Source organism: Strongylocentrotus purpuratus, unplaced genomic scaffold (genome assembly GCF_000002235.5).
Source record: "Strongylocentrotus purpuratus isolate Spur 01 unplaced genomic scaffold, Spur_5.0 spur5_scaffold_6, whole genome shotgun sequence".
NCBI lineage: Eukaryota > Metazoa > Echinodermata > Echinoidea > Camarodonta > Strongylocentrotidae > Strongylocentrotus > Strongylocentrotus purpuratus.
Window position 1 is genome coordinate 33,435,449 of NW_022145612.1, and position 72,089 is coordinate 33,507,537.

At 35.9% G+C, this 72,089-nt stretch overlaps 1 protein-coding gene across 3 annotated transcripts; it reads right to left on the reverse strand.

Annotated features, from left to right (window-relative positions):
- Positions 1-1,406: 1,406 nt before the first annotated feature.
- Positions 1,407-44,253, reverse strand: LOC115918270 (ATP-binding cassette sub-family C member 9-like). Of its 3 annotated transcripts, XM_030972040.1 has the most exons (32): positions 44,166-44,253; positions 39,206-39,899; positions 37,684-37,920; positions 35,703-35,894; positions 34,699-34,857; positions 34,067-34,222; positions 33,175-33,309; positions 32,150-32,312; positions 31,579-31,619; positions 30,141-30,410; positions 27,273-27,485; positions 26,072-26,150; positions 25,155-25,260; positions 23,924-24,022; positions 23,306-23,471; positions 22,551-22,688; positions 21,682-21,889; positions 20,219-20,445; positions 19,215-19,384; positions 18,719-18,788; positions 18,145-18,302; positions 17,400-17,492; positions 16,846-16,948; positions 16,077-16,193; positions 15,469-15,580; positions 14,947-15,077; positions 13,945-14,023; positions 10,025-10,133; positions 9,334-9,437; positions 3,814-3,947; positions 2,886-2,948; positions 1,407-1,911 (listed from the first exon to the last, which is right to left on the reverse strand). In XM_030972040.1, the coding sequence occupies exons 2-32, from the start codon at positions 39,833-39,835 to the stop codon at positions 1,774-1,776; spliced, it is 4,800 nt and encodes a 1,599-aa protein (XP_030827900.1). In that variant the 5' UTR covers positions 39,836-39,899; positions 44,166-44,253; the 3' UTR covers positions 1,407-1,773. The 3 variants fall into 3 exon arrangements, with proteins under 3 accessions (XP_030827900.1, XP_030827898.1, XP_030827899.1); XM_030972038.1 differs by lacking the exons at positions 1,407-1,911; positions 2,886-2,948; positions 3,814-3,947; positions 44,166-44,253 and adding an exon at positions 40,793-40,824 and having other exon boundaries at positions 9,218-9,437; XM_030972039.1 differs by lacking the exons at positions 1,407-1,911; positions 2,886-2,948; positions 3,814-3,947; positions 44,166-44,253 and adding an exon at positions 40,636-40,706 and having other exon boundaries at positions 9,218-9,437.
- Positions 44,254-72,089: the final 27,836 nt, after the last annotated feature.

The window sequence follows — 72,089 nt, forward strand, 5'->3', positions numbered from 1 at the left end:
CTGAGTTGATTCGAACTATTTCAATTAAATATAATTGGCACAACTTGAACTACTTCTATGATATATAATTTGCCCAACTCCAACTATTTGAATGAGAAAGAATTAGCATACCGGTAATAAATGGGATATAATTTGTTCAAGTACAAGAAGAAAAATATATACAAGCATTACATGGATGCAGCTTTGAAAGCTAAAGAATAACAGTCACTTTACCAGTGTTTTAATGTACTGTAATTTATTTCAAAACATTAATAATTATTATCATCACTTCTAGTATCATCATAATCCCCATCATTGTCATAATCATTATCATCATAACCATTATTACCATCATCATCAGATTTTAAAGCTGCCAAGTAACATACACTTCAAAAGTGTGTTAATGAACTACAATCTATTAAATCCAACCATGTATACAGTGCGTCCCAAAAAACACTATACACTTTTAAAATGGCTGCCAAATAAAAAAAATATGATTCTGGGGGAAAAGTTTTATATGTATGGAAAGCTCATAAACTCAACTTTCACATGACACCAAAAAGTCCGAAAACGATTCATGCTTGGGTGAGCACTGCTCACTTTTGTAAAGGGTATGAAAATTAGGTTGCGCAGGAATTAGCCTTCCAATTTGTGAGAGGTAAAAAAGCTTACAACATTGAGGGTGAGCTCCAAAGGATTTACCTCTCACAAATTGGAAGGCTCATTCCTGCGCAACCTAATTTTCATACCCTTTACAAAAGTGAGCAGTGCTCACCCAAGCATGTATTATTTTCGGACTTTTGGGTGTCATATGAAAGTTGAGTTTATGAGCTTTCGCCCCAGAACCATATATTTTTTTATTCGGCAGCCATTACAAAAGTGTAAAGTTTGTTTTGGGACGCACTGTATAGATCTATTATCATCATTTCCATAATCAAAATCATGAATTTCACCATTATCATCATCAATAATATGATCCCTATCACTGGGGCATTTTTAAAGGTTGATAGTACGTAATATACATGTACAAGTTTCTATGTGTGAATATGTAGCTGATGAATATTAAACTATGTGTTAATTAAGTTTCCATTCATTGAACTTGGGCACTATGTACTACTTATAATAATCCTTCAGCTACAGAAAGCTAAAATGCTGCTACACACAGCATACAAAGATTTAACAAGCTACATGACTCTCCTTGCTTAATTCTCATAGTGAATAGAGAACTAGTTTCAAGTCTCCTTATTAATGTAAATCAGTTCTGAAAAAGGGTTAGTTCGACTTCTGATATTGGAGGTCCACTAAAAATAGATAATTCAATATAAGAAAGCGGTCATCGGGACATTTGCAACATCTCATAAGATTTCCTATTCACAATCCACATGAAAACTCGTTCATTTGTAACAATATTTTCTTGTAAAACAACATATTTTTTTCTGAATTCAGAACATGTGGAAAGGTCATCCACTTAAAGCAGAATGAAAAAAAGAAAAGAAAAAAGAAGCAATACATTTATTCCTATCATGTGAACAAAAATATCCCACACATATCAAAAAATTGCCAGTTGTACTCTCACTTATTTATAGCAAGGTTCACTGAAATAACATATCATTGAAATACAGAATGCATTCAGATATTATATTTGACCTAATGTGATCTTGAGATTATTGTATAACAATACATGTAGAATGATTTAATCATTACAAAAATGTACTCTTTAAATTGGCAGCATGATATCATACACTACATTATGGAACATCATATTTATGTCTTTCGAGGGAGCAAGTGGAGGATTTATTTGCCACTCGCGACCAGGGAAGCAAAGATTCCATTTTCCTTGGCCAGTAGAGCCTCGGGTGTTCCATACTCCTCTATCACACCCTCTGATAGGACCAGGATTCGGTCAGAGTCCATGATTGTTGCCACACGATGCTATTAACAAAACAAAAAGTATGATTCAGTTTAAGATTTGAAAGCATGATTAAAGAGAAGGTTGAGTTCTGAGGAGAGGTGAAAAATACTTTGTGAGCGTTATCATTGTTATTATGCAAGTGTGGAAAAACATCAAAGAAAAACTGTTCCCTGAAAAGCATTATGCCACATGTTTGTGTAGTCCCATATGCATCTTTCTGTGTACAGTGCTTGTTACTTTACAAAGACTGGGCCAAATTTTTTATCATTTTGATGACTCCAGAATCTTGCAGTACACACCAATACCAATATGCTATGTGATCAACTTTTTCTGATCAATTCCACACCGTTTCTTTCACAATGCAATCGAATGACCATGGAAGAACTCAACTGTATAGCTTTAAGTTTAGAGGAAAAATTCCTGAGAGTGAGACTTCAAATAAGGTTCAATGAAAGACTTGCAAATGTACTTGTAATAATTATCAAGAAATGTCCAAGGTTTAACAGTGCAAGTGACATGAACCAAGATGTAATACATGGAGCAATAAAAAAGGATGCTTTCACGATAACCCTGGTTGAGAGGCCTAATGACAAATGTTAATGTTACAAATACAGGGGTCTGCCTTACTGGTACTTGAAAAACTAGATACCTGAAATGGATTGATAGTTTGTTTAAAGCCCCACTGCACTACTTATAGCTACTTGCGCCCTCTTTATAGCAAACAATGCCTAATCAGTGCCTGTTGGTCCTCCATGATCCTCTTTTTCTTATGTTAATTGAGAGCTGATTTGATGAGATAACCACCTGTCAGTGACCTTGCAGGGAGGTCTCATCCCCTCTGTCTAAACTAGTGCAGAGGGGCTTTAAAAGACATAAAGGAACATTGAAATTTGACAGGGAGAGCTAGATAGATGGATAGTTTGTGTGAGAGAAAATAGAGAATAAAGAGAAGAGTAATGAAGAAAAAAGACAAGGAATATAAGGTCCTACTTACTGCTATGGTAAGAACTGTTCTGTCTTGGAAGGCAGTCGCAACAACTTCCTGCAGAATGTGATCCTAATAAGAACAAAAATCAAAAGAAATTATTTTGCATTGCACAAATACATGTACGTAAAGTGAAAATTAGTGTTGGTATAACAATAAAAAGAAAAAAATCCTTTTAAATGAGATTTTTTCTTGATACTCCCTCAGTTGAAAATATTACAAGGAATTAATTTCCTGCCCCCCCCACCCATAATTTGTCTATTGCAATTACACATACCAGTTAAATCAATCACAGAAAACTCCACTATATTGTAGGTGTTCTGTGTGTGAATAGTAAAGTATCACAAAATTGATATAACAAAGCCATGTGCATAGAACCCAGGTTGAATGTTGGTTTCATATGTATGTGTGTGCTAATGAGTGAGCTGAGAAGTCTACCTCTCGAGTTGCTTTTACCAATACATGACCTTGCCATTTCTCTTCACAATAGTAACATTCAAAACTGAAATTTTGAAATAATTTTGAGAATTTTGTACCAGCACAGAACCCCAAACATTCAGAGTCCCTTTAACATAGGAAAAGGTAACTGAATAGGTGGACATTTGTGCTGTAAATATATATATACAATGTATTAATTTGGCTAAATTATGGTACAATAGTGGTACATTATGGTACAATATGAAAATAGGGTGGATTCATAATGAACAGCGCCTCCACCGGCAAGCCGCAACAGGCCAATTTTACAGCTTGTGATTCGACATCTTGCAAAAAGTGTAGCGCAGCCGCAAAATTCTAGCCATTAATCGAAATGATCAAAGTGGTCGGAACTGTGTAAATTCATTTAATGAGATTGATTGGTAACAATTAAAAACATTACAAGAGATGCATGATATCAGAACAGATATTTGAAGAGGATGAAAGTAACAACTTTACTTACTGTTTCAAAGTCAATGGAAGCAGTAGCTTCATCCATCACTAGAATCTTTGTTTTACGAAGGAAAGCCCTCGCGAGGCAGAAGAGCTGTCTCTGACCAACGCTGAAGTTCTCACCTCCTTCAGAGATGTTCGAGTCTAGTATAATAAAGAGAATCATGGAAATAAGAAAAAATTGAAAACTACTGGCTCCTACCCATAATTTTTCTCACAAAGAGTGCACACGGTAATTCAGTATTTAATAGAACATACTAAAGGTAAAATTAGCTCATTCTGTACTTTTTCTAACCTGCAAAAACTTGCTATCAATTATACTTCATCAATGTACTTCTTATCAAATATTTTGAGAAATTAAATTATACAAAAGTTCAATAGTGCAGATATAGGAACTTTTCAGTTTGTGTAATTTGACCTCTGGATAAAGATCAAATATCTTGTTTTTGAACAGTATCTAGATAGATAGATAGATAGATAGATAAATGGTATTTATTGATTCATTTCCATGTATCGCAGTTACAAGTAACTGAATTGTGCATGAATAAAACATTGATGGTGAATACAATTATACATTTCAAGTGATATCACAGTAAAAAGTAACTGAATTGCACATGAGTAAATTGCTGGAAAAAAGCAAGTATACATTTCAAGATGTCACACTACAATCTACATAATTATGAAGAGCATGTATATACCATATACCATTAATCTTATACAATATTTCAATTTAAAAATTTGAGTTAAAAAGAAAGAGAGATGGGAAAGCAGGAGAGAGAAAGAAAGAGAAAGAGAGAAAGAGAAAGAGAAAGAGAAAAGAGAAAGAGAAAGAGAGAGAGAGAGAGAGAGGGGAGAAACGGGACAGATGGACAGAGAGGGAAAACAATTATGTACATGTTGATAAAATACAAAGATACATTGCAAGACAAATATGAATATTATAAGGTGAACATTAGAGATATTAAGATATAAATATAGATATGCATCGCATTCTTCATGTCATAAAAAATACATTGACTAACTTGACTAAAAAAATCAGACCTCAAATTTATGAATTAATTATATACTAAGGAATACGAAATTGTAATTTGTTTCAGAGTATATTAAATACAATCATAAAAAACTTTTGTTATACAAACGGATCAAATCTGGGATTGGGCTATTCTGCATACGTTTAGTTTTGCACCTGGGTTCAGGGATCTTGTTAGTTCTTCGCAAAGTTCTATTGTGTGCTCTTTGGGGTATAAATTGTTTGAACTGGTCTGTGCATGAAAGAGTTTTTTTAAAGAAGGTAACACATAAGTCATTTCGACGACTTTCCAATGTTTGTAATTTCGATTTAGTAAGAGCGTTTGCGTAACTATGATAATCCTTTCCAAAGATAATCCTCAATGCACGTTTTTGTAATTTTTCTATGCGTTGTTTTTGTGCACTAGTGAGACCTCCGCTCCAAACTTGAGTAGCATATTCAAGGATTGGGCGAATATAGCCAATAAAAATAGTAATCAGATCTTCATGTGAAAGACCGAACTTTCCCAAAGAACGGAGCATATATAGTTTCGCATTCGCTCTTTTTTCAATATCTCTGACATGGGCTTCCCACTTCAAGTCGTTTTGTATCGTGACACCAAGTAATTTCACCTGTGAAACAGTTGAAAGAACACAATTTTCGAGAATAATGGAAGACTGATTGACTGGTACTCTTGAAAAACAAATGTCCATTTTAATACACTTTGTAGGATTCAATTGCATTTTATTAATATCAGCCCACAAAGATAGACATTCTACACCTTCTTGCATGTTTGAAATTTGGTTTGTATTACGACACTCAACTAGGGTTAGATCATCGACATACTTAAACATATGTATACTTTCAGAAGATTTGAAATCATTTATCATCACAAGAAAAATTAGGGGCCCAAGTTTCGTACCCTGGGGCACACCTGCATTTATTTGACACCATTCTGAGAGATCGCTGTGATAGCGAACTCTTTGTTTATGTTCAGAAAGAAAATCAGATATCCAGTAAACTACCGCTGGTCGTACACCGATTTCAATTAACTTTTTGATGGCAACTGTATGATCTATTCTATCAAACGCTTTTTGAAAATCTGTGAGAAGTATCGTCGATGACGTTTTTGGTACCTCAGCATTTAAAAAAACATAATGAAGAATATTAATCAAACAGTGTGAGGTCGATAAACATTTGTGGTTTCCAAACTGACAGGGGTCAATATGTTGGGCAATGTCCTGATACATCCACTTTGCGATGAAACCTTCAATGACTTTAGCAAAGTGGTCTGTTAATGATATAGGTCTGAGTTTGTCAATTCGTGCAGGATTCACCTTTGGGATCGGTACTACAATAGCACATTTCCAGAAGGCCGGAACTTTTCCTTGACTAAAAGAAGCATTAATTATATAGGTTAAAGGTCCCGAGAATTCAACAGAAAAAAGACGGATTAGGCGTGCTGAAATATTATCTGGGCCATTCGCCGTCGAGCATTTGATTTTAGAAAGAATTTTATTAACCTGCCAAGGATATACCTTGGGTAAACTTCTTGAAGGTAAGTATGCAGGTAAAGCTGCTAAATTTAGTGGTTGTAAATCAGAAGAGACAGATATGAGATGTTCGTTTATCGCATTCACAATTTTATCTCTCTCACTAGGATCAACACCATCAACTGGGATATTGAGTGATTGACGACTTCCCTTTGTGAGGATGCGTATTTCTTGATACCATCGTGAAGGATTACTTTTCTTAAGTTTCTGAATACGTGACCTGTAATATTTAACTTTTGCTTTCTGAATTGATGAATTTACTTTGTTTCTTAAACGTTTCCACAAAATTCCCTTACCCTGATGAAATGCAATTTGTCTCTTATGAATCAGAGATTTAATTTCACCTGTCATCCAGGGCTTATCTCTAAAGTGCAATAATACCATACGAACTGGAAAATAAATGTTAATTGCATTATTTAAAGTACTATAAAAAGAACCACATCGAACATTTACATCAACATCTTGAGTCACTTCTGGCCAATCATAAGAAGATATCCACTGTCCAAACGCCCTTATTGCACTATCTGTCATGGGTCTGTTGAATACATAACGAGTAGTATTTGGCAATTTAGGTTTGATTTTAAGAGGAAACCACATAATTGAATTGTGGTCAGACATTCCAATAGGAGAACAAATCTGTGGTTTATCATAAAACTGATGAATATTAGTGATAATCTTATCTAAAATGTGAGCCCCTCTAGTAGGGCAATCAACGACTTGACGAAATGAGTGGGTTAAAAGCACCGGATCAATATTCATTCGATTAAAATCTCCCAATATTACAAAACCTGCATCCGTATGATTAGTTAAAATAACATCAATAGTTGTTTCCAAATGATCTATGAGTTCTGTCTCAAGTTCAACATCAGGCTGAGGGTAATATACGACTGCACAGTAAATGCAGGAGATGGATCTTGGAAGACGAGGAGGGCGTATCTTCACCCAAGTCACTTCAAGGTTTATAGGGACTTGGACATCGGCTGGAGAAGGATTAAAAAATTCTCTCACGTAGATAGCTACTCCACCACCTATACGATTAGTACGTGATTTAGTGCAGAGATAATAACCTGGTATAGAGAAGTTAACGAGTAGGCAGTCATTCCTAATCCAGGTCTCGGTAATAGCTGCAATGTCTACATGAAGATACGAGATGACAGCTGATAGCTCATCAAACTTATTGCATGCTGATCTGACATTGCTTAAAAGAAAAGAAGGCAAATCGCACCCAGACTGAGGGGCGACTGGGGCAGAAGTCAAGCATCTTCGGCTAGGGAACCTAGGGTATTTCTTAGGGAGCTTGGTACGGGCCGTAGGTAGAATAATCGGAATGGGATGCTTGAAATGCTTCAATTTTCTAACACCAGCTCTGCAGCCGCGACGGGTTTTAAACTCTTTTCCAATTTCGAGCTCTGATATTGTTTTCCATGTCTGGACTGGTAGTCGTAAGCTTTTCCCACAAGAATTTGAGTTAATATTAACCAATTCACCTCGCGTATATTTATATCGTTTATTTGTATTGCATGATGTCAACTCGAACGGACCCGGGTTAGATTCCACATCACCGCAACAAATGATAGGTAAAGTGAAAGTTGTACTTGCACTAGCATAATACTTAATTGGTGTTTTGTGATATCCGCTACGATGAAGCTGTTTATGAGCTCGGCTAGGAACACGAACGGGAACAAACGCAGTTTCATGTTTAGAGTAACTCGAATGTCCACGGAGGCCGATAATTATACATAGGGCAATGTAGAAAAGAACGTATACTTTGTAAGTATCCATCAGTGCGTATCAAGACTATTCATTGTATGTAGATGAATGTCACACCACGGATAGGCAAATCAGTCACACACGAACGACGTTCACACATCCATGCAGTATGTGTAACAGCCCAGTGTAAAATGGCTTTACTTGCATGTACTGTGTACACATCTGTTGAATCAAAATTTAGAAAAACAGTTTCCAGTACGGTATCTAATATATAAATACATCACCTCAAAAATGTCATGCAGTGTCACAAGTACATAAGATGACAGTTGATCAACAATAAAACAGCATACACTCAGATTATCAGTAAAACACGGTAAAATTCAGAGCAAGAACAGAGACGGCTGCCTGCTAGGCGCATTCAGTCAAATTGGTTGTGCTCAGAGTGTGTCTAGCTAAAATTTAGTTCTAATTGGCTCAACAAGTTTGAGCTTTACTTCTCTTCTAATGATTCTCACTAATGGGGCCAATATGGAATGCAATGTGCTGCAGGAACATTCAGTGCTACTGAAAATAGCCAGTATAGGGAATGCTGCTAAATGCATACAAAATTTTTATTCACCACTAAAACTCTCATCCACTGAGGAATTTCAAGTAGAACCATGTGATGTCAAAGAGCAATCAATGACAATCAACCTAGATTCATTCTATACACAGATTGACAAGTATCTTGATCATCAATAAGAGTCAGAGAAATCTTAACCTCCAGAAAAAGCAAAGCATAACTGACAAAGATCACACACATTCATTAAAGCAAGCTCCTGCTACTCCTACATGAACAGCATCTGGCATCGGTAAAAAAGCATTTGATGATACTACATGATGGTGCGGGATATATATATATATATTGCACAGCATGTAACATTTCTAGTTTCTGGGGAGTATTTCACAAAGGCTAAGATCGACTTTAAGTTGGACTTAACTATGGCAGGCCGTTTATGCCACTGTTTTCTCTCACCATTATGATCTTTAGATATTACTTTTTTCTTCAATAATGAACTATCAAAAAATGTAAATTTTGTAGAAATGTGACCATGATTTGTATGTCCCTTGAGAGACCAATGCCAGTAAATGGTGGGAGCAAACAGTTGCATGAATGGCCTGCCATAGTTAAGTCCAACTTAAAGTTGATCTAAGTCTTTGTGAAACACCAACCTAGTCTGTTTCCTTAAATTACTATTTGGATAAACAGATGACTCACCTAATCCTAGATTCAGTTCTGTCACTACAGTCTTGAGTTGAGCAATCTCCAAAGATTGCCAGATCTCATCATCGGTCCTGTCTCCCATAGGATCGAGGTTAAACCTGCATCAACAACCAATGGACATGTAGAGAGATTAGTTTAAAGGCATTGTTTAACAATTTTAAATCTGAGATGCATGGCCTTATGTGTTATCAGTGTCTGTGATATGGTGTAATATTGAAGCCCTAAAAAAAAATTGCACTTCAAAATGATCATGAAGTGCCTCAATAAAGTGAAAATCTTTAAGTGACCGGTTTTACCATACTCATTTTTTCCCAATAGACTGTAGTGTTATACAAACCGTTAGGCAAACGAAGAATGACATTTTGATTTCCAATCATAAATATCTTGATAATCAGACAGGCAATGAGTTTTTTTAAAGTCATGGGATTCCTGACTGACCTGAAGGTTTATAATTATGATTACAGCATGAGCTAAATCCAGGATTTTGTTTCAGAATCTGAGGCAATGTTACCGAATTACTTTAAGGTATAGTCAAAGATTTCCAGATTTTCATGCAGAATAAAAGGAAAGTGCATGGATTCCAAGAGTTGAATTACTAATTATTTTCTTTTCCCCCTGACTTTTAGGGTACCGGTAGTAAGGTGTTTTTAATGGTAACAATGTTTTGGGTCACTCAAGGTCTTACCTGATAGTACCAGTAAATAATACCGGGTCTTGAGGAATGATAGCCAGACGTGTCCTCAGCTCTTTCAGTGGTAGTCTAGTGATGTTGATCCCATCAATCACAATTTCACCTGAGAAACAGCAAAAATAAGAAATATCAACCTTCTGATGCCGGCACGTTTTTCCTTTCCAAACATTCAACAAATGAATGTCAAGAACAAATGTGCTAATAAACTAATTGAAGAAAGCAGAACCAGCACCAGCACTTGCTTTGAAGGCAAAGTGATATTTTACGAATAAAACAGTTAAAAGTGAAAGGCACCATAACCCTTTAGATACAAGGGCATTATCATTCCTATATCCTACATATTACAATTTGTGAGCTTGTGCTCACCGGAAATAATGGCAAATGCATATACTTAGATAAATTTGTCACTCTCTTTGGTTCAGCTCCTGATGAGTTTTGAAATACGTTGCATTTCAATAAACAACAAAAAATGTAAATTTCAAGATAAACTTGAGTTCTGGTAAATATAGAAAATATATTCTCACATAATAATAATAATAATAATAGCTCACATTTATAATGCGCCTAATACTTTGTTTCTAGTTGCGGAACATATTATTACCCCGGTCATCGGATTAAGGCTAACCCACTACACAATGTATGCACATTTTCCACTCCCTGGGGAGTATTCCAGCCAGTCGCCACTTTACAAGCGCCATTTGCTAATCCAACCACATTAACTTTCGCATCCTACCGGGTACCCATTTTAACACCTGGGTGGAGAGAGTGGCAAATGTAGATCAATGTCTTGCCAAAGGACATTAGTGACGTGGCGGGACTTGAGCCGCGGACCTTGTGATCCACAGTCCGGTGACATATCCACTCGACCACGACACCTCTACATAGTCCAATGAAACTTACACTAAATGTTCAAGATTACAAATAAATGACATGTGCCTAATAATTTTGGTGGAAAATGTATAGTGGCTGAGTAACGAGCATTGAAAGATAAGAAAATCAGGGTAAGTAGGCCAACACCATGTACTCGTCACAGGTCACTATGTGCAAATGGGAGTTGTGGTTTTTTTTTAAGATGATGTGAGTAAGTTTGTGTTAATCTGAGAAACATAAATACTTACAGTTTTCTTAACCTATTTCCAGAAAAATTTCTTATGATAGCTCGTCTGTAGTGGAAGGAGTATTTGTGTATGTTTTGAATAGTAAGAACAAATGTAATTCAAGAATTTCATTAAAAGAAAGAAAAGAAAATGTGGATGGAAAACTTTGTTCAAGAGCCACTTATTTGTTTAGTTATTTACATACATATCTTTGCATATTTCATAGCATAATTTCAGGCTCTTGTTATATTGTAATAGGTATCACAGAAGAGCTGCGTTGAGTGGGGACACACAGAGCTCAACCACGTAAATTCTCTCTTTGTGAAGGAAGATTTTCATATCATGGAAAAAATAAATATTATAAAATTATATGTCTCTCGAAAGCTCAGGATTCTGTCTTTCATGTCATGTCATTTTCATCAAAATCCATTAATTACTTACGACACAGTTGCTTGAGATTTACCCTCTAATTCGTACGGTCTCACTTCGTTTGTCGCCATTTTTTTTTGACGGCCGATTTGTATCCCTAGTTTTAGCTCAATTCGCTTGAACGCCATTCGTCTTTGAGTTTTAAAAATCCACTGGTTGGAAAGAGCACATCTTAAGCTTTATTTTCATATAAAAACTGATGGGGGTATGTTTCAAAAAGATCGTTAAAAATCAGAGTGAAAAGTTTGAAACAATTTTTCTATATCAGAAAAACATACTTTTAATTCAATTTTGATACGAGAAGAAAGAGAATTTACTGGAGAATACGATCATGTAAATATTAAGAATGACTGCTAAATGGCGCTAGAGCGCGAATCCGGTTAGTACAGCTTTACTCTGTGTATAATACGCACTGAGCGAGAGTGACTACAGCGAGCAAGCCCCAGCTTCGCACAGGGACCCGACGGGCAACGTGGCGGCCACGTGTTGCATCACCGCACCCGCCGCTTGCCGTCCCATCAAGATCCGAAACGGAGCATGAATCTGAGGCTTCAAATATCGAAACTGAGGCAGGATTTGCAGCATTTGGCGAACAAATTAGTAAATACATATATATTTCGACGGAATTATTATGCTATCGTAACCTAAACAGATTTTAAAGCGATCACAAGACCAATAATACATGTTTGTGTTTTTCCACTCGCAATTTTTCTCACACGTCATGCGAGTGAACTTTGAATTTCAAAGTTACTTTTTAAGAAATTCAAGAACAAACTTGTGTAATCTTTGTCAATTTACAGAGTGAAAATTTAATCAAATTTTGTCAGAAAAAAAATATTTTGTGTGTTTCAATCTACATCAAATAACTGTTATGACGGCTTTTCTGATCTTTGGATAATAATTATTAAATTCCAATTAAATTCAGGCAGTGTCTTTTCAGTTATCAAATCTGATTGATGCACGTCTGTATGAAAACCCAACGTCACACACACACACACTCGGTGATAGCTCGGCGGCCGTGCACCGCCCATACTGGTGTCTCTATTCTCATGTTGTAGTTGCGAACCCACGCCAAGGATTTAAAGGGCATTTATTGTTTTCCCAGAGTTTTTAAATTTAAGATCGTGGATTCAATTTATGAATTTCAATTAAAAGGGATTTGTTATTATTTTTGTTTATATAGTAAATAAGTTAGGTAGGCCTAGGGGGGGGGGGGGGGGGAGGGAGGTGGGGGGGGGGGGGGGGGGTAAGAGGACATTTTTAATTTCTTTTTTGGTCTAAAAAAAAATCGTAACGACTCAGCCAACCGCTGAATAAGCGGGGGGGGGGGGGGGGGGGGGGGGGGGGGGGGGGGGGGGGGGGGATAAGAGGGCACTTTTTTTTGGGGGGGGGGGGTCAAGAAATTTTTTAATTTTCTCCGTTGGGGGGGGGGGGGGGGGGCACGTCCCTGTTTTTCAGTACATTTTGGGGGAATTTAGGGCTGATTTTAACATATTTTTTTGGCCGGGGGGGAGGGTACGTGCCCCCTGTGCCCCCCCCCCTGGATCCGCCACTGCCATACTTTCTATTGATGTGCCAAAATTCATTCCCCTACCATTAACGGTTTTCAATTTAGGCAGACTTGAAAACACAAAAAAAAGCTTAAGGGTGCTTTAAAATATGAAGTTTTAAGAGTTTAGAGCCTTTTTCAAATGCCATTTAAAATTAATTTAAATGGATTTGATGGTCCAAACTTACAGAAATGATTAAGCTATATACATACCTCAGATATGCCGAAATTCAGCCCCACTTCATAGATACTCTTAAATCTAGCCATGTTTCAAAACCCATGAAAACTTGTTCCGGCGACGCAAAAATAGCATTTTGTCACACGCATCAAAATGGGCTTCATTTTATTATTTGAAAAATTCCACAAAAAAAAATATTTGTCTAAAGAACCTGGAAAAAAATAGGCATGTAGAAATCCTTACAGAGAACAGATTTCTTGAAAAGAAAGGTGATTCATCAATTAATTACAAATTATGTCACCTTGAAAATGGCTAATTGTCAGTTATAGCCTAATTACGCAAAATTTGACCATTTCGTCTCTTATGTAAGTGGCCGTATTTTCAAAAGTACTTATTCAAATTTGACAAATGAGGTATCAAAACTCCTCTTTCCATGTGCTCTAAAATGAAATTGGCAGGGGAAATGAAATGTAGATACTTTCAAACTTTAGCTGTGATACCTAATTGTAATCTGGTCAGGAGAACGAAAAAAGGGGGTGGATTATTGAAAAATACAACACATGTACAAATGTAGCCTCAGGCATTATTCATTATCATTCATTATTATTCATTTAGTATTCACCTCTCTCACAAATGTAATCATTAAAGAGGGATCTCTTACCATGAAACATATCAATGATACGGAACAAAGTGAGAGTAAGAGAAGACTTTCCACTGCCAGTCCTTCCGCATATTCCAATCTGTATTAAAGATAGCAGGTCAAAATGAGAGAAATGGAAATGAAGAAACGATGAAAGCTACAAAATAATTGAAAGAAAGTTTAAATATAGACATACTACTGCTTTTCATCTCAAAGTCTAAAAACAAAAGAATCAGAAAACTGCAATCAAACAATATACGCGTAACTTGTATACACACAATTGTTTGTTTGTTTGTTTGATTGATTTTATTTCTGCGTTCAAAAATATACAAATTCAAATTCAAAGTACAAAATTTCGAACAATAACAAATACAATGAATACAATGTTTACAAAAGTAATTAAATGAAAAATCACGTTCAATTATATCATTCGATAAACATGTACGAAGCATACAATAACATAAGAAATATGAAATATTTTCAATAAATTAGAGAGGTAATTTGGAACGCAGGAGACCGCCATCGTGAGCGGTTAGGCTGGAGATGGATGGCGGCCTCGTAAAAAGAATTGGCGACATAACTCTCTTGTGGTTTTAGTCATCTGCTTTGGAGGTGTGTGGTCTAGTGGTCTAATGGATAAGTCTCAGGACTGTGAACCACAAGGTACAGGATTCAAATCCCGTCCTTTTGCAAGACATTAAAAAAAATGTACATTGCCAAACTCGATTTGACTCGATTCGACTCAGGTGTAGTAGGAGGGTACCTGGTAGGATTCATCCCTTGAATGCATGGAGTGCTACTGTTGCCGGAGCTAAAGCTGGGATAATAATATCCAAAGTCCTTTGGAAGCGCATAGAGATGTTATATCATAATGTGATATGCGCTATATAAGCTCTGCAAATTATTATCAAGGAATTGAACCCTGAACACAACCTAGCTTCAATGGGCAGGTTTAATACTGGCCAGGGAATCTTATTTCTCTGAATGCGTGATATTTGACATAATTTGACAGAAGGATCTCACCTTTTCACCAGCTTTGAAATGCACCGAGACTTTCTTAAGAACAGGATCCAGGTCCTTAGCATAGCGAGCTGAGACGCTATCAAACACTATGTGTCCATCCTCTGGCCATATTGCAGGGGGTATTACAGAACCTATTATGTGAGTTAAGAATGATAATAATAATAATAATATTCCGCTTATATAGCGTTTAATACAAGTAATACAAAGCGCTTTACAGATACATGTATACTATTACCTCGGTCATTGGATTCAGTGCTTGCCCACACTGTGTGCACAATCTCCACTCCCTGGAAAGCATTCCAGCCAGGAGTTACTTGACGCTCAAAAACTGATAACCGTCATGACAAACATCAATAATGATTCTAGAGAATTATCATCATTCAGTTAGCAACAATAATTACATGCACTAGAGGAAAAATATTGCAGAGAAATTAACTATTTAGAAATTGCAGTTTAAAACATGCAGAACTAAAGATAGAAAGGAAACAAACAAAAAGGGAAACAATTTATGCTGTATTTTACCATCATAGTCCTCTATGTCCACCTCTGAATAGAAATTAATCCTCTCTACTGCATTCATGGCCATCTCTAAATCAGCAGCACATCGTATCACCCAGTTCAACAATCCAGCAATCTAGCAACAAGATGATAAGATCACTGCATTACATCTGCTTTGAAAGGCAAAATGGCACTGAGAGTATCGAGTCACGAGTTAGGATGAAATATATCGAATATCATCATGTTTATTTGCTGGATTTAAGGTACAGGCCCTGCAAAGTTGTTTACATCAAATGCACATGTACAGTGTAAACATTTGACATGGATTACAAACAACAATAACAACACATGATCTCATGACCAGGATATTTTAATTCTCGCTACTGCATATAGAAATTATTAATAATTTAGAGTCTGCATGCATGAGCCCTATGTAAAAGATCTGAAATAATGGGATCCAGACTTGGATTTTGGGTGCCTATGTGTCCCAGGAACCTGTTAGCATACAGCCCTGTCTAATATTTCATTAATTAGACTCTACCTCATTAATTAGACACCAACTGTATGTTTGAAAAATCCTAATGAAACATATAGTCCATACATTAGATGCAGAAGATGACAATACTACTTACAGACATGGCATAGGTAATAGACAATCCAACAAGACTAGGTCCAAACGATTTATCAAGTGCTGAAGCTCCAAGACTGGACATACCAGCTAAGAAGACAACAATAGCTCCAATGGTATCCTTTAAATAAAGGAATGATAAAATATATTACAGAGGTATATCACGGTTTCTATCTGAAACATTAAGAAAAATAAACATAGAATGGAATTCAATCAAAGCAAATAATAAGTACAAACATCTTTCAACATCACAGGTTTTGAATTTACATATGAACTAAGAACTTTTTAATCTTCACAATGCTCTACATGTATAATATGTAAGCATGACAACTAAAGTACATTCAATTCAGATCAGTTAAAGTGTTAAGGAACAGTCTTAACATTGATCTGTTTGATCTGGCATATAATTAATTGTCCTCTTTTAGTTGTGTATGTTCTACATTACCCCTGTTGTTCTTTCGTGTATAATACAGATGCTTTTATGTAATTTCTTATTTTGGATGACTGCATCTTGAGCATTTGATTTCAAGTGGATTTGGCGCCTTGCAAACCTGATATGTTATCATTAGTAGTAGTATCATGGGACAAAGATACATGAACATCTCACAAACATTAACATTCCTTGATTTTAAGAAAGCCCAGATTTAAGAATCAAGGCCTGAAGACATCCAATCAACATTACACGCACAATTACAGAAATAGTGATTGAATGGACTTTCAAACACCAAGTTTGCTTAATAATCGGAAAGCAAAAGTAAAAGGAAAACACTTACCAGTCTTACACCCAACCATCTGTTCCCAGTCTGGAGATATATGAACGCTGTGTTATTGGTCTCTATCTTACTCAAAATATTCCTCTGAAATCGGCTATTCAGGCTGCAAGACAAACAAAATACATTACTAAAATTAAAGTAAACAACAATGACAAAATGTTTTATTTTTATCTTATTATCCATTACCAACAACACAACTTTCATGAAGTTCATAATTTTGTTTCACTTATCACAAAATAAACATTTTCTTTACACCTTTCCCTATATCTGTGTTTTATATGTGTTCCTTATTATCCTCATATGATAAGTATGAGTATTCTGAAAGATTTTTAAAAAATGGATTACAGGGGAGATTTTGAGTGGAAAACCACCAAAATTTAAAGCTTTATATCAAACTTACATGAGCAACTTGCCAACTTTAGATTTCTGTAATTTACAATGTACATCATAAATTCTTGTTTATTCACCTATTTCCTAATTTTACTTTTACATAGAAGAACCTGTCATCCAGGAAAGGTTTAAAAAAAAAAAAAAAAATCAAAATTGTTTTTTACCTGTAAGCCCTGATGGTAGGCAAACCTCCAAGAGTCTCCGAGAAGTAAGCAAAGATTGGTGAGCGACTAATGCTTTCAAGTCTCTGCAGCTCTCTGTCATTAGAAATGTAAATACATTTCAATAATTTACCTTGATCATACAACATTTAAGTTTTTACAAAAGTTATGAGCCATAATTAATTTTTATACACAGTGTTCTTTGACATCTATGAAAACTTACAATACATGATTCACTTACAATACAATGTCAATAAGCCACTTCAGAGATAGTATTTGTACAAATGACCTCCAAATATCCACAAATCCTTTAAACATAAAGATGTCTGACCAGTATTATCATCCTCCACATCACTACATCATCATGATCTTAACACCCTCAAACACTGTGCCCTCTTAGACTTATTGATCATCATCATCTCTATACCACTATCTTTATCACTAACATCATCATCTTCATCTGATCATCATCAACATTTCAACACTATACTATCTAAAACATATTGATCATCATCATCATCATTTCTATACCACTATCTGTATCGCCATCATCTTCATCTGTTCATCATCACTTTCACTACATCATCATCATCATCATTTCACTACATCATCTTCATCATCATTTCACTACATCATCTTCATCATCATTTCACTACATCATCTTCATCATCATTTCAATACTATACCATCATCATCATCATTGATATTACACCATAATCATCCAAGTAATCATTCTCATCATCTTTACCTTGATGTTTTGATGAAGAGCTTCATGAGAAGCACATAGAAGACAGCTACTGGTAAGATAGCCACAACAAAGTACCAGGATATGACCGTATTTACTATGACACCTGCAATAGCCGCCAGAGTAAACTTCATCCCTTGGACAAACAGCTGACCCATCCTCTGAAAGAAAAAAGATTTGGTTCCAAAACAGACTGTCAACAGATCACATCTGTAGGAAGATGCTTGAAACTACTGATATGAATAATATCTTCCTGCTTTACCTCAAGGAGATCAAGAGTTATGACCTCAAGGAAAGTAATGTAGCCTGAATAACTTCTGAAGTTATTTCTTTTTTCAATTTGAATGAAAATGTACAGGATCAAAGACTCGATATACACGTCCTATAATCTGGCTTGAAGGCATGAAACTTTTATTGTGTTGCTATATTTGTGTAGAAAGTGTACGTTTGCAAGCTGAGGAAACAATATGGCTGCCGAAACTCATGCATGTTATAAACAACCTGATATCAAATCAAATTATGGGAAAATGTTGATCCTTGATCAACATAGCACTTTCCATTAATCTAAACTACTTACCTGATCAATGACTTGTATGTCTGCTGCAAACCGATTCAACACTCTTCCAATGGGAGTCGTATCAAAGAATCTAGAATCAACAGAAAATAATACCAATACACATCATAAAGGAAAAACTGGTACCATACACAAAACTTTGTTTGAAGTGGAATGTAAAACAAAAAGAGCACAGTATCATGCCTGTATTTCAATTATTTCATCATCATTTCATTTGTTTGTAACAATGAAGTTTGAATTCATTCACTAGAACATCCTTAAATTCCCTTGAAAATCCTTCATGTAGATTTGTGAATCTTACATAAACATGCTAAATAAAACATATCTTTCATAAAACTAACATCTAAATATCATACATATCAGGTGGTTTTAAGAAAAAGAAAATATGACCAATCTAGGCAAATTTCATCCGATTTGGCAAAACAGTATTGAAATTGTCTGAAGAAATTAAAGGGAACTCATTTCAAGCCATGTGGCAATCTTTGGGTGATTATCTTACCGTAGGGGTGCATGTATGACTCTTTCCAGCATGACATTATGAACACTACGGGCTGTGTAGAGGGCATTGATGAGGAGTATAGTGGTCCAGATCAGACCAATCACGATATTAGCAACACTTAAGCCAGCATAACCTCCCAGGTACTTGTCAAGAATTGCCTGGGATTCTTCCTGCAGAGAAATATAAAGATTACATTTGAATGATGAGTGTTGTTGTATGGAAGACATTATAAAAAGGTGCAGATTTCCATCCTTTACTTTCCATTTTCTTTTATTCCTTCCTTATTATCATGAACACAATCATCCTCATCGTCAGAACATCTCCCCCTTCATTTTCATCATTATCATTATAATTATTGTCTCTATCACTATCTCCACATCGCTATTATCACCAGCACAATCACCATCATAGAGGTGGATCCAGGGTTTCCCTAAAATTGGAAAAGAAGAATAAAAGCTGACCTGTGTGCAAGTTTTTAGCAATTCAGAACCTTTAAGATAGCCAAACACACTCTCCCTGAAGGACACAGTATAGAACAAAGAGTTGTCTTCATCACCCTCCTCACCATCATCATCACCACCAACACCTTGCCCAGCATACAGTGTCCATCAGCTCTAAGGAAACCTTCCCCATGACTCCATCGAGGCATGCATGGCCCTTCTAGTCTTGTCTCAACCATTTAAGAGCTGCTGTTGGTCGTTGCAAAACCAACCTAGTAAACTCAGGGTATAGTAAGAACCATCTGCCTTTGTAGAGAGGAGCAGACTATGAAACATCTCCTGGCCTGCCCATAGCTACCAAACCCTTGCACCCAAGAGTGAAGGTGAATCAAGAAGAATAAGAAGATCACCACCAACATCATCATAACTGGCATAATAAAAACATCAATTAGCTCAAATATTTGTATTTGCATGTAATGGACATTCAAAGAAAATGAACTGACTAACATGTGTGTGGCAAATCTAGACCCACCCAACCATGCATACATACATACATGTACCTACCTTGGTAACGTTTGCAGTGAGATTAGCTCCTGCATCTGACCATTCAGAAAGCCAGAAGTTTGTAGCAGCCTGTGCAGCATTCTGAGCTATAGCCATGATGAAGACCATGATGAAGATGAAAGGACCAAAGGCTTGTATGTAGTACCAGTAATACTTCATGGATACTGAACCCAACATACGCTCCTCCTTCCCAATGATCTTGCCGGAATCCTTCTCTTTACCAGCCTCTACACACAAAGAATGGAGTCAAGAAAATGTGGTTTTCATCCCATGCTATTCAAACACAAGCACTTAATAGCCGTAAACACAAGCACTTAATAGCTGTAAACACTAGTAATTGAGATTGATGCCAGAGTAAACCAATAAATGAGGTACATTGTATTAAAGATATGATAAATTTGATTTGTATACCTGGAGGGCAATCCAACCCTTGTAGTAAGTTCATTTGAATGACATCATTAAATCAGAGAAACAGAACGGTGGAAGTTTGAAATAAATAGGACCGATAACAAGAGAGTAATGAATATTTGAAATGTGAGAGCATCCAGACTACGCAAATCTCAAATTGGCAATTTTGTGACGTAGTTACGGATTACTCTCCTATTTGTTATGTGTACAAAATTGTCACTAGTTTTTGTTTTTCCCCCCAAGTGCCTTCACCCTTGGGGTACTACTCAAAATATAGTATGGAGAATATATTATATAGGTCCTCCTAGGACCAACTTGAGTCATACATTCTTGAGAAATTGAAATTTTATTAATTTTATGTGTTGGAGCAAATGGGAAAGTTGTCCGCCACTACATCACAGAGACATTGCTAATTCAGTCAATTTAAAGAGCCCATAATTATAGTGATTGGGACTTTCAAAAATGTATAATTTCTCATTTTTTTTCAATTTCATTCAAACTTTCACCAGTATGCTTCTCTCATCTTTCTTCTTTGTTCTAAAGTAGTTTTTTTAATCAAGGTTGGATATCCCTTCAAGGACCTTTTAGAGACAATTCTCACATTAGATTCTCAACGATCAATTTACATGTATACCAGTATAAAGATAACCATCTGCAGACTTTGGAAAGATAGAGAAACGAAGAAGAAAAATAATCATAGATACAAACAGGTTTATACTATTACTCTTGCCTATGTAACAAAAACAGAATGGACATAGAGAGGAATGCACAGAAGAAACATAGGTGAGATAGTAAGCAAGACTGAACAACAACAAAAACATAGCCAATGATAGGGAGGAAGATGAAGAGAGATAACAAGAAAGGGAAGGAGAGATGGATGAAGCAGTAAGGAAAAGAAGAGGAAAAGGTGGATAAAAAGAGAGATAAAGGAAGGAATAGGGGAAGGAAGAGACAAGATAGAAGTGGATGAAGAAGGAGAGGAGAGTTGGTAAAGTAGTTGAATAAATGAAATAATAAAGACAGACATTAATTTGAAAGCATTCTTTATGTCTTACCTTTCATCTTGAGTTCATCGGTTTGAGATACCGATCTGATCAGTTTCTTGCGCTCCTGTGCCGTCTTTGTTTCATCTTCAGACTCTGGCTCTGATTCAGTAATCTCTTTGATTGACACATTCCAGAGTGTCATGAGACCAGCATCCTTAGCTCCAATCTCTTTCATCGTTCCCTGATGTCTTATCAACCCATCTTTCATGTATATCACCTATGAGGAACATCACAGAGCACATATTACATAACTATGACAATATCTTCATCTTCATAAGTGATCCAAACTCTAGAAAAGACGAAAAATGAACTAAGAATTGTACGATATCAGATATTTTGGATTTTAGTAAGGTAACATAGAATTGAAGACATAATAATAAGAATTGAAGACAAATATATAAATACCTCACCGCGGGCCCAGAGTTTTTCTTAATCATGCTTCTTTAGGATTTAACTCCTCCTAAAAAGACATTCCCAATGCACATTACAAAGTATCTTCCTTCATAATATTCATGGCTCAAGTCATTCAGACTCTTCATGAAATAAAATCAGTTACACTTTACTCTCCCATTTCCACATCTATTACATTGTCAATTAAAGCTTGCTGAAAGAATTTTTTTTTGAAGGGTTAATAAAAGTGGAAGTAAGGACAAAAGACAGGAGGGTGTATCATATTTTCGGGCTGTAATGAGAAAAACTACAATCCCCCGATTTAGAGTTGTCCCATAGTAAATCATAGGAGTGTGGAATCATTTAAAGAGTTGAGTTGATATTGTGATTGGGTCTGGCATATTTAAAAGAATAAATAGATAACTAGGTGCACAATCAACAGCGCATTCATAGACACCTTTATGATATAAATGTGGCACATAAATTACCTTATCAGCATGCTCTAGGTACTGTATCTGATGTGTAACAAGGATCACTGTCCTCTGATTCTCAATCAGGAACTCCATGATACCCTTGTAGAACATATCACTACCAACATGAACATCCAAAGCTGACAGAGGATCATCCTGTATTAAAGACAAATTAAACCACATGAAGAGCAAGACATGGAAAGTACTTCATTCACATCACTCACTTCATTTTTAGTATACATTAAATCCGACAAGATTGAATTGTTAGCCTAATTCAATAATAAGTTCTTGTGCAATACCCACATACATGTACAATTTCAAGTGAAATATTACATGAGAGACAAAATACAATTTCTTTACATCTACCCAACAACGCCAACTATGGTACACATGTTTAAAACCCCAAGGGTTGTGTGTATGTAACACACAGGGCATCTCTGCATAAAACGCCAAGATTGGTGGGGGGGGGGGGGGGAGCCACAGGGGTGGAAGGGGCCTCACGTAGGAGTATTGTATAATCATGATCTGGCATTGTTATCAGATATATCTAAAATTCACTATATATTATGGATGACAGATCCAATGATCTCTTTACATATCTCTTTTGATATAAGAAGAACAATGTAAGACTATATTCAACATATTCAACACCCTTCTTGCCAATTTTATTTTTGCTATCTAAACTTGTTACTTTAATACTATACTGTAGTACTTTAGTACCTACAGTATTACATAATTTTGTCTAAACCTATTACAGCCTGGCCATCACTTACCAGAATCACCACATTGTTGAAGCTGTACATTGCCCTGGCTACACTGACCCTCTGCTTCTGTCCTCCGCTCAGGTTGATCCCCTTCTCTCCAATCTCTGTCTTATCTCCAGCAGGTAAGATATCAATATCAGGTTGAAGACAGCATGCCTTGATCACTTTCTCATATCTATGCACAAAGTTAGCAAAATATACATGCAAGCTCATAAGATACCTTTTTACCACCATTAATTTTAATTGGTTTGTTGCTGCATTTTTTTTAGTACCCTTCCACATAGTTCCTTAATTATGCAATATCAAACATTGATATATAAAAGTATATAGACATAGACTTACTTACACAGGAACGAAAATCAATGATATACCATGTTCTATTCACGGTGTTATGAATTTACATTACCTTTTTACCTTTAAACCTTTAAAAAAACTATCATTATATCCCCCATTCATGATAAAAATTAGGCACTAACAAAAAATACAAACAATCTTTTGTGATTTTGGATGATTACTTAACCTGACTGCTCAAGCTCCACAAAAAAAAAGGGGGGATTAAAGAGACATTAAGAGGACAAATGGCTGTTGTATTACATGCTAACTGGTGATACTGTTTCAGGCACATACCTATCTGGCAAGAACTGATTTCCAAAGATGATATTTTCCTTCAGGCTTGCGTTGATCAACCAAGCTTTCTGTGCTGCATATGCAATGGTGCTCAACTCTCTAATGGAAAAAGAAAAAAAGAAATTACACATGGATAAGAACATGACTTCTGATCAAGGTCTTAACATTTGTTTTACTGCACAATAGAAAGATTGCAAGCACTATTCCATGCATAGCAATTTAAGCTTACTCTTTTTAATCTACACAAATACAAACCATCATAGCAGACTAATGATTGGGGAACATGATGTCATTGGGACACACACATGTAACCTTGCCTGTCTGAAACAATTACATTGACAGTCTAGTGAAGATAAAGATAAATGGCAGTGGTGAGCATACTAGCTCTGCAAGTTCTCAAGCAGTTTGGGGGAAAACAAACATGGGAATACAAATAAATTGGCATAAGGAAATTTAACTTTTGCTAACTCAAATACAAAAGAGCTCCTGTGCAAAATAAGTAATTCATATACTGTGCAAGTCTCTTCACCAGAAAGTCATTTTAGGGTCATAAAAATAATCATTTCCTGGAACACTTGGGCCATATTCTACTTAAATTTGGGCCCGATGCCAGGCATAAATTTGCCAAAGAAAACATATCTGACGTCTAAATTTTCCTTCCTTTCCCGGATTGTAGACTTAGGATTGGGTTCACTGCAGCAGTAGAATACAGACCTTGATGTAGGAAATGTACCATGAAAAAGGATACAGTGACTAAAATCTTGTTTCATGAAATATTTTTAAACCCCTCTAAAGTGTTAGGAGCTCCAAAATGTTGATAGCAAAATTTCACTTAAATTGTTTCGCAATGTGAAAGAAGATGTCATTTAAGACACATTTCTGCAAAAAAATTTTAAAAATGTGTGTTAAAGTCAAATATTCAAGAAAAATAAAAAAAATTCTGCATACAACAGAAAACCCAAATTATGTATCTTTTTATCAATATTCGTCTTCAAACACATTTTTTTTTTGGAAGAAATCTTTGCAGACGTGTGTCTTAAATGACATCTTCTTTCACATTATGATACAATTTAAGTGAAATTTGACAGCGAATTTTTGCAAATTTGGGGCTCCCAACACTCTAGAGGGGCTTTAAGATGTCTGTTGTAAATACTTTACCACTAATAGGGTTGAATTCAATTTATCATGACAATACATGTCAACAATGCAAGCTCAACTATGTAGTCCTTACCTATTCCATCTGACCTCGCCATGTAATGTACTCATCTCACCCAGAATGGCAGAGAGCAATGAAGATTTGCCAGAACCCACCTGACCTACGATCATTGTCAGCTGACCTGCACAGTGATTTGAATAACGATGAACATGATTGTCGCATTGGGGCATGACTCAGAAAGGAAGGAATCATTATTTCATAAATTATAATATATACATGTATATATTTCATATCTAACCCTTTACTGGCTTTGATTAATGAGAGGAAAAATCCGGGGGGGATGCCACAGAGGACATTTGTCACACAGACAGTGCATAATGTCAACTATACTCCAAACAATGGTGGTCTAGGATTTTGATCCATGGCAAATAAAGACTTAAACAATGATATCAAGAGAAACATTATAACTTGTTTATTACTTATTTACTTCAGTAGGGCTCAAGGAGCTCCTTTGTTGATTGTATGACATATGCCGTTAATAGCAAATTTGATTATCAATTTGCAACATTAAATTCCTGACTACCACATTGGGCATAACACAACATTAATTCTACCTCAACTCCCAATCTAAACTCCAATTGTAAACCCAAAGGGTAACCCTATAACTCTGATGAAAAGGGACTGAGGGGAATATCGCTGGAGCATGATTTAGCTCACCTACAGACAACTGTGGGAGTGAAGGAAATTTGTACGAACCTATGAGACCCCACGCAGAAAACTTGTGCTGGCAAGAACAGATTTAGAAAGACAGCCTTGATATAATAGGTGTTTCTTTCAGACATTTACTCTAAAATTCATTAGAATATCTGGCACATGTTTCTTTTGGTACACGCAGAACAACATTTTCAACATGTTTCATTCCAATTCCTTGGTTGCTAGCAAACCTGTCTTTAAATACATTGATTATGAAGTTTAAACAAATGTGTGTGTACCTGCAGGAAGCTCGAGCTGAATATCTGAGAGTATAGGAGTTGTTGAAGTATGATCCCAAGTAAAGCCTCCATCTGTCACCTGATGGTAAAAGAGATGGATGTGTTGGTTAGTTATGCAGAATTTTCTTTTATTTAGTATACCAGGGCCCCATCTTACAAAGATTTATGATTTATCCAAATCAATTGCAAGTTTTCAGTCTCCTATCTATTATGTACGTAGTTGCAATTGATATCAATTCTTTGTAAGACGGGGCCTAGAGGTGTCAATGAGTTCATAATATAATTTCTTGAGAAGTAAGCTTTGTCATAATGGCCCAAATTTACAAAGGAGGTTTGTCGACAAACCGAGGTTTATGTGCGTCATACGACGTGTTTTTACAAACCTTGGTATGTAAAAAACAAAAGGAGGTATGTCGACAAACCTCCTTTGTGAATTCGGGCCACTGAGTCTGTGGTGTCACACTTTTGAAAATTGTTTTGTACAAAACAAGTCGTTAATGACTACCTCTTTCCAAAGACACTCTTTTAATGATTAAATCTTGACTATAATCAATGCACAATTTGCTTATCATTCTGATTTTGTTGAGGATGTAAAAAAGTTAACCGATCAATTTTTCTAATATTTTCTACTTCTATTCATGGCAGCAAGTAATGAAAGTAAAGCTCAAGTTCTAAAACTGCACTATAGTAGGAACAATACAAAGGTCACTCTGCATTGTTTATCATGCAGTAAATGGGATATTAAGACCAGTATTAAGTGGTAATAAGTCTTTTTATTAATGGAGAGCGAAAAAACACATATTTGCACATCTGGAATGTGAACCGACATATGGACAGACTGACCTGATTTGTCATCATTGTTAGCTTATGTACCTCAGGGCCCCGTCTTACAAAGGGTTGATATCAAACGCAACTATGTACATAAGAGATAGGAGACGGCAATCTTGCGATTGATCGGAGGACTTGCGATTGATTTGGAACAATCGCAACTCTTTGTAAGACGGGGCCCAGCTCCATGTATTGCATGTTTTCAGTCAACATCTAATATGTCAACATCTAATATCACGTCAAATTTATAATATCCACTCTAAGTTTTGGGGATTCTGGGACAACTTTATTCTTTCTCATTCAGCACTCAAGATCAGCTTCAAGAATTCATGATGTGTTAAGAGAATCTGGAGTAACTAAACACTAGACTAACCTTGAGAACCACATCACTGGAGAGAACATCTTCATGTGGGCTGTGTAGTCTCGTCGAGTCCTGAGCTCGATTGTTGGCTTGATTTAATGAGGTCTGGTTTGATCCGAGATCATCGTCACTATCTCCCAGACGGCGGTATGTCTCTCTGTGTGCCTTTTTATGAGATGACCTACTCCCCTTTCCTTTGGGGTCAATCACTAGGGTGTTAGGAACCTGCAGGGTAAAGGGGTTTTCTTAGACAAACTGAACTCTCAAAACAACAAAATCCACCCAGAGAGATAATTAAAACTAAAACTGAGTAAAGAATCTTCAACAACAAAAAGTCATAAATTTACCTCTAAATACATTTTTTTAAAAGGCGAAAATGGAGTAGGCCTACTCTGGTAAATGAGCAACCTGTTCCTTTTAAAGGGAACCAAAACCTTCATACTAAGTTACTTTTATTGTAAAGTTTCAAAGATTTGAATAAAATCTGTGAAAATTTGAACAAAATCGGGCAAGGAATAAGGAAGTTAGATGTGTGTGTGTGTGTGTGTATTGGGTTTTTACAGACGTGTATCAATCAGATATGATTATTTACGTCTGGGACCGACCTTTAAACGTCACCATCCGAAAGACGTGACTCAGTTTCGAACCTGCGTCCTCGGCTGAATCAGTTTGTAACTTCCACTTTTTAGCTGGATTACAGGCGCACGCCACAACGCCTAGTTAGAGCTTTTTTAAATGACTAGTCACTAGAGGGCGGTATTCAATTTGATGACATCGTCTGTGGACAACTGTCCATGCCTTTTGTACATAAAATTTCACAATTTTTTCGTTTTCTTTGTATTTATTTGTGTTCCTGATCCGACTTCATAATATGTGAAGTAGAATATCATTTTGCATTCTATATCTTGCTTTCAGGGGAGTAGATTATCTCAATCACAAGAAAGAAGGAAAAACATGAAATTTGATGTACAAAAGACATGAAGAGTTGTCCACAGATGATGTCATCAGATGATGTCATCAGATTGAATACCGCCCTCTAGTGACTAGCTATTTCAAAAAGCTCTAACTTCCTTATTCCTTGCCCGATTTTGTTCAAATTTTCACTAATATTTTTCAAATATCTTAAACTTTACAATAAAAGTAACTTAGTATGAAGGTTTTGGTTCCCTTTAACTTTCTTATTAGGTGGTTTGTCGTTTTCGACAGATTACCTATTGTTTTCGTCAGAATTTTCTTTATTAATTTATTTATTTATTTATTTATTTTTATTTATTTCCTACACTTTTTTGTGCCTAGGATAACTCAAGTTCGGTTTCGTCAATTTCATTCAATTTTGGCACAGTCATAGGTCATTGTCATGAGACGTGACAGGAACATTTTCAAGGTCATCAAGTCATCGTGACGTCATCCAGGCGCCATTTTGTGAAATCCCATTATCCATCATATCTTCATGATGCATAAGCAAAGGTCATTCATATTCATATCACATATACTTCAGGTCAAGGGTCAACAAGTCATGTCATCAAAGGTCACATAAAGGTCACGACGCGCACGTATGCGCGCGTCAAAATTTTAAAATGCTCAAAATCACGTAACTATTAAACGAGAGTACGAATCAGGTCATTTTAGGCATTTCAAAATTTTCCGTCCGTACGTGTCCCCGCGCGCGTTGTGCGCGTTCACAACGCGCGGAAAAGGTCAAATTCAAAATGTTTACATGATTTAGATTCCCCCTACCGTAAATGACAATTTACATTAATTTCAGTCACTCTTGACCTTTGATAAGACCGTGAGCGCGCGTCAAAGTTCAAAATCCGCGCGTGCTGCTATGGGCAATATAATGCAAATTTGATCAAAAATATCCCATTTTAAAAATCAAAATAGCTCTTCAGATAGTCCATTGACCCCAACTTTTATATCATGGTTAGAAAAAGTATGAGTTGGAGATATGATTTCATGTCTCATTTGACCCTCAATTAACTCATGACGTCATCATAATGGCCTCCCAACTCAAAATATCAATTTGCATATTATGACGTCAGCAGATTTTTGGAAAATTGATTGTATCTCTGTAAATATTAATCTATTTTCTTTCAAATTTTGATATGTTCTACCTAAGAATATTCTCTACAAATGTAGTCTCCACAATAATTCATTTTGACAAGGAGGCATGTCAATTTTTCACATTTTGCGTGTATTCTCTATTGGACATGACTTTTTCTCAAAACTGGATTCTACATTCTCGTCTTTCGCGAGCAATATCTCCGTCGTTTTATCTTTGTTTACGCTGAGCTTTCAGTATGTTGTAGCTGAGACAATAAGCTATCACAAGTACCCTATATTTTTCGATCAGATGCAGGGATCATGCTCATATTTCACTTGCAATGTGGAATTTGAGAATTCCATTTTCCGTTTACGTGTAATCTCTATGGGAAATTTTTTTGTATATCGGTAACGCACTTGACTTTCGCCCTCGAGGTCCCTGGATCGAGTCCGGGCGTCTCCAACAATTTTTTTTTTCTTCAATTTTTTTAACTTTTTGACTTGTCAATGATCATGAAAATTGAGGACAGACCACCTAATTCGTCCCCATGATGAATTAAATTTCTAGTAATTCTTTATTTTTGTAGGGGGAGGGGGGAGTTTAAGTCAAATTTATGCACCACAAACCATTCTAATTTCTAAATAACAATATGAAATTTTCATAAGATTTCTTTTCGTCTTTGATTGGAATATTGATGAGTAGGACTTAACTTCAGATATTTTCAAAAGTAACTCAAGTAATGTTTCATCTACAAGTTAATCACAGATGGAATGCATGGTGCACCTATTCAATTTGTCAAAGGTTGTTTAATACGGTCCTGGTACATGCATCTTTACCTCTGAACTGCTTGCATCAAAGCTGGATGTCCCATTTGCTTGGAAAGAATCACCGGTTTCCTTCTTTCGTCCATCGTCTTTCTCCTCTACTTCCGGAGCAGTGAAGAAAGCGGTCAAGCGACGGGTGCTGACCACAGCATTGACATGAAAGGTGAAGATCATAGGCAGAAGGAATAGAGGTAGACTCAGCTGATTGAAGACAGAGAGGGCGGCAAACGTGATGTCAGGGGTCAGCGGCTTTTCCGTCAGCACAGTGTACAAGCTGTAGGACTGTAGGGCAGCATGAAAAGGGAAAAGAATTCAAAGAATGAAACTTACTCGGCCATTGCTGCACATTATCCATGGGTGTAGGATTCTACTACTACTACTACTACTACTTCTACTACTATTACTGCCCCTCTGGAGTTGGCTCGTTGTATGTGTAACATCAACTTTTTTGAAAAGCCAGACTGAGGCTGCCTCCATCAGAGTCCGCCCCTTGGTGTGGTTTGAAGTCGGCCCGAGTCTGGACTCAGTCCCGCAATCAGTAGGTGTAACACCAAAGTGGACTCGGCACCAGCTTATTCGCGGAAGTGACATGACCCGTCATCATAAGCAGAGCTGCCAACCTTGTGCGACCAAAAAAAGGAATCATGATGGCAAAAAAAAGGAATTTCAAGCAAAAAAAAGGAATTCATTAAAACGAAACTTACAACCACGCGTGACACACTTCCAATGTAGAAATTTTCATTAATCATGCTGTTTCTTCCATACAAGCAGGTATTTTGTGTGTGGTTATTTTGGTATTATCGGCATTTCATTCTGTTTGAGAATATTTTTCTCTTCCAGTATGTTTTAAAATTAGTGTTCTATTGAATTTGTGATCAAATCACCATTTTAGGGCAGTTGTTTGATGTGCGGTATGTAAAAAAAAAATTATGAAGAAAAATCGTAATACCGTAATTTGGAGGAAAAAACAGAGTAATTCCGGCAAAAACGGAATGGTTGGCAGCTCTGCATAAGACAACATTACATCGGACACGCTTTGCTATCTGGATCTGGTTCATGTATAAGCTGTTGACCAGGCAGTAGGTAATATGGCAATTATATATTTATAGCAAAATAAAAAAAATATGAAGGTAATGTATTTATAGCGAAATCAAAACAAAATATGAAGGTAAGAGCTGTGCACGGACCGACTGCGATGTCCACGTCAATGAGAAAAAAACCGCGCACAAATATTAAGCGTTTGTTTACATGGAGTGAGCCCCAATGTCAGCTTGTGAAAAGGCAATGTGAAGACGGCCTATGTGTAGAAAGGCCCGAGATATGTGTAACTGAGGTTTAATGACTGAGGTGGCTTCAAATTGCAGGCGTGAGGCCGCCTCTTAGGCTGGCTTTAAAAGCCGAGGCATGTGTAACAGGGGCCTTGAATGCATAAAAATGTGATGATACTCACCGTCAACATCACCAGCAATGGGGCAGAATTTGAAACACCATCTATGACCAAAAGAGTAATAATCAGAGTTAGAAAAAGAATCAAATTGTTTGTTTGTCTGGATTTACATGCAAGACAATATAATCAATCACACATATGACTTGACTCAATATAAAATAAGGGATCCACCACAACAAAGTTCAAGTTAGGATTAAATGCCAAAACACTACTCATGAAAATTGATGAATATATAGGAACAGTGTTATCATGAGGTAGATCAAGATATGATTGAAAGCTATGATATCATATAGTATCATTGTGCTGTATAATCTATGCTCCATAATAATCAATTATATATCTTAGTGGGAACTTTGTTTTACAACGCCATCATGAGCTACTTTTAAAGGTCTCCTTTTGTAAAATGAAACATATCTACATTTTCGATGATAATCTTTACTTTGACTGTATTTTTATGAAAATGAAATAAAGAAACGAATGAATGAATGAATGCTTTTGGAATACTGTTAGCCCTAGAGCTATCATACACACGTAAACAAATAAACAATATTTATTATCAAATTATCAAACTTACTTAGAATGACTTTCCAGATATTTTGAGTGACAAGCTGCCCAATCTCTGCAGCACGAGAGTGTCCGATGGATGAGAGAAAGATGTCTTCCCAAGCATATAACTTGATAAGCTTAATCCCTTGTAGCATCTCGTTTGTCTGCTTCAGTCGACCGTCTGCACATGTCTGTAATATCACGCATGGGTTGGTGGTTCATAAAAAGCCATTACAATATTTTATTTCCTTACATAACCCACGACCACTATCTGCAAGTGTCTAATATATTACGACATAGGGGCTGGTGGTTGGTAAATAGACAACACAATTCATAGAACTAGCCATTACATTACTCCACTCTTTCCCAAGTGAATTATAGATTGCATACACAGTATTTTTCAGTCTAAATGGCACATTTGATTTGGCAAAATCAGGGGTGATAGTGAGCACTAAAAAAAAAAAAGAGGATTCGCGGGGAAAAAATGGCATCTAACAACATTCCCCCCCTTTCGAGTAAGAAAATTGGGGAAAAAATAGGGCAAAATAGGGAAGAATAGAGAAAATTAGAGGGAAATCGGGAAAATCGTGATAAAAAAGGGCAGAAAAAAAAATTGGTAAAAAAAAAAAAAAAAAAAATCGGGAAAAAGAAAAAAAAAATTGGGAAACCGATTTAAATCGGGTTTTTATCAGGCCTGCAAAATGTACATAGATATTGGCACTCTCCCAGTTCCAAGTTTGAATCGAACATGATGCTAAAGTTTCATACAAATTGTAAACAACTGCAAGATATCTATGACAAATCTGCTCATGGCCAATCACATTTAAGGATTTCAGTCACAAATAACAATTATTGGATCTTCTTACTGATACCAAATTTTAGGAAAGAGGGTCCAGGGCCCCGTTTTACAAAACTTGTCATCAGTGACGAATGACAGTCCTTGATATATGCTACTGAAATCCTTGCTTCTGATTGGTTATCAGCAGATTTGTCACTGATCTTTTGTAATTTGTCATTGAAAAAAGGCTTTGTGAAACAGGTCCCAGATCTTACCATAGCCCCTTTCTGATACTGAGCTGTTTTCTTGGCAATCAATGTCTGGAGAGGTATAGACAAGACGAAGATAGTTGACCCAATCAACGATGCAACACCAAGCTGGAAATAGAGAATGATCAGGTACCCAATCACCTAAGGAGAGAAAAGAAAAAGAAATAATGAAACAATACATTGCTTTACTATGGTCACGTAATAATTTTCTATTGAGTGAGCCTGTGACTACTAAATATGCAGGCTATTAGATGATTAATTCTCTACAGGCTGGACAAACCCTAATGCTACAATAATAAAGATACAAAGGAAATAAGTCTGAGTTGTGGTCATTTCTGAACTTGGGTGCCAGTTTCCTTTGTTCCAAACTGGTGAAAATCTGGCCTTAAAAACATCATGCAGATCTTTAAAAAGGTTGCTAGAGTTTTGCATATTTTACACTCTGGAAATCATGCATCAATAACCATACTTCCATCGCATTAACTGCATTTGGCTGCCAAAAGATTGTACTTTGATATTCTGTTCTTGGTTTTATCTCTTGATTTTCAGAGTTGAAATCAGTTCATAAACTGAAAATCATCAAGTTATAAAGGCACCCTATTGCAAGCAATATTGATCACTTATATTGAGTTCATTTTAATATCCTTGCTTTATTATGCATATATTGATGACAGTCATGGAAACAATGATATTGGGGGAGGGGGATTCGTTTAAAAAATGGGTTAGAGAATAAAGAATACAGACCCAGCTGTGTTTAAAAATATATCTGTAGGAAAATCAAACAAAGTTAATAGAAGAATTGAACAACATTCGGGGGACAACAATACCATTTCCTACCATCATATTCTGGATTATTACAAACTTGTCACCACTGTAGGTCTCAAGATATCTAACTTACCAAGTAAGGAATAGACCAGACATAGTGTATCCATTGGAAAGAGTTGAGGATATTAGTAGCATCCACCGACATGTGGTTGGTAATCTGTCCCATAGTCATTGATCCACCCGTCATTGAGTAGCTTGAGAGACGAAGGGCCTTACTGTAGACAGCAGCCTGCCATGTCAATATTGAAGGGAAAAAAATAAGAACAAAAATGTAACATCAAAGGGGAGCAATACACGGGTCCATATTAAAATTTATGGATGTTTCTTTCTTCGGGACCTAGTGACAAGTTATTCCAGTAACCTGAACTAAAATACTTGGAATCCGGTCTGCATATATTACTTGTTGATCTGTCAGGTAAACATCTAGCAAGCTTTCTGGTTGTCAAGAATAACTATTGTTTAAAAGGTATGCATAAGATTTGAGTATGTCGGTAAACCTGTCCTTTGCCGATTATGTTTTGCTCACTTTATTATGGATTACATACTGGTATCCTTAATGTAGGAAACAACAGTTTTAAATCTACAGATTGGATGTTTTGACTAAAAATGTCGCCCTATCAGTACCGGAAGGCTTTACATTGAAATTCAAACTTTTGTTGTAAAGAGGGTGTATTCATTTTTATTTGAAATTTGAACAGCACATACCTGAAGAGCGGCCTTACAATGAGCGGATTCCATGATGACACTATGATAGTGATGTTGGTTGCACAGCCGCTGGAATATAGACTGTATAAACAAGACTACCACAAGTACAAAGCCATTGGTGAAGAAGTCATACCAGTCTATATACTTGTTAGTTGATGGCTATTGGAAAATAATATCAGAGAAGAATCATTAAACATCATGGGAGGTTCATGCAAGGTGAAAATTGAGTACTTATACCGGTAATTCAATCAAAGAGGGTCTAATAGATTGCCATTTTATTCAATTATTATACTTTTTTTCTTGGGGGGGGGGGCATTCACATCTTTGGGGGGATGCATCTAATTATCAATATGAATAAATATTAGAATTCCAAATTTGGTAACAATTTAATCTCTGAGAACTTCATAATTGAGCAAATCAGCCATATAACACAAAAATCTACTGCACCTGACATGATTTCGCCTAAATCCAAGCATTCTAAAAAGAACTTTGTTAAGAAGTTCACAATTGAGGACGTCTTTTCCTTTTACCGCTTCGCTTGCACACAAACAAAAACTGTGCTGAATTAAAGTCTTTTATACAACTACACTGCAAAAAAATGATGTGAGTTAGTCCTGCTATAATGTACAGGGACCCAAGGTTCTTGATGGAACAAAATTGGAGACTTCAAAAAAAGAATGATCCAGGCTTACTTCTCCCTGACACGGGTTCCAAAGAGGGTACTTAATATCTTAATGGTTACTTCAACATGTAACACTTACCAACTGTAAGCAATATTGGATACCACACTTATGGAAAAGAGAATTAATATATGAAAAAGAAAAAAGTCACAAATTTCACTTTTATTGATAATAAAACCACATTGACCCTCTCGATTAAAAAGTCTATGTGAGCCCCTTCGAAAATGAAGTGCTGCTGAAAGGTCAATGCACTCTCTATGTAAAGAAAAGTACTAATTAAACATCTGTTTGTCACAGTAATAGAGTAAAACCTTGCTTCCCTACCTCGTTGCCTCCCCCGTCGTCAAACGCTTGTGCAGTAGCGTATGCAATGATCCCAGATATGAGGTATGGTGAAAGAAAGGATGAGGAGTCTCCAAAGAACTTGATGATTCCTCCACTTATCAGGCCAGGGTAGAATGCCTTCAGGTAAACCCAATACAAGTTTATCTCCTTACCTGTTGCTTTAGCTTTGGCCTGAAAAGAAAAGGAAAAATCAACACAATGTAAAACATTCTCAACCCTTACTACAGTGTAGATCCATATCACCTGCTGCTGCTGCTGATGTTGATGATGATAATGATGATAATGATAATAATAATAATAATAACAAAATTGATAAATAGTGCAATGACTATCAAAATTACAAGCTAGAATGTGCACAACGACGATGATGATGATGACGATTTTTGTATGACTCTTATAACAAAAAAATGGTTACTACACTGTATATACTATTTCAGGAATATTCTAATAATTCTATTTCAAAGGCACTGTAGCTTGGGCGATGTTAAAAATCAAACATGGCATGGTTTTATTTATTGTGTTCACCTAGAACACCTTGTGCATCAGTCTCTTTCATGACTCGCAATGAAGCTAAAAACATTTTGCATAATGATCATACATGTATGATAAACATGTGTTTTGATAACTTTAACGATAGCACTATGTAATCAATACTGCATACCGGGTACCCTGATATTTGCCAACAAGAAAATGTGCTCAGAATTTTCCATCATAAACATGTATGGTCATGTTCGAAAAAGAAAACACTTGAAAAAAATGACTACCGGTATGAAGAAATAGATAATCGTAAAAGAAAAAAAAAATTGATATTGGGTACTTGAGAATGAAATGTGGCATGAAATTTAACCTGGTGAATTTTTTTTCCAGTAATCTTTGTAAATTGAACAAACCAACTTTAAGGTATGTACAAAGTCAATGCAAACCTACACTATTGTCTCACAATCCCACACATCATGTAGAAATAAGTGCTTTGGGTAAGAGAAGAAATCTGGCCCAGTTTACAAGCCAAAATCATAAGGCTCAGGCATAGAGTTCTTTTAAGCTATTACTGGGTACCTGACATAAACACTAGTTTAAAGATAAAGACCAGTTCTGGTCATGCGATTGCATTGTGAAAGAAACATTGTGGAATCGACCAGAAAAGGTTGATCATCTAGCGTATTGGTGTGTACTGCAAGGTTTTGGAATCATCAAAATGATAAGAAATTTGGCCCAGTCTTGGTAAAGTTACAAGCACTGTACACAGAAAGATGAATATGGGACTACGCGACACGTGCGCGACACGTGCATGATATCTATCAGGTCCAAATAGATATAATAGATACAATATTTTACCAAATATATCAATTTTTAGGCGGTTTCTCAGCAAAATTTGTATCAAATTAGTCAAAACATATTCTTTCACAGGAGGCCTAAAACAAAAACTTGTTGTATTGCCCTTTGCGACAGACCCAAAAATCTGAAAATCTACGGTCGGCATTTTAAAAAAGTTTTTTTTTTTACCGTTTTTCAATTTTCTTTTTTAATGAATACAAAAATATGTATTTTGTTTGTTTAAATGGGATATAAATGCATAATATCAAATTATTCCCAAATTCTCACTTGTCTTCTGCCCTAGTTTCAAAATCTTAAAAAAGATATGAATGGAATGATGACGCTGAAACACATGTATAAAAGCATTAAAAACTGAGAAATTTTAGCCAAAGGAGGGCGGGAAAAAAAAAAAAAAAAATCAAATTGAAAAATATCGGCCCAAAGAGGGGGAGAAAAAAAAAGTTTAGAAAAAAAAAAAAAACTTTTCCAACCGACCGACCCATGTTTTGGCACCTAAAGGGCAATATAACAAGTTTTTATTTTAGGCCTGATTGGTAATAAGAGCTTTCATTTCATTTTTTGAGAGGGGGGGGGGCATTTCCAAAACTGGTCTTTACCTTTAAAAGAAGAATAAAATGAAGCTCACCTGTTCCTCAGCAAGTACTTTGGCAAACCTGCCACCATTGTGATGGACAGTGTGAGTCTTATTGAGATTGCCTAAATCCTTGATCTCCAGGACATTATCATAACCCATCGTGAAGAGGGAGTTGAGCCACCAGAAGAGGACAGATGATGGTAGGTTACAGTATCCTTCATAGTAATGCATCTGTGGATCCTTGAGATCAGCTGGGAAACCTTCCTCTACAGTACACCACTTCAGCACCTGCCAAACACAAGTATTGTTCCTAATTAACTCTTACAATGCCAACAAGTTTATCACAAATCAAAATCTTATCAGAGAAATTTTAAATCACGATGCCCTTTTTTATTGTGCATCAATTCAACATGATTTTGTACAATACTTTTCACGAATCTCTCTACCGTGTTTTACATTTTAATCTGAAAACAAAGCTTATCTTTGCCCAAGCACAACACGATATGTATATACAATATCAACATTTGGGTGGTAAAAACTGAGAAGATGCTTAAGGGTTAATTTTTTAAGTGAAGGGGTGTAGATCTTGAGAAATTATTTACTGCATTTGGTTAAACACTTGATGAAAGGCAAATTTTTGAGAAAACAATCAAAAGTTGTGATAAAATCATTACATGTTATCAAAATTACTTCTCTTGTTTTTATTTCTTTACACATAAAAAAATAAAATGATTATGGAGAAGGAAGGGGTGACAGCTAAAAACATTTGAAAGTCATAGATATGTCTTTAAAACTGTCTTTAATTATGTTAACAGAAAATATTCTGCTGGTATCCAATAAAGTGCACATACATGTACATGTACATCTTAGAGCAGAGATGATTCAAGGTTAAATTTTTGATATGGTAATTATAATACATGTATGAAAAGGTATAATTCAATACCATTCATTAGCTTTGAGAAGACTGGAATAATCTCAATAAAGTTATATGTGAAACAATCAACTTAATTTATTAAATCAATTTACATTCAACACCTTAATTAAAAAAAAATTAAAAAAAGAATACCTCATCAATTCTAAATCCACATGTACATGTAGATCAATAGAATATGAATAACATACATGTAACATGCAATATATAACATGTAGTGTCATGCACTAATTTCTTTCTCTTTTGCATGTAATTAAACAATTTTGTTATCAATGCTTCAATATCATTCTTATTTAAACTAATCTGAAAAGTTTTGTATGATTTTTTAAAGTCTTAAAAATGGCAAGGTATGATCATAAATACCATACAAATGAGGTTGATTACTGTTTAGGGGGGGAGGGGGTATTGTAGCTAGTGTTCGTCTGAATTTTGAATTCATACATAAAGAACTTTCCAATCGAAAAATGTTTTTTGGTTTGATTGAAGTAGGAAGACAGTCTGAATTTTGATTATATCAATAAAATCAGCGATTTCAGAAATTCTGCCCATGTTGTTACATTCCTAAAGATTTTAAATATTTTGAATTACCAGAATTAATCTTCCATTATCATTATCATTTATTTCATGAGAAAAGAAATTTACCTTGACCCTGATAACATGCAGCTCGGTAAGGCATACCAAAGCAATTAGGGCTATTGATGCAATATTGAGGTCCCATCGTAAAGTACCTAGTGTGATCTCATCAGGATAGTAGTAGAAGAAGGTCTCAAAGCGCACACATTCAGCGGCAAGAAGCAAGAACCAGTACAGGATCTGTGGCACCAACATGGAAGGGACATCCCAGTACTCCATATGATGGTAGTAGACTGCTGCTAGGATGGACCCAATGAGCGCTGCGGTCGGGGCCACGTACAATCGCGGTGAGGTCGGCTGATCACTCAAGGTATCTATATCTGTGAGAATACCTTCTCCCACCTTGCACAGGCATAGTGTTATGTAAATCACATAGATGAACCAGCGGAACACGTGGCCGGGGTACCTGGTGATGTACGGGTGCTTGGTGGTGGTTCTTGCGTTGCAGCATCGGACGAATATGAGGACCAAGCAGAAGAGAAGTATGCAGAAAGCATGCAGGCATGTCACCAGGAGGTCTGTGAAACAGCCATTAAAGATGGTGTGGGGCAGGTCCCAAGAAAAGGGAAATAAGCTGTCTGTTGTAGATGAGTTCACACCACAAAACCAGTCAAACTTCTCGATCTGTGATTCCTCCATTATGAATCCTTGTATCTCCCTACATGTACGAATGCTGGTAAAAGTGGTAATGCTTCATTCATTCCTGCAAAATATATCAACAACAAAAAAGTTATTGTGGCAATTTCGTCAGAGTGAAATTCTGAGAGCTCATATACAGTACATGTACATTTCATTGGTATTTAGCTCAGAAATAACTGGTTTGAAATATGATCACACAGATAATCTTTATTTGATCAAGCCCCAAAATATTCTCTCCTTTAATGCTTGAAAAGGATGATTGCATTTACATATAAGCTGATGCTAATTTGTTTCAGATCATTTGAGATTACTCACATCCCAATAGGAGATTAAATTGTCCAGAGGGAGAGAGTGAGACAGCATACAGTAATGGATAGTGGGGGGGGGGGGGGGCAAAAGAGAGGCTGGTTGAGACTTGAAGACCAGTGAGTACATACAAATGAGATAAAGTGAGTTAGAAACAAAAATATATAGAAAAGATCAAGATACACTTAGTACTTGTGTTCACAGTAACAGCCGTATTGCCTTGCAAATGATACATGTTTTTTTTTGGGGGGGGGGGGGGTGGGGGGGTTGTAAATTTGGCACATTTATAACCCTCAATAAGACTGAAAAAATATCAATGTACACATGTAAAAATGCAATATAATATAAATTAATCATGTAAGAAATATTTTTTTTTAAACACACATTAACATCAACACCAAAAACAAATATAAATCACCAGATTGTGAACTATGGAATCTATACAGCTGTACTGAATGTCTAGAGCATAGAATAGTCAATGTAGAACCACGGACCTATGATCGAAGGAACTGTTCCGTCGAATATCCATTCGTAGTAGGTCCATGGTAGAACAGACTGGACAAACTGAGCTTTGGTCATGAGTCAGCATAATACCAAGTAAACATTGTGATGTATTGCAAAGAACAAGAAAGCAGAAGAATACATACATACTTTGTATGAATTTAAGACCTGTACTGAATGTCTGGAGCATACATGTACATGTAGAATGGTCAATGTAGAACAGACTGGACAGTGCTGTGGTAATGAGTGGGCATACAGGTAATCCAGGGGTCAACGGTGTGATGTGAACAAAGAACAAGAAAGCCTGTGAATACAGTACTTTGTGGGAGTGGTAGACCTCTTACATTCATTTGATCTACTCTTCCTGATTGTGACTTATTGTAGTTGTGCAGTGAATAAAATATAGCTACCAGCAAATATTCCTCCCCCCCCCCCAAAAAAAAAAAAAAAAAAAAAATTGGCAATATTTCAAGAAACTTCTTTATCCACAGTATCAATTGCACCAGACCAAAGATGTACATTTGTACCTACATGTAATCATTCAGAGCCAACAACAAACTATAATGTTTGCCTGCTTCTACAGTCTAAAGTCTGTAGGTATCACAAAAAAATCTAGTTATTAATGACAAATCAAATAAATAGCTCAAACAAGTTGATAAAGTACTTTGTAACCCTTGGCACCATGTCATTATTCTGGTGTACTTGTAAGCTACATGTAACATGTTCCACAACTTTATTTAGGCATTTTTGTCTTTGTCCACGTGGAGAAACAGCCCTGATCCTGCCCACTATGTGAACTTTGATCAGAAGAAATGGAGGAAGGACCTAGCAATGCGTACATTTCATTGTAATTCCAAAATCACATTGCATATCAATTTGGTAATTTAATGAAGAAAAGGGTCCAAAGTTTGAGGAAGTGAGTTTATGGATCGTGTTTAAAAGTAGTGATCAAATACAACAGGGCAACATGTTATTATCATACCATAAGTTGGGTTTGTATTTTTCTTTTGATCACATCTTCTCTGGATATAAGAAGACCTGCTAAAATTGCAAATCTGTTGCCAAATATTTTGATAATTTCTTATTTAATTCTAATGACTTGGTGGTAAAATATTTTCAATATCTTGTCAACTTTATTAGTTAATAATATTATTAATTTTTTGTTATGGGGGTAGGGATTGGGTATGAACTCATCACCAATGGCATGTACAATGTTAAATGACACGATTCGTTCCTATTTTCACGAAGTGACGGTAGTGGGGACAATCGTCACGCAAATTGTACGCGATTTTCCTCACTACCGTCACTTCGTGAAAATAGGGACGAAGTCATGGGCTTTTCAAATATACTCTGGTACAAATTTGGGGGTTTGAAGATAAAATTTTAATTAACTAAATGCTCACTTTGCCCTTCCTTCAAAATGACATATTACTCAGTCGTTTATTTATTCATAATCTTCTTTGTTTGTCATTATATCCTCTCTATTCCTGTAGCATATCCTTCTCCCTCTCCCTCTCTTTCTCTTAATTATATAATATATTTTATTGTATCTTCTTTCCCATTCGAATTCTTCTCTTTTCTCCTTTACATATATCCTCTTTTTAAAATTTATAATCATAGCCTGACCTAGACAGAGAGTCTGGTATGGGGAATTCATAAACAAACTTAAAATTGTCAGCTATCCCCAAAGATAGATGGTAACCTTGCCGAAAGTCAAATGTTTATAGGAAGAGAGAAATTACTTCATAAGACTTACATGTAGTATGTACTTTAAATTACCTTTAACTTACAACCATGTACCTGATATCTTAGGTGTATTTCTGACCTAATGTATGTTTTGTGTACCAATGTATGTATTTTGTCCTGATGTTTTGTTGTTGGTGTCTGAATCTGATGATAATCAGACCTTGTGGATTTGTATCAATAAACTTGAAACATGCACAAGGTCTGGCAAAAAGTTTGTCCCTGTACTGAAGTTTATCTTACATATCATATCAGAGAGTTGGAATGGATCCATTCCAACTCCCTGATCATGGAGAGGGAAATTTACCGATGTAGTTATTAAATGTGTGAGTTTATGTGTGCAGTGTGTGTGTGTGTGTGTGTGATTGCTGATCTCATCACGCAGGCTTCAAGAAAACGGACAGATTAGCTGAAAGTCGTATCAGGACAATCAACCCTCAGAAAATTAATTACCCCCCCCCCCCACCCGAAAATTACCCCCTGTTCATTAAAGGCTAAGTCCACTCCAAAATAATTTGCTTTTAATGGATGCAGAAAAACAAGAGAAAAAGAGCAAAACAAGGAAGTTATGAATTTACAGTATTTACAGTATGAAAAACTGTGGAAGTTAGAAAATAATTACACAAATTTCCAATTTGGTTATCAGTTTGTGACATCATTGCCTCACTATTTATCAATTGCTTTATATATTTTGATCTCATTAATTTGCCTTTTTATCCCCAAAACTTGATTTCCCCATGCCTCAGGTTATATGATTTGTATCATATTGCATGCATGACATTTCACAAAATCTTTTATGATCTTAGAAGATTTGATACTATTTTTTGAATATTGTATACCGATATTCATAATCATAGATTTTTATGAATAATTTATCAAAATTCAAATTTTTCATGATTTAACAGAATAAAAATATTACTTTATATTAATGCAACCACATAAAAACATAGGGACTATTATCAATATAACTTGGATGCGCGATGCTGATGTGAGGAAATAAGGATTTTAGGGGGAATTATTTCACTGGCTGCCTGCCGTAGCAACAAACAGAATTGACAAAAAGACTCAACTCCGTTTCCTTGATGATCAGCCATAGACGAAAGACTTCATGCATGGCTGATTGTCAACGAAACCAAGTTTAGTCTTTTGTCAATTCTGCTTGTTGCTAAGGCAGGCAGCCAGTGAAAACGAATTTGTTTGATAAAATTATGGAAATGCAAGCACTAGGTCTACTTTAAACAAACAGAACTTTGTTATTCCTAGCTCATTTTTCCTGATTGAGGTGTCATATGAGAGGGCAGAAAATCAACTTTTTAGAAATGAGATTTTCTCTTTGAAAGCCAGATACCGTCCGCCAAATGACTTTTTGGTGCTCTCTTCCATCATACGAGTTGCATCAAATGAAAGAGGAGGATCTAAGCTTTACAAATATGTGTCATTTAGTAATTATAATTGTGATTAAGTTATGAATAACACATGGATAATTCTCGGTTTCGTTTTTTCTGGAACGCACTGTTGACTCTACTGTATATTCATGCAAGTTAGAGAACCCACCCACTAGACTCGAGCTCAACGAGTGCCCTACCCGTCCGGGCATGGGCGAGCGCTGGCCTGGCCGGGCCGTGGGCTAGTCACTGCAGCTCCAAGAAACATGCATGTCTGATTAATTTTTCTATAAAACTAAAACCTCTAGGCTAATAGTAATAATCTTGGATTTCATTCACTATGGCATGTTTTGAGTTCCACTGTAAATGACGAAAAATATAAAAACAATACTCACGGAGTAATAAAGTCACACGAAGACCTACGACGGTGTTACTCGATTTTTCCTCAAATGTCAGGAATATTCATATTTCCAGTGCAGTGCAGATCATATCAGCAGTACCGGTACGCGACTTTGCGTTTTACACCCTGGCCTGGACCTTTTCCCAATAAATTTCAAGGAACCGACTGGGAAAAGTCTATCCATGACAAGATATTGCGCGCGCACGTAGCTCTTCTGTCCAGTGTCGCGGTACGCGGTACATGTACTTTTGTATCGAGACGTACGAGTGAGAGAAAAACAACGAATAACAACAGAAGGAAATAGAGAAAAACAATAAATAATTAAAGAACAGAGAGGAAACAAAGAATGTCATAAGCAGAGAGAGAAAACAAAAACTAACTTGAAAGAAAGAGAGAAATTAGAGAAGGAATTAATCAAAGTAAGGAAAGAGAGAAACCAAATAATATTATGGTTTTTGTGGTTTAATTCCGCCTTCTTCAGGGTTTCAATTTTTGACGTGTAGCCTACTTTCAAACCATTTGCTGATTCGGACCCCCCCCCCCTAACACACGTGTACACATATCGACACATACACAGACTACACTCGACATTATATGTGTAATGGTAATGTAATACATAAACTGTGATTTAAATATTGCACTCGTACCATTTTCTATTATTGTGGGATCACGTCTTTCATTTTTTAAATTCATGTCATTTGTTTCTAAGACCTAATTTCTCTAATTCTCTTGACCCCTCTCCCTTCATATTTGTTTTCTAAGACCTCCCCCCCCCCTCATCTCTCTTCATATTTGTTTTCTAAGACCCATTTCTCCCCCGCCCCCCCCCCCCCATCTCTATTCATATTTGTTTTCTAAGACCTCTCTCTCTCGACCCACTCTCTCTCTCGTATGTATTTCTCAGACCCCTCTTTCTTTCTCTCTCATTAACCCCCTCTTCATATTTGTTTCTAAGGCCTCTCTCTCTCTCTTCATATTTGTTTCTAAGACCCCCCCCCTCTCTTTCTCATTTCTTGATATTTGTTTCTAAGACCTCTCTCTCTCTAGCTCTCAATTCATGATATTTGTTTCTAAGACCCCCTCTCTTTCTCACTTCTTGAATTCATATTTGTTTCTAAGACCTCTGTCTCTCTCTCCCTTTCTCTCTTTCTCATTTTAAATTCATGATATTTGTTTATAAGACCTCTCTTTCTCTCTTTTTCCATTCATCACTTTGTCTAGTGTAATGTACAGACACATAACATATAAAGGAAATTATACACCAGTTTTACATGAATTCATTTGCACTTTATTTACTGCTTTACATTCATATACTTTTTTTTTTCGTGAAGGTAATCTAATCCTTCAATGTCAGAGAAGTAATACAAAAGATACAGGAGTATGTGTATGCATAAATAGTTATATAAAGAAGAAATATGTAGTAAAAGTGAAAGCAAACAATAGTAGAAATTTGAACAGATAATTTGACAGTGTGTTAAGATTTAGATGCAAGAAATGACTATAAGAAATTTTTATTTGAAAATACATGCACATGTAGATAAAAAGAGATCTGAACATAGGCGGATTCATGGGCGCAGAGGCGTGCACCGCACTTTACTTTGGAGATAACGAACTGAATACACATAATAATGGATGATACGTGAAAATATTTTTCTTCAGCGAGTAACAATATTTCACGTATTTCGCGAAAATTGATCATCCAATATTATAATTATTATTTAGATACTCCACAGAGATATTGTGATTTATTCACCATTTTTTATAATATAAGGCGTCTGCATTGCCACTCCGTCATCATCCTCGATGAATTCCATCGTGCAGCAAGCTTCTTAACTTGTTGTTCTGAACTTGAAATCCTATATCTTCTCCCTTAATCTTCAGTATTGCAGCTGCGTACGGTGTGTATAAATGCTGCATCGACGTACGTCTGTGCATGTACGATTCGATTTGGAACTGGCGCGCCCGATCGAGGAGCGTAGACTAGACTCATTCAAGCAGTTTCATTGCTATTTACCGGGAAAATGTCCAGGCCAGGGTGTAAAACGCAAAGTCGCAGCCGGGAATCGAACCGAGTACATTTGCATTGTGAAGCGATGTCTTATCCACATGACCACTATGCTTCACTGTTATGAACTTGTTCGGTTCAAGATGTTAACACTTTCTGGTGTTAATGACTTTAAAAAATTATGCTGATAAACTACTTTTACTCCTTTGTTGAGGAGTAGGGGGTGTCCCCTTAACAACAAAAAAGAGAACGACAAATTAATATGCAGAAAAAAATGATTAAAAAAAAACGAAAAGAAAGGCAAAGCCGGGAGTCGAACCGAGTACATCTGCATTGTGAAGCGATAGCTTATCCACATGACCACTATGCTTCTCTGTTATTAACTTGTTCGGTTCAAGATGTTAACACTTTCTAAATGTAAATAAATTTAAAAGATATACTGATAAACTAACTTTACTCCTTTGTTGAGGAAGAGGGGGTGTTCCCTAAACAAAAAAAAAGATGAAAAAAAAAAAAACCCGAGGTAGAAAGGAGTAGCCGGGAATCGAACCGAGTACATTTGCATTGTGAAGCGATGTCTTATCCACATGACCACTATGCTTCTCTGTTATTAACTTGTTCGGTTCAAGATGTTAACACTTTCTAAATGTAAATAAATTTAAAAGATATACTGATAAACTAACTTTACTCCTTTGTTGAGGAAGAGGGGGTGTCCCCTAAACAAAAAAAAAGATGAAAAAAAAAAAACCCGAGGTAGAAATGAGTAGCCGGGAATCGAACCGAGTACATTTGCATTGTGAAGCGATGTCTTATCCACATGACCACTATGCTTCTCTGTTATTAACTTGTTCGGTTCAAGATGTTAACACTTTCTAAATGTAAATAAATTTAAAAGATATACTTATAAACTAATTTTACTCCTTTGTTGAGGAAGAGGGGGTGTCCCCCAAACAAAAAAAAAGATGAAAAAAAAAAAAACGTGAGGTAGAAAGGAGTAGCCGGGAATCGAACCGAGTACATTTGCATTGTGAAGCGATGTCTTATCCACATGACCACTATGCTTCACTGTTATGAACTTGTTCGGTTCAAGATGTTAACACTTTCTGGTGTTAATGACTTTAAAAAATATGCTGATAAACTACTTTTACTCCTTTGTTGAGGAGTAGGGGGTGTCCCTTTAACAACAAAAAAGAGAACGACAAATTAATATGCAGAAAAAAATGATTAAAAAAAAAAACGAAAAGAAAGGCAAAGCCGGGAGTCGAACCGAGTACATCTGCATTGTGAAGCGATGGCTTATCCACATGACCACTGTGCTTCACTGTTATTAACTTGTTCGGTTCAAGATGTTAACACTTTCTAAATGTAAATAAATTTAAAAGATATACTTATAAACTAATTTTACTCCTTTGTTTAGGAAGAGGGGGTGTCCCCTAAACAAAAAAAAAGATGAAAAAAAAATTCCGAGTAAGAGGAGTAGCCGGGAATCGAACCGAGTACATTTGCATTGTGAAGCGATGTCTTATCCACATGACCACTATGCTTCACTGTTATGAACTTGTTAGGTTCAAGATGTTAACACTTTCTGGTGTTAATGACTTTAAAAAATATGCTGATAAACTACTTTTACTCCTTTGTTAAGGAGTAGGGGGTGTCCCCTTAACAACAAAAAAGAAAACGACAAATTAATATGCAGAAAAAAATGATTAAAAAAAAAAACGAAAAGAAAGGCAAAGCCGGGAGTCGAACCGAGTACATTTGCATTGTGAAGCGATGTCTTATCCACATGACCACTATGCTTCTCTGTTATTAACTTGTTCGGTTCAAGATGTTAACACTTTCTAAATGTAAATAAATTTAAAAGATATACTGATAAACTAACTTTACTCCTTTGTTGAGGAAGAGGGGGCGTCCCCTAAACAAAAAAAAAGATGAAAAAAAAAAAACCCGAGGTAGAAAGGAGTAGCCGGGAATCGAACCGAGTACATTTGCATTGTGAAGCGATGTCTTATCCACATGACCACTATGCTTCTCTGTTATTAACTTGTTCGGTTCAAGATGTTAACACTTTCTAAATGTAAATAAATTTAAAAGATATACTTATAAACTAATTTTACTCCTTTGTTGAGGAAGAGGGGGTGTCCCCTTAACAACAAAAAAGAGAACGACAAATTAATATGCAGAAAAAAATGATTAAAAAAAAAAAACGAAAAGAAAGGCAAAGCCGGGAGTCGAACCGAGTACATCTGCATTGTGAAGCGATGGCTTATCCACATGACCACTGTGCTTCACTGTTATTAACTTGTTCGGTTGAAGATGTTAACACTTTCTAAATGTAAATAAATTTAAAAGATATACTGATAAACTAACTTAACTCCTTTGTTGAGGAAGAGGGGGTGTCCCCTAAACAAAAAAAAAGATGAAAAAAAAAAAAAAAAACCCGAGGTAGAAAGGAGTAGCCGGGAATCGAACCGAGTACATTTGCATTGTGAAGCGATGTCTTATCCACATGACCACTATGCTTCTCTGTTATTAACTTGTTCTGTTCAAGATGTTAACACTTTCTAAATGTAAATAAATTTAAAAGATATACTGATAAACTAACTTTACTCCTTTGTTGAGGAAGAGGGGGTGTCCCCTAAACAAAAAAAAGATGAAAAAAAAAAAAAACCCGAGGTAGAAAGGAGTAGCCGGGAATCGAACCGAGTACATTTGCATTGTGAAGCGATGTCTTATCCACATGACCACTATGCTTCTCTGTTATTAACTTGTTCGGTTCAAGATGTTAACACTTTCTAAATGTAAATAAATTTAAAAGATATACTTATAAACTAATTTTACTCCTTTGTTGAGGAAGAGGGGGTGTCCCCCAAACAAAAAAAAAGATGAAAAAAAAAAACGCGAGGTAGAAAGGAGTAGCCGGGAATCGAACCGAGTACATTTGCATTGTGAAGCGATGTCTTATCCACATGACCACTATGCTTCACTGTTATGAACTTGTTCGGTTCAAGATGTTAACACTTTCTGGTGTTAATGACTTTAAAAAATATGCTGATAAACTACTTTTACTCCTTTGTTGAGGAGTAGGGGGTGTCCCTTAACAACAAAAAAGAGAACGACAAATTAATATGCAGAAAAAAATGATTAAAAAAAAAAACGAAAAGAAAGGCAAAGCCGGGAGTCGAACCGAGTACATCTGCATTGTGAAGCGATGGCTTATCCACATGACCACTATGCTTCACTGTTATGAACTTGTTCGGTTCAAGATGTTAACACTTTCTGGTGTTAATGACTTTAAAAAATATGCTGATAAACTACTTTTACTCCTTTGTTGAGGAGTAGGGGGTGTCCCCTTAACAACAAAAAAGAGAACGACAAATTAATATGCAGAAAAAAATGATTAAAAAAAAAAACGAAAAGAAAGGCAAAGCCGGGAGTCGAACCGAGTACATTTGCATTGTGAAGCGATGTCTTATCCACATGACCACTATGCTTCTCTGTTATTAACTTGTTCGGTTCAAGATGTTAACACTTTCTAAATGTAAATAAATTTAAAAGATATACTGATAAACTAACTTTACTCCTTTGTTGAGGAAGAGGGGGCGTCCCCTAAACAAAAAAAAAAGATGAAAAAAAAAAAACCCGAGGTAGAAAGGAGTAGCCGGAAACCAAACCGAGTACATTTGCATTGTGAAGCGATGTCTTATCCACATGACCACTATGCTTCTCTGTTATTAACTTGTTCGGTTCAAGATGTTAACACTTTCTAAATGTAAATAAATTTAAAAGATATACTTATAAACTAATTTTACTCCTTTGTTGAGGAGTAGGGGGTGTCCCCTTAACAACAAAAAAGAGAACGACAAATTAATATGCAGAAAAAAATGATTAAAAAAAAAAAACGAAAAGAAAGGCAAAGCCGGGAGTCGAACCGAGTACATCTGCATTGTGAAGCGATGGCTTATCCACATGACCACTGTGCTTCACTGTTATTAACTTGTTCGGTTCAAGATGTTAACACTTTCTAAATGTAAATAAATTTAAAAGATATACTTATAAACTAATTTTACTCCTTTGTTGAGGAAGAGGGGGTGTCCCCTAAACAAAAAAAAAGATGAAAAAAAAATTCCGAGTAAGAGGAGTAGCCGGGAATCGAACCGAGTACATTTGCATTGTGAAGCGATGTCTTATCCACATGACCACTATGCTTCACTGTTATGAACTTGTTCGGTTCAAGATGTTAACACTTTCTGGTGTTAATGACTTTAAAAAATATGCTGATAAACTACTTTTACTCCTTTGTTGAGGAGTAGGGGGTGTCCCCTTAACAACAAAAAAGAAAACGACAAATTAATATGCAGAAAAAAATGATTAAAAAAAAAAACGAAAAGAAAGGCAAAGCCGGGAGTCGAACCGAGTACATTTGCATTGTGAAGCGATGTCTTATCCACATGACCACTTTGCTTCTCTGTTATTAACTTGTTCGGTTCAAGATGTTAACACTTTCTAAATGTAAATAAATTTAAAAGATATACTGATAAACTAACTTTACTCCTTTGTTGAGGAAGAGGGGGCGTCCCCTAAACAAAAAAAAAGATGAAAAAAAAAAAACCCCGAGGTAGAAAGGAGTAGCCGGGAATCGAACCGAGTACATTTGCATTGTGAAGCGATGTCTTATCCACATGACCACTATGCTTCTCTGTTATTAACTTGTTCGGTTCAAGATGTTAACACTTTCTAAATGTAAATAAATTTAAAAGATATACTTATAAACTAATTTTACTCCTTTGTTGAGGAAGAGGGGGTGTCCCCCAAACAAAAAAAAAGATGAAAAAAAAAACGCAAGGTAGAAAGGAGTAGCCGGGAATCGAACCGAGTACATTTGCATTGTGAAGCGATGTCTTATCCACATGACCACTATGCTTCACTGTTATGAACTTGTTCGGTTCAAGATGTTAACACTTTCTGGTGTTAATGACTTTAAAAAATATGCTGATAAACTACTTTTACTCCTTTGTTGAGGAGTAGGGGGTGTCCCTTTAACAACAAAAAAGAGAACGACAAATTAATATGCAGAAAAAAATGATTAAAAAAAAAAACGAAAAGAAAGGCAAAGCCGGGAGTCGAACCGAGTACATCTGCATTGTGAAGCGATGGCTTATCCACATGACCACTGTGCTTCACTGTTATTAACTTGTTCGGTTCAAGATGTTAACACTTTCTAAATGTAAATAAATTTAAAAGATATACTTATAAACTAATTTTACTCCTTTGTTTAGGAAGAGGGGGTGTCCCCTAAACAAAAAAAAAGATGAAAAAAAAATTCCGAGTAAGAGGAGTAGCCGGGAATCGAACCGAGTACATTTGCATTGTGAAGCGATGTCTTATCCACATGACCACTATGCTTCACTGTTATGAACTTGTTCGGTTCAAGATGTTAACACTTTCTGGTGTTAATGACTTTAAAAATATGCTGATAAACTACTTTTACTCCTTTGTTGAGGAGTAGGGGGTGTCCCCTTAACAACAAAAAAGAAAACGACAAATTAATATGCAGAAAAAAATGATTAAAAAAAAAAACGAAAAGAAAGGCAAAGCCGGGAGTCGAACCGAGTACATTTGCATTGTGAAGCGATGTCTTATCCACATGACCACTATGCTTCTCTGTTATTAACTTGTTCGGTTCAAGATGTTAACACTTTCTAAATGTAAATAAATTTAAAAGATATACTGATAAACTAACTTTACTCCTTTGTTGAGGAAGAGGGGGCGTCCCCTAAACAAAAAAAAGATGAAAAAAAAAAAAACCCGAGGTAGAAAGGAGTAGCCGGGAATCGAACCGAGTACATTTGCATTGTGAAGCGATGTCTTATCCACATGACCACTATGCTTCTCTGTTATTAACTTGTTCGGTTCAAGATGTTAACACTTTCTAAATGTAAATAAATTTAAAAGATATACTTATAAACTACTTTTACTCCTTTGTTGAGGAAGAGGGGGTGTCCCCTTAACAACAAAAAAGAGAACGACAAATTAATATGCAGAAAAAAATGATTAAAAAAAAAAACGAAAAGAAAGGCAAAGCCGGGAGTCGAACCGAGTACATCTGCATTGTGAAGCGATGGCTTATCCACATGACCACTGTGCTTCACTGTTATTAACTTGTTCGGTTGAAGATGTTAACACTTTCTAAATGTAAATAAATTTAAAAGATATACTGATAAACTAACTTAACTCCTTTGTTGAGGAAGAGGGGGTGTCCCCTAAACAAAAAAAAAGATGAAAAAAAAAAAAAAAAAACCCGAGGTAGAAAGGAGTAGCCGGGAATCGAACCGAGTACATTTGCATTGTGAAGCGATGTCTTATCCACATGACCACTATGCTTCTCTGTTATTAACTTGTTCTGTTCAAGATGTTAACACTTTCTAAATGTAAATAAATTTAAAAGATATACTGATAAACTAACTTTACTCCTTTGTTGAGGAAGAGGGGGTGTCCCCTAAACAAAAAAAAAGATGAAAAAAAAAAAAAAACCCGAGGTAGAAAGGAGTAGCCGGGAATCGAACCGAGTACATTTGCATTGTGAAGCGATGTCTTATCCACATGACCACTATGCTTCTCTGTTATTAACTTGTTCGGTTCAAGATGTTAACACTTTCTAAATGTAAATAAATTTAAAAGATATACTTATAAACTAATTTTACTCCTTTGTTGAGGAAGAGGGGGTGTCCCCTAAACAAAAAAAAAGATGAAAAAAAAAACCCGAGGTAGAAAGGAGTAGCCGGGAATCGAACCGAGTACATTTGCATTGTGAAGCGATGTCTTATCCACATGACCACTATGCTTCACTGTTATGAACTTGTTCGGTTCAAGATGTTAACACTTTCTGGTGTTAATGACTTTAAAAATTATGCTGATAAACTACTTTTACTCCTTTGTTGAGGAGTAGGGGGTCTCCCCTTAACAACAAAAAAGAGAACGACAAATTAATATGCAGAAAAAAATGATTAAAAAAAAAACGAAAAGAAAGGCAAAGCCGGGAGTCGAACCGAGTACATCTGCATTGTGAAGCGATGGCTTATCCACATGACCACTATGCTTCTCTGTTATTAACTTGTTCGGTTCAAGATGTTAACACTTTCTAAATGTAAATAAATTTAAAAGATATACTGATAAACTAACTTTACTCCTTTGTTGAGGAAGAGGGGGTGTCCCCTAAACAAAAAAAAAATGAAAAAAAAAAAAAAACCCGAGGTAGAAAGGAGTAGCCGGGAATCGAACCGAGTACATTTGCATTGTGAAGCGATGTCTTATCCACATGACCACTATGCTTCTCTGTTATTAACTTGTTCGGTTCAAGATGTTAACACTTTCTAAATGTAAATAAATTTAAAAGATATACTGATAAACTAACTTTACTCCTTTGTTGAGGAAGAGGGGGTGTCCCCTAAACAAAAAAAAAGATGAAAAAAAAAAAAAACCCGAGGTAGAAAGAGTAGCCGGGAATCGAACCGAGTACATTTGCATTGTGAAGCGATGTCTTATCCACATGACCACTATGCTTCTCTGTTATTAACTTGTTCGGTTCAAGATGTTAACACTTTCTAAATGTAAATAAATTTAAAAGATATACTTATAAACTAATTTTACTCCTTTGTTGAGGAAGAGGGGTGTCCCCCAAACAAAAAAAAAGATGAAAAAAAAAAAACGCGAGGTAGAAAGGAGTAGCCGGGAATCGAACCGAGTACATTTGCATTGTGAAGCGATGTCTTATCCACATGACCACTATGCTTCACTGTTATGAACTTGTTCGGTTCAAGATGTTAACACTTTCTGGTGTTAATGACTTTAAAAAATATGCTGATAAACTACTTTTACTCCTTTGTTGAGGAGTAGGGGGTGTCCCTTTAACAACAAAAAAGAGAACGACAAATTAATATGCAGAAAAAAATGATTAAAAAAAAAAACGAAAAGAAAGGCAAAGCCGGGAGTCGAACCGAGTACATCTGCATTGTGAAGCGATGGCTTATCCACATGACCACTGTGCTTCACTGTTATTAACTTGTTCGGTTCAAGATGTTAACACTTTCTAAATGTAAATAAATTTAAAAGATATACTTATAAACTAATTTTACTCCTTTGTTGAGGAAGAGGGGGTGTCCCCTAAACAAAAAAAAAGATGAAAAAAAAATTCCGAGTAAGAGGAGTAGCCGGGAATCGAACCGAGTACATTTGCATTGTGAAGCGATGTCTTATCCACATGACCACTATGCTTCACTGTTATGAACTTGTTCGGTTCAAGATGTTAACACTTTCTGGTGTTAATGACTTTAAAAAATATGCTGATAAACTACTTTTACTCCTTTGTTGAGGAGTAGGGGGTGTCCCCTTAACAACAAAAAAGAAAACGACAAATTAATATGCAGAAAAAAATGATTAAAAAAAAAACGAAAAGAAAGGCAAAGCCGGGAGTCGAACCGAGTACATTTGCATTGTGAAGCGATGTCTTATCCACATGACCACTATGCTTCTCTGTTATTAACTTGTTCGGTTCAAGATGTTAACACTTTCTAAATGTAAATAAATTTAAAAGATATACTGATAAACTAACTTTACTCCTTTGTTGAGGAAGAGGGGGCGTCCCCTAAACAAAAAAAAAGATGAAAAAAAAAAACCCGAGGTAGAAAGGAGTAGCCGGGAATCGAACCGAGTACATTTGCATTGTGAAGCGATGTCTTATCCACATGACCACTATGCTTCTCTGTTATTAACTTGTTCGGTTCAAGATGTTAACACTTTCTAAATGTAAATAAATTTAAAAGATATACTTATAAACTAATTTTACTCCTTTGTTGAGGAAGAGGGGGTGTCCCTTAACAACAAAAAAGAGAACGACAAATTAATATGCAGAAAAAAATGATTAAAAAAAAAACGAAAAGAAAGGCAAAGCCGGGAGTCGAACCGAGTACATCTGCATTGTGAAGCGATGGCTTATCCACATGACCACTGTGCTTCACTGTTATTAACTTGTTCGGTTCAAGATGTTAACACTTTCTAAATGTAAATAAATTTAAAAGATATACTGATAAACTAACTTTACTCCTTTGTTGAGGAAGAGGGGGTGTCCCCTAAACAAAAAAAAAGATGAAAAAAAAAAAAAAAACCCGAGGTAGAAAGGAGTAGCCGGGAATCGAACCGAGTACATTTGCATTGTGAAGCGATGTCTTATCCACATGACCACTATGCTTCTCTGTTATTAACTTGTTCGGTTCAAGATGTTAACACTTTCTAAATGTAAATAAATTTAAAAGATATACTGATAAACTAACTTTACTCCTTTGTTGAGGAAGAGGGGGTGTCCCCTAAACAAAAAAAAAGATGAAAAAAAAAAAAAACCCGAGGTAGAAAGGAGTAGCCGGGAATCGAACCGAGTACATTTGCATTGTGAAGCGATGTCTTATCCACATGACCACTATGCTTCTCTGTTATTAACTTGTTCGGTTCAAGATGTTAACACTTTCTAAATGTAAATAAATTTAAAAGATATACTTATAAACTAATTTTACTCCTTTGTTGAGGAAGAGGGGGTGTCCCCCAAACAAAAAAAAAGATGAAAAAAAAAAACGCGAGGTAGAAAGGAGTAGCCGGGAATCGAACCGAGTACATTTGCATTGTGAAGCGATGTCTTATCCACATGACCACTATGCTTCACTGTTATGAACTTGTTCGGTTCAAGATGTTAACACTTTCTGGTGTTAATGACTTTAAAAAATATGCTGATAAACTACTTTTACTCCTTTGTTGAGGAGTAGGGGGTGTCCCTTAACAACAAAAAAGAGAACGACAAATTAATATGCAGAAAAAAATGATTAAAAAAAAAACGAAAAGAAAGGCAAAGCCGGGAGTCGAACCGAGTACATCTGCATTGTGAAGCGATGGCTTATCCACATGACCACTATGCTTCACTGTTATGAACTTGTTCGGTTCAAGATGTTAACACTTTCTGGTGTTAATGACTTTAAAAAATATGCTGATAAACTACTTTTACTCCTTTGTTGAGGAGTAGGGGGTGTCCCCTTAACAACAAAAAAGAGAACGACAAATTAATATGCAGAAAAAAATGATTAAAAAAAAAACGAAAAGAAAGGCAAAGCCGGGAGTCGAACCGAGTACATTTGCATTGTGAAGCGATGTCTTATCCACATGACCACTATGCTTCTCTGTTATTAACTTGTTCGGTTCAAGATGTTAACACTTTCTAAATGTAAATAAATTTAAAAGATATACTGATAAACTAACTTTACTCCTTTGTTGAGGAAGAGGGGGTGTCCCCTAAACAAAAAAAAGATGAAAAAAAAAAAACCCGAGGTAGAAAGGAGTAGCCGGAAACCAAACCGAGTACATTTGCATTGTGAAGCGATGTCTTATCCACATGACCACTATGCTTCTCTGTTATTAACTTGTTCGGTTCAAGATGTTAACACTTTCTAAATGTAAATAAATTTAAAAGATATACTTATAAACTAATTTTACTCCTTTGTTGAGGAGTAGGGGGTGTCCCCTTAACAACAAAAAAGAGAACGACAAATTAATATGCAGAAAAAAATGATTAAAAAAAAAAACGAAAAGAAAGGCAAAGCCGGGAGTCGAACCGAGTACATCTGCATTGTGAAGCGATGGCTTATCCACATGACCACTGTGCTTCACTGTTATTAACTTGTTCGGTTCAAGATGTTAACACTTTCTAAATGTAAATAAATTTAAAAGATATACTTATAAACTAATTTTACTCCTTTGTTGAGGAAGAGGGGGTGTCCCCTAAACAAAAAAAAAGATGAAAAAAAAATTCCGAGTAAGAGGAGTAGCCGGGAATCGAACCGAGTACATTTGCATTGTGAAGCGATGTCTTATCCACATGACCACTATGCTTCACTGTTATGAACTTGTTCGGTTCAAGATGTTAACACTTTCTGGTGTTAATGACTTTAAAAAATATGCTGATAAACTACTTTTACTCCTTTGTTGAGGAGTAGGGGGTGTCCCCTTAACAACAAAAAAGAAAACGACAAATTAATATGCAGAAAAAAATGATTAAAAAAAAAACGAAAAGAAAGGCAAAGCCGGGAGTCGAACCGAGTACATTTGCATTGTGAAGCGATGTCTTATCCACATGACCACTTGCTTCTCTGTTATTAACTTGTTCGGTTCAAGATGTTAACACTTTCTAAATGTAAATAAATTTAAAAGATATACTGATAAACTAACTTTACTCCTTTGTTGAGGAAGAGGGGGCGTCCCCTAAACAAAAAAAAAGATGAAAAAAAAAAAACCCCGAGGTAGAAAGGAGTAGCCGGGAATCGAACCGAGTACATTTGCATTGTGAAGCGATGTCTTATCCACATGACCACTATGCTTCTCTGTTATTAACTTGTTCGGTTCAAGATGTTAACACTTTCTAAATGTAAATAAATTTAAAAGATATACTTATAAACTAATTTTACTCCTTTGTTGAGGAAGAGGGGGTGTCCCCCAAACAAAAAAAAAGATGAAAAAAAAAAACGCAAGGTAGAAAGGAGTAGCCGGGAATCGAACCGAGTACATTTGCATTGTGAAGCGATGTCTTATCCACATGACCACTATGCTTCACTGTTATGAACTTGTTCGGTTCAAGATGTTAACACTTTCTGGTGTTAATGACTTTAAAAAATATGCTGATAAACTACTTTTACTCCTTTGTTGAGGAGTAGGGGGTGTCCCTTTAACAACAAAAAAGAGAACGACAAATTAATATGCAGAAAAAAATGATTAAAAAAAAAAACGAAAAGAAAGGCAAAGCCGGGAGTCGAACCGAGTACATCTGCATTGTGAAGCGATGGCTTATCCACATGACCACTGTGCTTCACTGTTATTAACTTGTTCGGTTCAAGATGTTAACACTTTCTAAATGTAAATAAATTTAAAAGATATACTTATAAACTAATTTTACTCCTTTGTTGAGGAAGAGGGGGTGTCCCCTAAACAAAAAAAAAGATGAAAAAAAAATTCCGAGTAAGAGGAGTAGCCGGGAATCGAACCGAGTACATTTGCATTGTGAAGCGATGTCTTATCCACATGACCACTATGCTTCACTGTTATGAACTTGTTCGGTTCAAGATGTTAACACTTTCTGGTGTTAATGACTTTAAAAAATATGCTGATAAACTACTTTTACTCCTTTGTTGAGGAGTAGGGGGTGTCCCCTTAACAACAAAAAAAAAACGACAAATTAATATGCAGAAAAAAATGATTAAAAAAAAAACGAAAAGAAAGGCAAAGCCGGGAGTCGAACCGAGTACATTTGCATTGTGAAGCGATGTCTTATCCACATGACCACTATGCTTCTCTGTTATTAACTTGTTCGGTTCAAGATGTTAACACTTTCTAAATGTAAATAAATTTAAAAGATATACTGATAAACTAACTTTACTCCTTTGTTGAGGAAGAGGGGGCGTCCCCTAAACAAAAAAAAAGATGAAAAAAAAAAAACCCGAGGTAGAAAGGAGTAGCCGGGAATCGAACCGAGTACATTTGCATTGTGAAGCGATGTCTTATCCACATGACCACTATGCTTCTCTGTTATTAACTTGTTCGGTTCAAGATGTTAACACTTTCTAAATGTAAATAAATTTAAAAGATATACTTATAAACTACTTTTACTCCTTTGTTGAGGAAGAGGGGGTGTCCCCTTAACAACAAAAAAGAGAACGACAAATTAATATGCAGAAAAAAATGATTAAAAAAAAAAACGAAAAGAAAGGCAAAGCCGGGAGTCGAACCGAGTACATCTGCATTGTGAAGCGATGGCTTATCCACATGACCACTGTGCTTCACTGTTATTAACTTGTTCGGTTCAAGATGTTAACACTTTCTAAATGTAAATAAATTTAAAAGATATACTGATAAACTAACTTACTCCTTTGTTGAGGAAGAGGGGGTGTCCCCTAAACAAAAAAAAAGAAAAAAAAAAAAAAAAAACCCGAGGTAGAAAGGAGTAGCCGGGAATCGAACCGAGTACATTTGCATTGTGAAGCGATGTCTTATCCACATGACCACTATGCTTCTCTGTTATTAACTTGTTCGGTTCAAGATGTTAACACTTTCTAAATGTAAATAAATTTAAAAGATATACTGATAAACTAACTTTACTCCTTTGTTGAGGAAGAGGGGGTGTCCCCTAAACAAAAAAAAAGATGAAAAAAAAAAAAAACCCGAGGTAGAAAGGAGTAGCCGGGAATCGAACCGAGTACATTTGCATTGTGAAGCGATGTCTTATCCACATGACCACTATGCTTCTCTGTTATTAACTTGTTCGGTTCAAGATGTTAACACTTTCTAAATGTAAATAAATTTAAAAGATATACTTATAAACTAATTTTACTCCTTTGTTGAGGAAGAGGGGGTGTCCCCTAAACAAAAAAAAAGATGAAAAAAAAACCCGAGGTAGACAGGAGTAGCCGGGAATCGAACCGAGTACATTTGCATTGTGAAGCGATGTCTTATCCACATGACCACTATGCTTCACTGTTATGAACTTGTTCGGTTCAAGATGTTAACACTTTCTGGTGTTAATGACTTTAAAAATTATGCTGATAAACTACTTTTACTCCTTTGTTGAGGAGTAGGGGGTGTCCCCTTAACAACAAAAAAGAGAACGACAAATTAATATGCAGAAAAAAATGATTAAAAAAAAACGAAAAGAAAGGCAAAGCCGGGAGTCGAACCGAGTACATCTGCATTGTGAAGCGATGGCTTATCCACATGACCACTATGCTTCTCTGTTATTAACTTGTTCGGTTCAAGATGTTAACACTTTCTAAATGTAAATAAATTTAAAAGATATACTGATAAACTAACTTTACTCCTTTGTTGAGGAAGAGGGGGTGTCCCCTAAACAAAAAAAAAGATGAAAAAAAAAAAAACCCGAGGTAGAAAGGAGTAGCCGGGAATCGAACCGAGTACATTTGCATTGTGAAGCGATGTCTTATCCACATGACCACTATGCTTCTCTGTTATTAACTTGTTCGGTTCAAGATGTTAACACTTTCTAAATGTAAATAAATTTAAAAGATATACTGATAAACTAACTTTACTCCTTTGTTGAGGAAGAGGGGGTGTCCCCTAAACAAAAAAAAAGATGAAAAAAAAAAAAAAAACCGAGGTAGAAATGAGTAGCCGGGAATCGAACCGAGTACATTTGCATTGTGAAGCGATGTCTTATCCACATGACCACTATGCTTCTCTGTTATTAACTTGTTCGGTTCAAGATGTTAACACTTTCTAAATGTAAATAAATTTAAAAGATATACTTATAAACTAATTTTACTCCTTTGTTGAGGAAGAGGGGGTGTCCCCCAAACAAAAAAAAGATGAAAAAAAAAAAACGCGAGGTAGAAAGGAGTAGCCGGGAATCGAACCGAGTACATTTGCATTGTGAAGCGATGTCTTATCCACATGACCACTATGCTTCACTGTTATGAACTTGTTCGGTTCAAGATGTTAACACTTTCTGGTGTTAATGACTTTAAAAAATATGCTGATAAACTACTTTTACTCCTTTGTTGAGGAGTAGGGGGTGTCCCTTTAACAACAAAAAAGAGAACGACAAATTAATATGCAGAAAAAAATGATTAAAAAAAAAAACGAAAAGAAAGGCAAAGCCGGGAGTCGAACCGAGTACATCTGCATTGTGAAGCGATGGCTTATCCACATGACCACTGTGCTTCACTGTTATTAACTTGTTCGGTTCAAGATGTTAACACTTTCTAAATGTAAATAAATTTAAAAGATATACTTATAAACTAATTTTACTCCTTTGTTTAGGAAGAGGGGGTGTCCCCTAAACAAAAAAAAAGATGAAAAAAAAATTCCGAGTAAGAGGAGTAGCCGGGAATCGAACCGAGTACATTTGCATTGTGAAGCGATGTCTTATCCACATGACCACTATGCTTCACTGTTATGAACTTGTTCGGTTCAAGATGTTAACACTTTCTGGTGTTAATGACTTTAAAAAATATGCTGATAAACTACTTTTACTCCTTTGTTGAGGAGTAGGGGGTGTCCCCTTAACAACAAAAAAGAAAACGACAAATTAATATGCAGAAAAAAATGATTAAAAAAAAAAACGAAAAGAAAGGCAAAGCCGGGAGTCGAACCGAGTACATTTGCATTGTGAAGCGATGTCTTATCCACATGACCACTATGCTTCTCTGTTATTAACTTGTTCGGTTCAAGATGTTAACACTTTCTAAATGTAAATAAATTTAAAAGATATACTGATAAACTAACTTTACTCCTTTGTTGAGGAAGAGGGGGCGTCCCCTAAACAAAAAAAAAGATGAAAAAAAAAAACCCGAGGTAGAAAGGAGTAGCCGGGAATCGAACCGAGTACATTTGCATTGTGAAGCGATGTCTTATCCACATGACCACTATGCTTCTCTGTTATTAACTTGTTCGGTTCAAGATGTTAACACTTTCTAAATGTAAATAAATTTAAAAGATATACTTATAAACTAATTTTACTCCTTTGTTGAGGAAGAGGGGGTGTCCCCTTAACAACAAAAAAGAGAACGACAAATTAATATGCAGAAAAAAATGATTAAAAAAAAAAACGAAAAGAAAGGCAAAGCCGGGAGTCGAACCGAGTACATCTGCATTGTGAAGCGATGGCTTATCCACATGACCACTGTGCTTCACTGTTATTAACTTGTTCGGTTGAAGATGTTAACACTTTCTAAATGTAAATAAATTTAAAAGATATACTGATAAACTAACTTAACTCCTTTGTTGAGGAAGAGGGGGTGTCCCCTAAACAAAAAAAAAAGATGAAAAAAAAAAAAAAAACCCGAGGTAGAAAGGAGTAGCCGGGAATCGAACCGAGTACATTTGCATTGTGAAGCGATGTCTTATCCACATGACCACTATGCTTCTCTGTTATTAACTTGTTCTGTTCAAGATGTTAACACTTTCTAAATGTAAATAAATTTAAAAGATATACTGATAAACTAACTTTACTCCTTTGTTGAGGAAGAGGGGGTGTCCCCTAAACAAAAAAAAAGATGAAAAAAAAAAAAAACCCGAGGTAGAAAGGAGTAGCCGGGAATCGAACCGAGTACATTTGCATTGTGAAGCGATGTCTTATCCACATGACCACTATGCTTCTCTGTTATTAACTTGTTCGGTTCAAGATGTTAACACTTTCTAAATGTAAATAAATTTAAAAGATATACTTATAAACTAATTTTACTCCTTTGTTGAGGAAGAGGGGGTGTCCCCCAAACAAAAAAAAAGATGAAAAAAAAAAACGCGAGGTAGAAAGGAGTAGCCGGGAATCGAACCGAGTACATTTGCATTGTGAAGCGATGTCTTATCCACATGACCACTATGCTTCACTGTTATGAACTTGTTCGGTTCAAGATGTTAACACTTTCTGGTGTTAATGACTTTAAAAAATATGCTGATAAACTACTTTTACTCCTTTGTTGAGGAGTAGGGGGTGTCCCTTTAACAACAAAAAAGAGAACGACAAATTAATATGCAGAAAAAAATGATAAAAAAAAAAACGAAAAGAAAGGCAAAGCCGGGAGTCGAACCGAGTACATCTGCATTGTGAAGCGATGGCTTATCCACATGACCACTATGCTTCACTGTTATGAACTTGTTCGGTTCAAGATGTTAACACTTTCTGGTGTTAATGACTTTAAAAAATATGCTGATAAACTACTTTTACTCCTTTGTTGAGGAGTAGGGGGTGTCCCCTTAACAACAAAAAAGAGAACGACAAATTAATATGCAGAAAAAAATGATTAAAAAAAAAACGAAAAGAAAGGCAAAGCCGGGAGTCGAACCGAGTACATTTGCATTGTGAAGCGATGTCTTATCCACATGACCACTATGCTTCTCTGTTATTAACTTGTTCGGTTCAAGATGTTAACACTTTCTAAATGTAAATAAATTTAAAAGATATACTGATAAACTAACTTTACTCCTTTGTTGAGGAAGAGGGGGTGTCCCCTAAACAAAAAAAAAGATGAAAAAAAAAACCCGAGGTAGACAGGAGTAGCCGGGAAGCGACTTTGCGTTTTACACCCTGGCCTGGACCTTTTCCCAATAAATTTCAAGGAACCGACTGGGAAAAGTCTATCCATGACAAGATATTGCGCGCGCACGTAGCTTTCTGTCCAGTGTCGCGGTACGCGGTACATGTACTTTTGTATCGAGACGTACGAGTGAGAGAAAAACAACGAATAACAACAGAAGGAAATAGAGAAAAACAATAAATAATTAAAGAACAGAGAGGAAACAAAGAATGTCATAAGCAGAGAGAGAAAACAAAAACTAACTTGAAAGAAAGAGAGAAATTAGAGAAGGAATTAATCAAAGTAAGGAAAGAGAGAAACCAAATAATATTATGGTTTTTGTGGTTTAATTCCGCCTTCTTCAGGGTTTCAATTTTTGACGTGTAGCCTACTTTCAAACCATTTGCTGATTCGGACCCCCCCCCCTAACACACGTGTACACATATCGACACATACACAGACTACACTCGACATTATATGTGTAATGGTAATGTAATACATAAACTGTGATTTAAATATTGCACTCGTACCATTTTCTATTATTGTGGGATCACGTCTTTCATTTTTTAAATTCATGTCATTTGTTTCTAAGACCTAATTTCTCTAATTCTCTTGACCCCTCTCCCTTCATATTTGTTTTCTAAGACCTCCCCCCCCCCTCATCTCTCTTCATATTTGTTTTCTAAGACCCATTTCTCCCCCCCCCCCCCCCCCATCTCTATTCATATTTGTTTTCTAAGACCTCTCTCTCTCGACCCACTCTCTCTCTCGTATGTATTTCTCAGACCCCTCTTTCTTTCTCTCTCATTAACCCCCTCTTCATATTTGTTTCTAAGGCCTCTCTCTCTCTCTTCATATTTGTTTCTAAGACCCCCCCCCTCTCTTTCTCATTTCTTGATATTTGTTTCTAAGACCTCTCTCTCTCTAGCTCTCAATTCATGATATTTGTTTCTAAGACCCCCTCTCTTTCTCACTTCTTGAATTCATATTTGTTTCTAAGACCTCTGTCTCTCTCTCCCTTTCTCTCTTTCTCATTTTAAATTCATGATATTTGTTTATAAGACCTCTCTTTCTCTCTTTTTCCATTCATCACTTTGTCTAGTGTAATGTACAGACACATAACATATAAAGGAAATTATACAACAGTTTTACATGAATTCATTTGCACTTTATTTACTGCTTTACATTCATATACTTTTTTTTTTCGTGAAGGTAATCTAATCCTTCAATGTCAGAGAAGTAATACAAAAGATACAGGAGTATGTGTATGCATAAATAGTTATATAAAGAAGAAATATGTAGTAAAAGTGAAAGCAAACAATAGTAGAAATTTGAACAGATAATTTGACAGTGTGTTAAGATTTAGATGCAAGAAATGACTATAAGAAATTTTTATTTGAAAATACATGCACATGTAGATAAAAAGAGATCTGAACATAGGCGGATTCATGGGCGCAGAGGCGTGCACCGCACTTTACTTTGGAGATAACGAACTGAATACACATAATAATGGATGATACGTGAAAATATTTTTCTTCAGCGAGTAACAATATTTCACGTATTTCGCGAAAATTGATCATCCAATATTATAATTATTATTTAGATACTCCACAGAGATATTGTGATTTATTCACCATTTTTTATAATATAAGGCGTCTGCATTGCCACTCCGTCATCATCCTCGATGAATTCCATCGTGCAGCAAGCTTCTTAACTTGTTGTTCTGAACTTGAAATCCTATATCTTCTCCCTTAATCTTCAGTATTGCAGCTGCGTACGGTGTGTATAAATGCTGCATCGACGTACGTCTGTGCATGTACGATTCGATTTGGAACTGGCGCGCCCGATCGAGGAGCGTAGACTAGACTCATTCAAGCAGTTTCATTGCTATTTACCGGGAAAATGTCCAGGCCAGGGTGTAAAACGCAAAGTCGCAGCCGGGAATCGAACCGAGTACATTTGCATTGTGAAGCGATGTCTTATCCACATGACCACTATGCTTCACTGTTATGAACTTGTTCGGTTCAAGATGTTAACACTTTCTGGTGTTAATGACTTTAAAAATTATGCTGATAAACTACTTTTACTCCTTTGTTGAGGAGTAGGGGGTGTCCCCTTAACAACAAAAAAGAGAACGACAAATTAATATGCAGAAAAAAATGATTAAAAAAAAACGAAAAGAAAGGCAAAGCCGGGAGTCGAACCGAGTACATCTGCATTGTGAAGCGATGGCTTATCCACATGACCACTATGCTTCTCTGTTATTAACTTGTTCGGTTCAAGATGTTAACACTTTCTAAATGTAAATAAATTTAAAAGATATACTGATAAACTAACTTTACTCCTTTGTTGAGGAAGAGGGGGTGTTCCCTAAACAAAAAAAAAGATGAAAAAAAAAAAAAACCCGAGGTAGAAAGGAGTAGCCGGGAATCGAACCGAGTACATTTGCATTGTGAAGCGATGTCTTATCCACATGACCACTATGCTTCTCTGTTATTAACTTGTTCGGTTCAAGATGTTAACACTTTCTAAATGTAAATAAATTTAAAAGATATACTGATAAACTAACTTTACTCCTTTGTTGAGGAAGAGGGGGTGTCCCCTAAACAAAAAAAAGATGAAAAAAAAAAAAAACCCGAGGTAGAAATGAGTAGCCGGGAATCGAACCGAGTACATTTGCATTGTGAAGCGATGTCTTATCCACATGACCACTATGCTTCTCTGTTATTAACTTGTTCGGTTCAAGATGTTAACACTTTCTAAATGTAAATAAATTTAAAAGATATACTTATAAACTAATTTTACTCCTTTGTTGAGGAAGAGGGGGTGTCCCCCAAACAAAAAAAAAGATGAAAAAAAAAAAACGTGAGGTAGAAAGGAGTAGCCGGGAATCGAACCGAGTACATTTGCATTGTGAAGCGATGTCTTATCCACATGACCACTATGCTTCACTGTTATGAACTTGTTCGGTTCAAGATGTTAACACTTTCTGGTGTTAATGACTTTAAAAAATATGCTGATAAACTACTTTTACTCCTTTGTTGAGGAGTAGGGGGTGTCCCTTTAACAACAAAAAAGAGAACGACAAATTAATATGCAGAAAAAAATGATTAAAAAAAAAAACGAAAAGAAAGGCAAAGCCGGGAGTCGAACCGAGTACATCTGCATTGTGAAGCGATGGCTTATCCACATGACCACTGTGCTTCACTGTTATTAACTTGTTCGGTTCAAGATGTTAACACTTTCTAAATGTAAATAAATTTAAAAGATATACTTATAAACTAATTTTACTCCTTTGTTTAGGAAGAGGGGGTGTCCCCTAAACAAAAAAAAAGATGAAAAAAAATTCCGAGTAAGAGGAGTAGCCGGGAATCGAACCGAGTACATTTGCATTGTGAAGCGATGTCTTATCCACATGACCACTATGCTTCACTGTTATGAACTTGTTAGGTTCAAGATGTTAACACTTTCTGGTGTTAATGACTTTAAAAAATATGCTGATAAACTACTTTTACTCCTTTGTTAAGGAGTAGGGGGTGTCCCTTAACAACAAAAAAGAAAACGACAAATTAATATGCAGAAAAAAATGATTAAAAAAAAAAACGAAAAGAAAGGCAAAGCCGGGAGTCGAACCGAGTACATCTGCATTGTGAAGCGATGGCTTATCCACATGACCACTATGCTTCTCTGTTATTAACTTGTTCGGTTCAAGATGTTAACACTTTCTAAATGTAAATAAATTTAAAAGATATACTGATAAACTAACTTTACTCCTTTGTTGAGGAAGAGGGGGTGTTCCCTAAACAAAAAAAAAGATGAAAAAAAAAAAAAAACCCGAGGTAGAAAGGAGTAGCCGGGAATCGAACCGAGTACATTTGCATTGTGAAGCGATGTCTTATCCACATGACCACTATGCTTCTCTGTTATTAACTTGTTCGGTTCAAGATGTTAACACTTTCTAAATGTAAATAAATTTAAAAGATATACTGATAAACTAATTTACTCCTTTGTTGAGGAAGAGGGGGTGTCCCCTAAACAAAAAAAAAGATGAAAAAAAAAAAACCCGAGGTAGAAATGAGTAGCCGGGAATCGAACCGAGTACATTTGCATTGTGAAGCGATGTCTTATCCACAAGACCACTATGCTTCTCTGTTATTAACTTGTTCGGTTCAAGATGTTAACACTTTCTAAATGTAAATAAATTTAAAAGATATACTTATAAACTAATTTTACTCCTTTGTTGAGGAAGAGGGGGTGTCCCCCAAACAAAAAAAAAGATGAAAAAAAAAAAACGTGAGGTAGAAAGGAGTAGCCGGGAATCGAACCGAGTACATTTGCATTGTGAAGCGATGTCTTATCCACATGACCACTATGCTTCACTGTTATGAACTTGTTCGGTTCAAGATGTTAACACTTTCTGGTGTTAATGACTTTAAAAAATATGCTGATAAACTACTTTTACTCCTTTGTTGAGGAGTAGGGGGTGTCCCTTAACAACAAAAAAGAGAACGACAAATTAATATGCAGAAAAAAAATGATTAAAAAAAAAAACGAATAGAAAGGCAAAGCCGGGAGTCGAACCGAGTACATCTGCATTGTGAAGCGATGGCTTATCCACATGACCACTGTGCTTCACTGTTATTAACTTGTTCGGTTCAAGATGTTAACACTTTCTAAATGTAAATAAATTTAAAAGATATACTTATAAACTAATTTTACTCCTTTGTTTAGGAAGAGGGGGTGTCCCCTAAACAAAAAAAAAGATGAAAAAAAAATTCCGAGTAAGAGGAGTAGCCGGGAATCGAACCGAGTACATTTGCATTGTGAAGCGATGTCTTATCCACATGACCACTATGCTTCACTGTTATGAACTTGTTCGGTTCAAGATGTTAACACTTTCTGGTGTTAATGACTTTAAAAAATATGCTGATAAACTACTTTTACTCCTTTGTTGAGGAGTAGGGGGTGTCCCCTTAACAACAAAAAAGAGAACGACAAATTAATATGCAGAAAAAAATGATTAAAAAAAAAACGAAAAGAAAGGCAAAGCCGGGAGTCGAACCGAGTACATCTGCATTGTGAAGCGATGGCTTATCCACATGACCACTATGCTTCACTGTTATTAACTTGTTCGGTTCAAGATGTTAACACTTTCTAATGTAATAAATTTAAAAGATATACTGATAAACTAATTTTACTCCTTTGTTGAGGAAGAGGGGTGTCCCCTTAACAACAAAAAAGAGAACGACAAATTAATATGCAGAAAAAAATGATTAAAAAAAAAAACGAAAAGAAAGGCAAAGCCGGGAGTCGAACCGAGTACATCTGCATTGTGAAGCGATGGCTTATCCACATGACCACTGTGCTTCACTGTTATTAACTTGTTCGGTTCAAGATGTTAACACTTTCTAAATGTAAATAAATTAAAAGATATACTGATAAACTAATTTTACTCCTTTGTTGAAGAGGGGGGTGTCCCCTAACAAAAAAAAAGATGAAAAAAAAATTCCGAGTAAGAGGAGTAGCCGGGAATCGAACCGAGTACATTTGCATTGTGAAGCGATGTCTTATCCACATGACCACTATGCTTCTCTGTTATTAACTTGTTCGGTTCAAGATGTTAACACTTTCTAAATGTAAATAAATTTAAAAGATATACTGATAAACTAACTTTACTCCTTTGTTGAGGAAGAGGGGGTGTCCCCTAAACAAAAAAAAAGATGAAAAAAAAAAAAACCCGAGGTAGAAAGGAGTAGCCGGGAATCGAACCGAGTACATTTGCATTGTGAAGCGATGTCTTATCCACATGACCACTATGCTTCTCTGTTATTAACTTGTTCGGTTCAAGATGTTAACACTTTCTAAATGTAAATAAATTTAAAAGATATACTTATAAACTAATTTTACTCCTTTGTTGAGGAAGAGGGGGTGTCCCCTTAACAACAAAAAAGAGAACGACAAATTAATATGCAGAAAAAAATGATTAAAAAAAAAAAACGAAAAGAAAGGCAAAGCCGGGAGTCGAACCGAGTACATCTGCATTGTGAAGCGATGGCTTATCCACATGACCACTGTGCTTCACTGTTATTAACTTGTTCGGTTCAAGATGTTAACACTTTCTAAATGTAAATAAATTTAAAAGATATACTGATAAACTAACTTAACTCCTTTGTTGAGGAAGAGGGGGTGTCCCCTAAACAAAAAAAAAGATGAAAAAAAAAAAAAAAAACCCGAGGTAGAAAGGAGTAGCCGGGAATCGAACCGAGTACATTTGCATTGTGAAGCGATGTCTTATCCACATGACCACTATGCTTCTCTGTTATTAACTTGTTCGGTTCAAGATGTTAACACTTTCTAAATGTAAATAAATTTAAAAGATATACTGATAAACTAACTTTACTCCTTTGTTGAGGAAGAGGGGGTGTCCCTAAACAAAAAAAAAGATGAAAAAAAAAAAAACCCGAGGTAGAAAGGAGTAGCCGGGAATCGAACCGAGTACATTTGCATTGTGAAGCGATGTCTTATCCACATGACCACTATGCTTCACTGTTATTAACTTGTTCGGTTCAAGATGTTAACACTTTCTAAATGTAAATAAATTTAAAAGATATACTGATAAACTAACTTTACTCCTTGTTGAGGAAGAGGGGGTGTCCCCTAAACAAAAAAAAAGATGAAAAAAAAAAACCCCGAAAAGAAAGGAGTAGCCGGGAATCGAACCGAGTACATTTGCATTGTGAAGCGATGTCTTATCCACATGACCACTATGCTTCACTGTTATAACTTGTTCGGTTCAAGATGTTAACACTTTCTAAATGTAAATAAATTTAAAAGATATACTTATAAACTAATTTACTCCTTTGTTGAGGAAGAGGGGGTGTCCCCTAAACAAAAAAAAGATGAAAAAAAAAAAAGTGAGGTAGAAAAGGAGTAGCGGGAATCGAACCGAGTACATTTGCATTGTGAAGCGATGTCTTATCCACATGACCACTATGCTTCACTGTTATGAACTTGTTCGGTTCAAGATGTTAACACTTTCTGGTGTTAATGACTTTAAAAATATGCTGATAAACTACTTTTACTCCTTTGTTGAGAGTAGGGGGGTGTCCCTTAACAACAAAAAAAGAAAACGACAAATTAATATGCAGAAAAAAATGATTAAAAAAAAAAACGAAAAGAAAGGCAAAGCCGGGAGTCGAACCGAGTACATCTGCATTGTGAAGCGATGTCTTATCCACATGACCACTATGCTTCTCTGTTATTAACTTGTTCGGTTCAAGATGTTAACACTTTCTAAATGTAAATAAATTTAAAAGATATACTGATAAACTAACTTTACTCCTTTGTTGAGGAAGAGGGGGTGTCCCCTAAACAAAAAAAAAAGATGAAAAAAAAAACCCGAGGTAAAAGGAGTAGCCGGGAATCGAACCGAGTACATTTGCATTGTGAAGCGATGTCTTATCCACATGACCACTATGCTTCTCTGTTATTAACTTGTTCGGTTCAAGATGTTAACACTTTCTAAATGTAAATAAATTTAAAAAATATGCTTATAAACTACTTTTACTCCTTTGTTGAGGAAGAGGGGGTGTCCCCTTAACAACAAAAAAGAGAACGACAAATTAATATGCAGAAAAAAATGATTAAAAAAAAAAACGAAAAGAAAGCAAAGCCGGGAAGTCGAACCGAGTACATCTGCATTGTGAAGCGATGGCTTATCCACATGACCACTGTGCTTCACTGTTATTAACTTGTTCGGTTCAAGATGTTAACACTTTCTAATGTAAATAAATTTAAAAGATATACTGATAAACTAATTTTACTCCTTTGTTGAGGAAGAGGGGTGTCCCCTTAACAACAAAAAAGAGAACGACAAATTAATATGCAGAAAAAAATGATTAAAAAAAAAAACGAAAAGAAAGGCAAAGCCGGGAGTCGAACCGAGTACATCTGCATTGTGAAGCGATGGCTTATCCACATGACCACTGTGCTTCACTGTTATTAACTTGTTCGGTTCAAGATGTTAACACTTTCTAAATGTAAATAAATTTAAAAGATATACTTATAAACTAATTTTTTACTTTTGTTAGGAAGAGGGGGTGTCCCTAAACAAAAAAAAAGATGAAAAAAAAATTCCGAGTAAAAGGAGTAGCCGGGAATCGAACCGAGTACATTTGCATTGTGAAGCGATGTCTTATCCACATGACCACTATGCTTCTCTGTTATTAACTTGTTCGGTTCAAGATGTTAACACTTTCTAAATGTAAATAAATTTAAAAGATATACTGATAAACTAATTACTCCTTTGTTGAGGAAGAGGGGGTGTCCCCTAAACAAAAAAAAAGATGAAAAAAAAAAAAACCCGAGGTAGAAGGAGTAGCCGGGAATCGAACCGAGTACATTTGCATTGTGAAGCGATGTCTTATCCACATGACCACTATGCTTCTCTGTTATAACTTGTTCGGTTCAAGATGTTAACACTTTCTAAATGTAAATAAATTTAAAAGATATACTGATAAACTAATTTTACTCCTTTGTTGAGGAAGAGGGGGTGTCCCCTTAACAACAAAAAAGAGAACGACAAATTAATATGCAGAAAAAAATGATTAAAAAAAAAAACGAAAAGAAAGGCAAAGCCGGGAGTCGAACCGAGTACATCTGCATTGTGAAGCGATGGCTTATCCACATGACCACTGTGCTTCACTGTTATTAACTTGTTCGGTTCAAGATGTTAACACTTTCTAAATGTAAATAAATTTAAAAGATATACTGATAAACTAACTTTACTCCTTTGTTGAGG

Excerpts from the sequence above, each read along its gene's own strand:
- LOC115918270 (XM_030972040.1), bottom strand. The coding sequence starts at position 39,835 with ATGGAGGAATCACAGATCGAGAAGTTTGACTGGTTTTGTGGTGTGAAC. Across the intron at positions 30,411-31,578 it reads CATTGCTGGTGATGTTGACG|TCCTACAGCTTGTACACTGT; the intron begins GTGAGTATCATC and ends GCTGCCCTACAG. Across the intron at positions 10,134-13,944 it reads TATCATTGATATGTTTCATG|GTGAAATTGTGATTGATGGG; the intron begins GTAAGAGATCCC and ends GCTGTTTCTCAG.